This window comes from Sorex araneus, chromosome 1 (assembly GCF_027595985.1).
Source record: "Sorex araneus isolate mSorAra2 chromosome 1, mSorAra2.pri, whole genome shotgun sequence".
Lineage (NCBI taxonomy): Eukaryota > Metazoa > Chordata > Mammalia > Eulipotyphla > Soricidae > Sorex > Sorex araneus.
In genome coordinates this window covers 373,789,233-373,858,850 of record NC_073302.1, presented here as the reverse complement: position 1 = coordinate 373,858,850, position 69,618 = coordinate 373,789,233, and the positions used below count along the sequence as shown (strand labels likewise).

The window sequence follows — 69,618 nt, the reverse complement described above, 5'->3', positions numbered from 1 at the left end:
AGTAGTGTTTCCAGTATATGAAACCCGATCTATTAGTGTAAGTGCAAATTGAGCTTTTCAGAAAGATGACTGTAGCACTGTAGCACTGTCATCCAGCTGTTCATCGATTTGATAGAGCAGGCACCAGTAACGCCTCCATTGTGAGACTTGTTGTTACTATTTTTGGCATATTAAATATGACACGGGTAGCTTGCCAGGCTCTGCCGTGCGGGCGGGATACTCTCCGTAGCTTGCTGGGCTCTAGGAGTGGGATGGAGGAATCGAACCCGGGTCGGCTTCGTGCAAGGCAAACGCCCTACCCAGCCCTCATAAAGATGACACATCCAGAAATTACTACATGCTTTTTTGAGTTCAGAAACACACTGTTGCTGCAAATAAAGGATCATGATACTCCCACTTAAACAGCCTCCAAATTCCATGAAACTGCGGCTTGAACCTAACACACAAAATTAAGCCTTTAAAATCTCAGTTATTAGCAGGAAGCAAACAAGCAGCAGGAAGATGACCTTCCTTGGCTTCTGCCTTCCAGATCTCAACAAATACATCTACTTGACTGTTTCTAATTTGTGTCCACAACTTTACTTACACAGGAATCCAGAAAATGCAGTTTCTAGGCTTCAATCTCAGCAGTGTAGAAATGCACTCTAGAAAGAACTGTACAGTGGTTACCAACTGGCCACATCTATCACGCTGTGACCTGAAGACTGGAAAAATTTCTTATCTAAGGCCACAGAGCTACATAGTGCTAGAGCAACAAACTTGAATTCAAAGATTTTGGCCTTTTGCCCAGTGTCCTTTCCCCTGCATCACTTTATAGCACTGATGACTCTTTGAAGACATTTGCCAAAGGAGGCATCTTTTCAAATCTTGTGCTAATTACAGTTTTCACTGAAGCATTTATTCAGGCACCTATAAATGTTGTTGCTTTTTAGCCTTATGTCACCTCTACTTCTCCTTTCAAATTCAGACTTAATCTTATTTTACTGTATTTACAGTTAAACCAACATTGCAAGAGCTTAATACCACTAAGTATTTTTCTCAGCAGGATTGCTGCTTAATATATTTAAAGTCAGAACAACGCAAACCTTCTTCTTAGAACGGTGCAAAGAATATTATATAGAAACTACATTATCGGTTTTATTTCACCTGGGTAAAACCTGCCAAAGTGGCAGTATTTGTACCTTATTTATATTTCAACTTGTGTTTTCTGATAAGCATATACAGAAAAATAGAAAAGCAAAGATTTTTGTTTGAAAATATAGAGATGTAAAGTTATATTGAATTTTAAACATACATTAAAGAAAATTAAAAGAATAATGGCCGCCGAGATGTGATCCTGGGGGCCGCACGTGTGCGGCCTCTCCGTAGCTGCATGAACATGACTCCAGAGGCCGATAAACTACTTTGGGTATGGGAAGCTCCTTGCAGAATGTCTGCAGACTGAGAACTAAGCCACGGCCCCATGCCCGCCCAGGAGGGGAAAGGTATTTCTCTCTCTCGCCTTTTTCCTTGCTGGAGGTGAAGGGCGTGATGACCGCCATATTATGAGGATCACAGATGAGAGTTACAAGCTTGCAGTGATCCTATTATCTAGAAGAAACTTCCCTGGACTTAGTTGCTAAAATGCAGAAATCCAAAACTGCGCGGCCTCATGTCTCTTCACAACAGGTCTGACTCTAGTGAGGAACTCCTAACAATAATAGTGAGGTTTTTGTTGAAATACTGAATGTAACCAAAGTAAAGAGAAAGTAAAGTGAAATTTATCAGTTGTGGGGGGGGCCGGGATGGGAGGTATACTGGGTTTTTGGTGTTTTTTTTTTTATTATTATTTTTGGTGGTGGAATTTGGGCACTAGTGAAGGGATGGTTGTTTCAGCATTGTATAACTGAGACTTAAACATGAAAGCATTGTAATTTTCCACATGGTGATTTAATAAAATAAAAAAAAATTAAAAATAAAGAAAATTAGAAGAATTAGAATTCTCTTAGGCAGTTTTTTCCTAAGACAGATTTCAATATTTAAAATGAAACTATGAATTAGGGACACAGTTCAACTGGTACAGCACTTGTCTAGTATGCCCCAAGTGCTGCAAGGCCATTTGGCCTGCACTGCTGGGAAGAATATAACAGGGAGTAGTCATGTTAGCCCCCACTCTCTTGGGTGTGGCCACTAAAAATTAATTAAAAATATGAAATAGACAAATATGATATTGGCATAAAATAGAAAAATTTATATAATCACTTCAGTTACAAATTTCTTTAGAGATGAGATTAGAAACTTTTGAGGGGTTGTTTTAGGGGTTTGAGGGCCACATCCAGCAGTGTTCATGGGCTATTCCTGGTTCTGTACTCAGGAGTGACCCCAGGTGGTACTCTGTTTTTGTTTTGTTTTGTTTTGTTTCTTCTTTTTGGGTCACACCTCGCAATGCACAGGAGTTACTCCTGGCTCTGCACTCAGGAATCACCGCTGGCAGTGCTCAGAGGACCATATGGGGTGCTGGGAATCGAACCCAGGTTGGCCTCATGCAAGGCAAATGCCCTACCTACTGTGCTATTACTCCAGCCCCTCCGGTGGTACTCTGGAAAGACTAGGTAGGTGTAGTTTAGGGTATTAAGCCAGGTTTGACCATATGCAAGAGAAAGCTCCTTAACTTTTCGATTATCTCTCTGGGCCTTAGGAACTTTATTCATATGCACATTAAGTGATCTAATAAAGAAAAATTATGTATACATTTAAAAATGAAAATTACTGAATATATTTTTGTTTATTTTTACCAGTGGTTCTATGATAGAATTAAAAGGAGTTAATTTCACTAGGTGTATAATAATTTTAATGCTTGTTAAAGTAAACATTTAACCATAATTTGCTCAAGGAAAAATACTAACAAAGTTTGCTGTAATGCCTCATATATTTTTCAGATGTAGTAAAAAAAATCTAATAGAATTCATGTAGGTGTTTATATTAGTATAGATATTGGCTTTTCTTGGGAATAGTGATGGTAGTTACTTGCTCCAAAAGTTTTTTATAAAAAGTTGGCATAAAATGAACACTTAAAACTTTTTAATAAGTATAAAAAATAACATTAAATAAGTCAAATATTTTAAACCCTGGCATTCCAAGAATTTAGATGAAGATGTTTATATTATAAAATAAAGTGATTTTGTTAGTATTCATTTAAATATGCATGAATTTCAAAATAATCAATTCCCGTGCTTGTTTTTGAAAATGTATTTGACTTAAATGATCTTCAACCTATATACTTAGAAAATCAGAATGAATGTAACTCAAAACAAGAACTACAAGAATGTAAGAACTTTGTCCCAAATGTGGAAATAAGTTGAGTCTAATCCATTTTATTAGTTCTCCTTGCCTCTGAAAAGGCAATTAGGAACTTTGTCTTCAGGCAGGAAAGCAACTTGGCTAAAGGTTTAGAGTTTTTAGAATTTACAACATAAATTCTTATGCTCTGCCTTAGGAGGGAAGGGTGGAGAACAACATGCTGTTTATACAGGACACTCCACCCTCAGCTACATCCCCTCAATTAATTATGAAACCAGATCTCCTTTATCAGTATCAACTTACCAATCAGGTAATAGCAGATTTTTCTGATGCTTGGTAGAAGCTTTGAGGAGGGTTTTAAGAACATCACTTATGGTACCTGTTTTACATAGCATTAAAATGAAAACTTGGGATGCAAGCTTAATCTTTGTTTCAAAAGCTTAAAAAAAATGATTATTTTTGTCTGAAGTCTTACAGATATAAATCCTGACTACAGAGACTACAGAGTGTAAAGTACATGTTAAATCATAGGTTTTGGAGTTAACTTATATTAAGAGAACAATTGAAAAGCAGTCTATTTTTTTCTTCTACATTCTTTTTAAAATTTTTTTTTGTTGAGTCATCTTGAGATATACAGTAACAAAGCTGTTCATGAGAGGGTTTCAGTCATTCAATGATCCAACATCCATCCCTCCAGCAGTGTCCGTTATCCACCACCAATAACCCCAGTTTCTCTCCTGCCACCCCCTCTACCCCAGCCTGCCTCTATGGCTCTATGGCAAGCATTTCCTTCCCCACTCCACCTCACTCTCTCTCTCCTTTTGGGCATTGTGGTTTGCAGTACAGATACTGAGAGGTTCTCATGTTTGTTCCTTTACCTGCTTTCAACCTGCAGTTCTTATCCAGCATGATCATTTCCAACAATCTTTGTCATAATGGCCCCTTTTCTATCCCAATCACTGCAAAGTAGTTTTAAGGTATGAAAATCCACTGCCACTCCTCCATCCCCCCTTCCCTTCCCTTTGTTGTGATAATAGAGGCCTCACACACTTAGTTGCATTGCTTGTGCAAACTTCTCACAGTGTGTGGGACCTCATACACATTGTTGTTCTGCCAGGCCTTACAAAATCTGATGCCTTTGGGATCACACTGTGTGAAGGTGCCAGGGGTGGACCAGTGGCCTTATACCTGCAAGCAAGTACTCTAGTACTGAGAATGCCTTGTCAAAGTCAGTGGTGAGTGCTTCTGTATATAAAACTCACTGGATAATAGAGAAAAATGAATAATCTGTGGTTAGCACAAAGCAGCTAAACGGTGGATTTGCAAACTAATTGCACTTATGTTTCTCAAAGCATAAATGCTGCAAAATGGGAATTTGGGCTTCTAAATTTATTCTCAAACTGCATGTGGTTCTTGTTTCACCTATCTTTCCTCTGTTCCCTGGCATATTAGAGGTTAGAATATGTTCTAAAAGTTTGATCTTAGTAAGAGTGATTAATATATCAGTTTTGACCTCAGCTCCCACTGAAACAATTATGAAAGTTAAATAGCTATGTATTTTTTTCTTATTTTCCTTATTTTGGTAAAATTTCAACATATGGAATGTTAGAATATTAATAAAACAAATACATGCATATCTTTCAAACATATATGTGTATATATTTATGTGTGTGGATATATATTATTTGTGTATGTACATACATAAATGTATTTTATTCTATTTTTTTAAATTTAGGATTGCAGGAATTCTAAATTAGAATTCCATTCTAAATTGCAGGCACCAAGATATTCCACACTTAAATGCTGCAACATGCATTTTCTAAGAATAAGGATCTTTTCTTATGTAGCTACACTACCAAAATATGACTGTAACCATGTCTATCAATCCATCCATCTAGTCTATCTTCTTTATCTGTCACTGCATGTATATATATATATATATATATATATATATATGTATGTATTTCTTTCCAGTATTGGAATGAAAGCAATATGTAAACTAATTCTTTTTAGGGTCCTGGGATTTAGTACAGAAGTTAGATCACATGCCTTATACGCACCAAATCTGTGTTCCTTCCTTAGCACCACATAGCTTTCCAAGCATTGTTGGGTGGGGTTTGGGGGTTGGAAGGAGATCTAGAAGCCCCCGAGCACCATAGGGGTGGCCCTGGTGGTGCCCTGTCTTGACAGGGCCTAAGACACAGCAGATCATCAGACCCTAGCACTGAGCCACCAACCTGATTGTGAACCTCCAGCCCCTAAGGCACTGCTTAGTAGGTCAAAAAAAAAAAAAAAAACCAGAAAAAGAAAAAGGAAGGATTCAAGCCAGTTTAAAATGAGATTGTGTTCCAACACCCAGGTGTTAGAACATTATATGACTGAAACTCAATTATGAACAACTTTATAACTGTGTATCTCACTGTGATTCAGTTAAAAAATAAAATAAAGTAAGGTAGATTATTCATTTTTATTGTAATAGAAAATCATAGTTCTGAATTCTAGCCTTGGAAGAATAGGTTATATATCGTTGGGTTGATTTTTCTCATCTTTTAAGGGAAAATCTCAACTATATCAAAGATTCCTAAATGTTTTCCTTTCATGGCATTCTTTGTTCCAGTATTTTTTTCCACGAATTAAAGAGCCAAAGAAATATCTAAAAATTCTACTTATTGTGTAGTTAGTTCCAAAAATCATTATGTATCTTTTGTGTAAGAACTTAGTTGCTTAAAATGTAACACATATCTTTTTGTTCGCTTGCTTGTTCTGTTTGTTTGGTTGGTTGGTTTGGGGGCCCCACTCAGCAGTGCTTATAGTTTACTTCTGGTTCTCCTCTCAGAAATAACTCCTGATCTGGGCTGGGGGAACTAGAAGGGGTGTCAGGGATCAAACCATAGTCAGTTGCGTGCAAGGAAAGCACTCTATCTGTTGTACTATCTCTCCATCCCTGTCTTTGTATTTTATTATAGCAACTTATAAAAGCCCAGTTATTGGAAAATCTGGGTTCATAAAAACCTAACATGGAACTTTTGAATTACTTAGAGCCAGTAGCTTGCATGGTATCTAGTTGATACCTCTGTATAGACCTTAGATTTTTTAAAAGAATATCTAGTTATGGCACATCCTCATGTTTGCATTCTTTCATCACTTAAGTACAGTTTTAGAAGTATCAGCTATGCTCTATAAATATTTGATGTAACCATAATGTGATCTAAAATTTAGAAATAGAATATAAACAAAGGACATTCCAAGAGTCCAAGAAGCTACAGAATTGAAGAGATAGGAATTTTTATCCACCTGTGTGGAATGTACTACCTTCCTCTTTCTGCTTAAGTCATTCCCCGCCAAAGTCAAAATTTCACCTGTCACCTCCCGCCAACCCATTATCCCAGACCACTCCAACTCACAATCAAGATGAAAAATTTGAAAGGAAAATGTCTTTGCTGATGTCCACTGTTTAATCTCCATTCCAGTTCATACTCATTTCACTGTGATTTAGCTCACTTAGTTCATAAAAACCATTAGCTCAAAAAGTTATGTTCAGTGAAGTCACCAAGACCGAATGCGGAAGCCAAAAGATACCTTCAATTTTCATGTTATTAGGTCCTTTCAACAGCATTTAATAACATCATTACAATTTCAACACACCCCCCTTTCCTCACTGCCATTTGAGCATTCCAATTTCCCAAACCCTCAATATCTGTGTAACATTTACTCTCTCCATCTCTGACCTCACTTCCAGCCATCTGGATCTGCCCAGCATATATCAATGATTATCTCTTGGCTGGGCTACTGCAAATGGTTTCCTAAGAAATATTATTTCCACCCACTCTCCTTGCTTCTCCCTTTTTAATTTATTCCACACATTGCAGACATGGTAATGGTTTTGAAACACAAACTTGAACATTTTTTCCATATCTCCTCTTCATACTGAGCTCTCATGTTTGTAAGGACCCTTCTTACTAAAGGAATATTACTCATTCCATTGGCATGGAATACTCTTACCCTTCTTTCTCTTGGTAAGCCTATTTTATCTTTCAGGTCTCAGTTCAATATTCATTTTAGGAGAAAAAACTATCTTTGCCTTAGTGACTAGTCAAACTTATCTACTAGAAGATCACATAGAATTGTATACTTCCCTATTGCAATATTTCCGGAAAAAAGGGTACACTTCTGTTTTCTGTTCATTAGTCTTATCTTGTATTATTAGTACAGTTCTTGGCACATAGGAGCTATGCACAATCTTTACATTTAATGAATTAATATGTGAAAGATACGTTGTCAATGAAGGAGCCTGAATATATTGCATTTGAGCTGGAAACTGTTGTTGAAGAATACGAAGGCAGATGAATTAGGAATACCGTCCCCTCAATTTAATAATATGTCATTGGTTAGTTGGGTAAAAGTAGTAGGGGAGCTGAAGACAATTTAAAAATCTACCTGGAGCATTAAAAAGCTAGTGAAAGAGCAAACTTTGCGATAAAAAAAATAGTAATAGGTTCAATTCATTGGTATTTTGAATTAAGAGGCAACAAACCATCCTCGGTTGCAATAACTTCAAGACTTTGAAATGTAAAAATGAGAGGCCCAGGTAGAACTTTTAGAACACCTGCCTTTCAAGCATGAATTCTAAGCCCTAGCTCTTACCACATGGCAACTGTCATTCTGGTGGCACTGCCCATGTCAGCTGTACAAAACAACTAGTGTGCAGACCCCAATCATTGCAATAATAACATAAGGAAAAGGGGGAGAGAATAAAAGCAACACATTCTACATAGGAACACATATGGAGGGGCTGGAGCGATAATACAGCGGGTAGGGCGTTTGCTTTGCACAAGGCCAACCCGGGTTCGATTCCCAGCATCCCATAAGGTCCCCTGAGCACCGCCAGGGGTAATTCCTGAGTGCAGAGCCAGGAGTAACCCCTGTGCATCACCGGTGTGACCCAAAAAACAAACAAACAAACAAAAGGAATACAAGGAGTACATATGGAATGAGATGTCCTCCTAGATATTTAATCTATACCCAATGCTCATAACAAGAAAATATTCTCTTGTTTTCATTATCGTGGTTTACAGCAAAGAAAGACAGAAATAGAGCTTCGAGTCACTCAGAATTTCCCTCTCATTCCCTGTTTCCATATCTTGTAAGGATCAACATCTAGACTTACTCCCATCCTCACTACCACTTTCATAAACTTTCACAGGCCCTCTTACAACCACTTAGTAACTGTTCTCCCTGAACAAACTTTATTGTTCTTATTTTTTTTAAAGTACCCATGATTTACAGGAAATCAAGAGAATTTTATGAAGTTTATTGTGATTTTGACTTAGAAATCCCGAAATCCACTTCCAGGTCGACTTTCCAAAGAGCATCATTATTCCATTTCTTCGTGCTTGAAGGGCTTCTTTTTGAATTTTTTTCAATTTTATTGAAGTCTAACTGTAGAATACCAAAATTATTCTAGGTGGAGAAAAGGCCCCAAAGTGGAAGGGGATGGGTGGAGTCAATTAAGACAACTCCAAGTCTTCTACTTTCAAGTTTCAACTCAGATATGGCCTCTTGAAACCTCTAGAAAAATCTAGAGTCCCCTGGATGATCTGCCAGGTGACTAATTTTCAGAAAAAAAGTTGGCCGAGTTGCTGTTGTTCATAGAGGAAAAGTTAAGTTGCTTGTTTGGCGTGTCTGTCCGTGAAAAGGTCTAAATATGAAGAGTTTGGCTCCGGGCAGCAACCTGCCACGCCTCTTTTTTTCAAGGGAGAGGTGTGTCTACCGAGATTTCCAATGACCTCACTAAGATGGCGGCCGAAGGCTGTCGCGACGCATGACGCCATCACGTTTGCGGGCGGGGCGAAGCCGAAAGGGGGCGGGCTCTGAGGTGCTGGGCCGGGCTGCGAGGTGCGGGGCGGGGTGGGGCGGGGCGGGGGCGCGGGCGCTCTTCAGCCGGTGCGTGCCGCGGCGTGAGAACAAGCTGGGGAAGTCCACCCGCACCGCGGGCACAGACCTCCGGCGGTGGCCAGAGCGAACGGAAGCGGGTGGCAGCCGGGCACCCAGCGGCCGGCACCCGCGCTTCGCGGGCGGGAGGCGGCCGAGAGCGGGGAATTCCCGAGCGCGGCGCGGCGGTCCCTCCCTGACCCGAAGGGCTGAAGCGGACGGTCACGGGGCGCGGCGCCGCCGTCCACGACCGAGACGGGGCTCGCAAACAAGCGAGCCAGGCTCCTCCTCCGCCCGGACGCCTCACCTGGGGGCCGCGCCGCGCCGCCTCCGCCCGGGTCGGAGGCACCTGCGCCGCCTCGCGCGCCGGTCTCCGCCCCTCGCCCCGCGGCGCGCGCACCTGGACGCGCGGAGCGGCGGCGCCCCAGCTCGGGGGGACGCGGGCGCGGCGGCCGAAGCCCCCGGGAGGACGCAGCGAGCCGGGGCGCAGGTGGAAGGGGCGCGGCTTCGCGGGTCTCGGCGCCGGCCGCCGTTGCCGCCCGCTCGGGGAGGAGGACTCGGCCCTCGGCGCGCCGTCGCCAGCGGCCCGGGCACCATGAACGGCAGCAGCGCCAACATCACCTACGCCAGTCGCAAGCGGCGGAAGCCGGTGCAGAAAACGTGAGTGTCGGGGGGCTCAGACCCGGGGGTGCGGGAAGTGGTCACTCCTTTCCTTCCCCCCCCCTCCACCCCAACCACAGATTTCGAACCCTGGGGGAGTTCGGTCCCGTCCCGACAAGGTCTGGCAGGTTCGAGATTCGGAAGCGGCTGGAGACCCAAAGCCGTGGATGTTGACGTTTATTCATTTATTTATTTTTTAACTGATTTGAGAGTGTGGTCCTTCGGGTCTCTGTCACCCCACACAAGCACGCCTGCAACCACCGCCAGTGTGCAGCTCTGCTTTCTCTTATGTGGTCTTCATTTGTTGACAGCTCTGGGGGGGCCCGTGGAGCTGGCGGATTAGTTGACACAAACCCGTCTTGAAACTCCCCCCTTCCACTTTTCTTACCAGCGTGGGTTAGGTTAGAGGCCGGCGGTTTCTCATTCCTGCGCTGAGGCTGGGTCGAGCGCGGCGGTTCAAAGCGCCGAACACGTGCGGAACTGCACGGTCGGGGCTGATGGTCGCAGAAGGTGTTTGGGGGTCCACCGTAGTGTGTCTACTGCTTTAGCAGGAATTTTGTCGTGCTCCGACTGACCCCGTTGGTAAAGCGTAGGGAGTTGTTACCAGCAGGTAAGCGTGAGTGCAATGAGGAAAATAAGAGAATTTGCATTTTCACGAATAGGGTGGGGAGTGGGGCGCTTCCTTCATAGTTCTGGAGGGGTTTTAGAGTTTTTTTTCCAAGTAAAAGATTTGGAACTGGACTTACCGAAACACGTGTTGATCTTGGAGCAGCGACTTGAAGCCCCTAACCCGCCTCCCCCAGGTTTTGTGAATTTCAATAGTTTAACGTGCCTGTATTTTGCTATGAGCTTCTGTATTGTTTGGCGAGTCTAATTTACCTGTTCATTGCATTGTGTTAATTGTTTTCAAAGAAAATCTGTGCCTGACTTACTTTTGTGAATTGACCGTATTCGTGTGTTTATTCCTCCTCTCCGACTTGGTTCACCTATGTAAACTTTTCCATAATCAAGTTTAGGAATATATTAAATTTATACTCAAGTAATCAGAAGCCTGCCCTTTGTTTAAACCTTAGGTCACCAACTTGAACCAGAAAAATTACGGTTTAAGATTCATGCATAAAAACAGTTGTTTAAAAGTTTAGTTATTCTGGAGTATCAATTTCAGGAGTGGTCATAGTAATTCAGATCTAAAGTTGGCATTAACGGGAGGTTATTCATCTGTAAATAGCCTGAAACTTGGAAGGAACCAAGTATCTAACATTTTTCACAAAATTCGGAACACCGCTCACTCAGCAGTTTGGGGTCTTAACCAGTTTTATGACTTTGGTTCATAATATTTCGCGTTCTTTAGAATTGTTTCTTATATAAAACTGGTTTTGTAGTTTGACTTTGTCCTTGATCGTTAAACTTGAGAGGCATTCCCGATGTCAGTTCTGTATTTGTCAACACATTAATGCATTTTTCATAATATATAATAGTGGTATTGGGGTTTCATGTGTGTATTTTCAGAAAACTAGATCTTCCTGATGAATGTTTTACTGAATTTCAGTCAATATATTGCAAAAGAATAGAGATAACTGTTTTTGGACCTAAAATCAGATACCTTAATTTTGTGTTCATTGTAAAAGTTTAACATGTTTGGCTTCTAGTTAACATTTATTAAAATTCTTTTTGTGCATAACATATATTTTTATGCCTTTTATTTAATATAAGTTGTATCCATTTTGTTATCTCAAATTTCTAGTATACCTCCTGAGATGTGCGTATGTATTTAGTAATCTAAGAGTGCCCTGTAAGTGAGCATTTTTCACATTTACTCTCATTTAATGTAGGTGTTTTTCACATTTTTATCGAGCTCCTTAGTATTGTCTAATCATTCTTCATAAAATATCAGTAACTGACTCCATCATAAAAGCCCTGTACTGGCATTTACAGATTCAAGTAAAATTGTGTATTAAGTTTTATCTATATGAAAAATGCTTAGTTAGCTAGCCAGTGAAGACTCAGTTTAGGAACGTGGTGTTTAAATCTGCAATTCCGTTTAATATGAATTCAGAGATAACTTAAGCTAATGTAGCCTAAAATAGGTTTACATCATTGCAAAATCACATCTTGTTTGACCTGAAAATGCTTTATATTGCTGAGATCTTTGACCCAGTAAGTGGTGGTCATTTATTTAAAGAGAAAACAGGTTGTAGAGTAATTATAGGATTGTTAATAAAATGGCTATTTCAATATATAATTTCAAAAGATTTTGTAATTAAGTGGCATAATTTTGACCTGAAATTCTTCAGTCTTCAATTGAATTTACTAAATAAGATAAACTCCCTCTAGTGGTAAATTGAATGTTGAAAATTATTTTCATTAGTAGGCACTATGCTTAAATATGTTCAAGTATCTTTTGTGTAATGGACCTTCAGTAAAGTTTTTATCTTTTGGAATAATATAAATTTGTAAAATAAAGTATCCAAATCCATGCTTCCACCTTCAAGATACTTACAAAGATCATTTTAAGATTAGATTCTACAGTAACTTTCCTTATAACTTTATAGCTTAATTAGTAAGTAATCCTGCCAAAAGAAACCTATTTTCTGGTCTTGTTTTATTTTCTTTGGAGATTAGTACATTGTTAATTTGTTTACTCTTCCACATGCAGTTAAGAAGCACACTCTTGAATAAGTAGAATGTGTATTTTCTTAATGATAATAAATTTGGACTTTCGTAGTTAAGTTTTATGAATATAAAATGATACCGCTGCATTGATTTGCCATAATTCTAGAAAGTTCATCTTAATTTGGGGTTCTATAATCTGTTCTTTTTCAAATAATTTTACTTAGTTAATGCTTTGTGATTATAAAGATTATAAAGGCCTCTTCACGTAGTTGAACTATGAAATGAATAAATGAAAATGTCTGGTTGTTGGTAACATTTATAAAAAATAAATGACAAAAAGAGGAAGTGGTGAGATAAAAAGTGAAATGCCACTAGATGTAAACTAAAAGATGAGGTTTAGTTTCTTTGTTTTTGTAGTTGTGGCCAAGTGATTTTTTTTAATTAAAACAGGATGGTCCACACCTAAATGGCCACGGAAATCACTGGGATTAGTAGAACAAAAACATTTTATAAGCTATAAAGGCTGCTAATGATATAAATGAAGCTACAACATAAATTCTGTTATTTAAATAATTTTAGTTTATAGTATCACGGGACAGTCAGTTCTCTTGTGAAACAGTAAGAGGCAGTATATGATTACATTCTCAAATACAGGTTTGGCTGGAATGTGCTACTCCACTGAAGAATGCACCAACCATCGTACTTGCCTATTGATGTATATAACTAAAGCAATTACTTGGAAATAAGCACCATGAAAATCTTTAAGAGCAGCACCTTTATACTTCTGCATTTCTTTCAAAGTAATATTTTCTAGTAGCTGAATATTACTATAAACAAAATTCCATATGTACTATAATACAGATGTTCATGGAGTTTTACATACATTTTGTTTACATTTTCTAAAAGTGCTTTGAAAATATATTATTTCAGCTTAGTAGTTCAGTTTTATAGATAGATGCCTAAGATATTAAAAAGTGTGAGATAGTAGATAAAAAGATTGAATATGTATATTACTTCCCAAGTCTTTGGGCTCAAAAACATGTCATATTCATAATTTAACAAAACTATTCAAATGAATAGGTTCAGCAGTGTATATCTATATCATAGAAATTTACTTGTCCACTGTTTATTCAGTTATATTCTAATTATTTACCATTTGCCTTGCACCATTTGTATTTTTTTCTCTTTTTTTCCATCCATGCTTGAATTTCTTTTATATTCTTTTGCTCCTGTGTTCATGATTTTATGTCTACCTGCCTTCCATTACAGTCTCTTTTGCTGAGGGTCAGAGCAGTAATACAGTAGGTAGGGCATTTGCCTTGATGCGACTGGCCTGGGTTTGACTGACACCCCATATTGTCCTCCTGAGCCCACCAGGAGTGATTCCTGAGCACTAGGGCCAGGAGAAAGCTCTGAGCACAGTAGGGTGTGCCCCACCCCCCAAAAAAGCTTTTTTGGTACCCAGTTGTATTAATGTTTTATTATATATTTTTCTTTTGGAAGAAAATTGTGTTTCTGACTTCTTAATATTTTTAGATAGTATTTGAGAGTTTGCTTTAGATTTTTAGACACGGGAATTTCTCTGCAAATTATTAGACATTTTGTTAGGAAAAATTCACCAAAGTGAGATATTTTAAGGATTGTATCTTTCACTTTGTGTAAAATATTATCTCCTCTGAAACAGTGTCACATTATTTTACAAAATAACTTACTTCTTATAGGCAGTCTTTTATTATGCCTGTGTTTAAAAACATTTATATTAACACATATATTAACATCAATACTATATATAAATTATCTAAAGTTTAGCCTTTTGGACGTTATAAATTGATGTTTTACTGTGAAAATGTTATTGGCACTATTTAGTCTATAATTTACCGTTCTTCGTCCTCCCAATATATTTTGTTTTATAAGTTTGAATTCAGTTCACTGTTTCATTGTATTTTATTGCAAGTTCTATTTATTGCTGAGTAAAGTTATGCATTTTGATTATGCTTTCCTTCTTACTTTTTTCACTGGTTTATTTCCTCCCTGTTTTTTCATCTTCCTATCATTTGCATCTGGGTTTAGCTGTCTCAGTTTTATTGAAGACAGACTTTGTGTTTATTTCTTTTATTTTCCTTGTTTGGAATGATTTTCTGGAAGGGAAGGATAGTTGCAGAAAGCTATGTGCTCTATCATAATAAAACAAGAAGTGCGTTACCTGTTTTTGAGTAACACATTTCCATGACGTTCTCTGTTATTACAGATGTAGGTAATAGGTTTTATTTTTTTTTCTTTCCTGAACTCTTGAGTACCACTTTCATGGCTCCTACCTTATTAAGTAGTATGTCATTTGAATTTGCCCTATTATAGAATTTTTTTTTTTCATTTAGTAGTTATTTTTGGTTTGGGGGCCACACCCAGTGGTACTGAGGACTTACTTCTGGCTCTGTGTGCAAAGATTGGTCCTGGTGGTGCTCAGGGGACCATGCGGGATCCCAGGAGTTGAATCCAAGTTGACTCCCGGCAAGGAAGTGCTTTATCTGCTTTCATGTCCCAAGCATGCACTGGCTCTCTCCCTCCCCCACTCTTTCTCTTTCTCCTTTTACATTTATCTTCCTCCCTGGTATTTACTTATTTTGTTGTACATAATTTTTATTTTTAATTTTACTGTAGTTTGATGTAATGTGGTTACAGTAGTTTTAATGTTTCTGCTCTGGTGTACAAAGTGATTGTACCTTCATCACCATCCAAAATTAGTTCTCTAAAGATAGCTCTACCTTTTGTCTTTGTAGCAACCGGAACTTTTAGTACATTATACATATATTGGAGCATTCCTTACAAATTCACTAATTTAACAGTAGATCACTACTGGACTTTTTCTTGTAATGTTTTAGTGATTTGGGGATAGTCAGTACATTTTACATGGATTTAAAAAGAAACAGTAAAAATACATACTTAGAAGAAAAGGGTACACTAACATTATTTTTCAGATTTATGAAAGTTAGTGTTTTCTAGGATATACTTCAGGTTCTAAGATTTTCACTCTTTAAGTCTAGAGACATTATACATCTTTGCTTTCCCCTAGGAAGAGCAAAAGTGGGAATCAGAACTATTTATTTACAAGTATAGAACAGCAGCAGGAGAGTGACCAAAGGATATTTTTATGTGTGGGGAGACCCACATCCCGTGGTGCTCAGGGCTTACTCCTAACTCTGTACTCTGGCATCATTCCGGGCAGAGCTCAGGGGATCATATGGGGTGCTTGTCATTGAACAAGTGGGTAAGGCAACCGCCCTACCCACTGTACTATCTCCAGCCCTGAGAATTCTGTATGACTCAGTGACTTCCTTCTCAGAAGTATGTGTAATTTTTTTTTGTTTCTAGGAAAACAAAATAGTTGTATTCATCCTAATAATGAAATTCATTTTTATTTGTGCCACACATTACCTTGCCAGCATCCCATCAAAAATAAAATTTATGACTCCAAACATTTAATATTCTATTCAAAAATAAGCACACACACTAAAGCCATGGGAGGAAATGAACAGCGAATAGGCTTGGGGGGGGCCTCGGGTTGATTTGGGCATTGCTGGTATGGTGAGATGTGGTGAGGAACTCTCCCATTTCCTAGCTGTTGCGTGGAAAGAAATAGCATAGGAAAAGTATGCCTTAGTTCAAGAAAAGATGAATTAGAGGGCATTCAGGTACTAGTTTTTTAACAAGTGAACTGACAAAAAAGAAGGAAAGCTGATCCAGTAAATTCAGTTGTGTGGGAGACAATGGCTTTTAGGGAAAAAATGTTACTGTACTCAGAGAATTTCTAAAACTATCTTTGCAGGCTATTTGCGGTTTTATGTTAAATGACAAAATATAAACGTATAAACGTCTAAAGTTACAGTAAATTTGTGTTTAAACTGGATTGTTAACTTTCCAACTTTGTTTCAAACACTGGGCAAGAGTGATTAATTTACCAGACATTTTGGACTGGGATATAAGAAGACTTTAAGACAGATTCAAGTGACATTTGACACACTCTTGGGCCTGCCACCACCAGTACTTAAAGTGTGCAAGGCTTTTAAAACAAGCATGGTGTGCAGTCATCTGGAGCCTTGATTGCACGATAATTTTGATTTATAGGTTGGGACAAGATTTTTTAGATTTAAAAAAAATAATTGCTCCATTGCCTGATGATATCTTAGGTAGAGCAATTTCCTGATCCCACTCTTAACAGAATGTTTACTTGTACTTGTATTTTAATTGTAGACTTTTATTTAAGTAAATAGCAGCATGTTTGGCATAGATTAAAAAGCAATACAAAAAAAAAATTCTGCCAAGCCCCAGTCAAGTGTAGTTGAAATAGAATTATTCTTTTTACTTATTCTGTGCATCTTCAGTATGTAAAGCTAAACATAAATATTTCCAAAGAATCATTTTAAATTCTCTTCCAAAATTAGTGAAAAAGTGTATCATAGTACTTGCAGCTTTAACAACAATGAATTTGGAATCCTAAATCTAGCCAGTAGTTTTCAACCATGATCTTAATTTCACTGTGCATTTGGCTTTGATCTATAACCTCCAGAATATTCTTTTATTTATTTATTTTTTTATGTTTCTCTCATGTCATTTTAAACTGCATTGCTTCCTTTGCCTCATGTTGATATCGCTTGAGTTCTCTCTCTTATCTTAATTGGATGGATCTTCCACTAGGAAATAGAGTTCTTTTCCTATGCTAAAAACATCATTTGTAGACATTACACACAAAATATTTTCCTCTTTCTACTTTCTTTACCTAGTCACTCAGCAAATCAGTTGTTAAGCATTTGATTCTGGCTCAGGCCATTTTGCACATATTAGTTGAAGACAGATACTTGTGTTTACAAGTTGCTGGTTTATAGAGAATTACTCAGTAAAAAAAGAATTGTAGGAAAAAGTTGAAATTTAGTTGGAAAAGAGAAATGCAATAGTTAATTGTAATTTAATTTGGCTATAAATATCACGATTAGGTGAAAACAGGACAACGATTACCAATCTGTTACTTATGTAATTGTGTACCATGCTTTGTCATAAGCATAAACTGCTTTACTGAAATATCTCAGCCAGCCTTTACTGTACCTGCTCTCATTGGCTGTAGTCAGGCACTGATCAGATTAGCCTGTTTTAATTGTGGATTCACAGTTAAAGTACTGTGCAATGGGGATGCAAAAATTAGTATGTAATAAGAACAACAACCAAATACATACAGTATAGATTACCTAATAGTTTAGGAAATCTGAGCTCATGCTACCTAGTAAGTACTGTGAGAAATGAGAAGTGAGCAATTTTACATTGTGTAAAGAAATTCATATTTGGTGTAGGAGTGAATATGCAGAGTCAATACATTAAGCAGTGACATCTTTGAATTTTTTTTTCTTGCTGTTACCATCTCCATGTGCCATGTCAGCTTGTTTTGCTTCTGTGTTTTTGTTACTTTCTTCTCCCCAGTGTTTTTTAATTACCACTGGAAAACCACCAACGTGGCAAAACTGGATTTTACTTATGAGAGATGTTATCTGGACAGAATGTCAATGAAATAGTTGTATAAGACATTTGCAAGCAAAGCATAGCACACAGAAATAGTATTGGAGGAATCCTTTGTAAATAGAACAGGAACACTTCAAAAAATAATTTACTTGAATACAATAGAACTTGAATGTGATAGATTCAAGAAGTAATATGTATGAAATTTATTTCTTAGTCTTTTTATTTTCTTTTTGGATCACACCCGGCAATGCATAGGGGTTCCTCTTGGCTCATGCACTCAGGAATTACTCCTGGCGGTGCAACGTATGGGATGCTGGGAATGAAACCCAGGTCAGCCACATGAAAGGCAGATGCCCTATCCGCTGTGCTATCACTCCAGCCCTTATTTCTTAGATTTAAAGTATAGTAGAGGAGAAAAGCTCTAGCTACAGAAAACAAAGTCAAAGGAATAGGGACTTTAGAAAGATCTAGAAGGTTTTTATTTGCTTGGCTAAGCAATGTGGATTGTGAGGTGCTCCTGAGAGGTTTGAATAAGGTTTGAAAAATGTAACAAGGGTTTATATTTTTTGAAAGAAGTGCTAAGTTCAGTGAAAACTGCTCTGTATTCTGTCCTATCCATCATCAGTACCTATTTAGTAAAACATAAAATTTGTCGTGTAAATTCCCCTGCGAGCTTACAATGACTCCAAGGTACCAAAGTACAGTTTTCTTATTAGTACTGTGAGAAAACTTGCTGTTTTCTATGTCTTGAACCTTTCTGCATTAAACCTCTAGTGACTCACTTCTTTACTATATGTCTGTTGAGACATAACATACCAGAAAGTTCTTCCCTGGCTCTCAACAAGAACGCCTGTCATTCCTTAGTTCTTTGTTGTTATTTTTAACACTCAGTAGTCTGAAAAGATATGTGGTTTTTTTTGAGTGTATGTATTTCTATTTCTCTGCAGAATTACTATAAACTTCATGGAAACAAGAGCATGTTCTGTTCACTGCTTAGTTTGCTGTGCTTGGCACAGGGTAGTTGGTCAATATTTGTTGGAAGAATGTGGACTCAACCAGCTTCCTCTTCTCTCTCTATTGTACCCTTTGCTTCTGGCTTCAAAGTAGGCTCTGCAAGGGGGGGGGTCTCTCATAGTTCACCATTCCCCCAGACATGCCTCTCCCGAATTCCCCCTGTTCTTTCAAGATACATCTTTCCAAAAGCAAAATGTGAAGTAAATGGAGTTTTTTTTTTTGTTGTTTTTGAGGTTTCTTCCAGGGAACAGGGAACTCTGTACTTTTTGACTAGGTAGGCAAAGGGTATATTTACTTAGGCGGCCCACACAAGATACCGGTAAATATTGGTGTAAATAAGGTAGGGATCAGTCAAAAATTGTTCAGTGAGATACACATGTATTACTGGTATAAGTTGGTATTTAGTTAACTGGAGCACTGCTATAAAACAGGTTATGCACTCTGTATAACTGGAGGAACATAACAAAGGAAGTATAGTGAGAGAAATAGTTATCATTTTCAATTAATTATATAAAAGAATACAATCCGGAGAAAATTTCTACTGATTTATCTCGTATATATGTCACTTTTCTAATTAGTACTTATTTATTTTAGAAATAACAAATGTTATAGAAAAATAGAAAATAGAAAAAAATTAAATAGGCCGAACTAAAGAAATTACTTGGTGGTATAAAAGCATTCAAGTTTTATGTTTATTATATTTTTCTTTAGTTATATTATATTTCACATATAACAATGAAGACAAATTATTTAGAAATGTTTTGATTGGGGAAAATTAACTATATAATACTTAGGCCACTTTCTTTACTTAGGTTGGCTACATGTAGAGTAAGTGAGCTATCTCTCTGGCCCCTAATGTCTCCTTTTTGAGTATATTTTTGAGTATATTTTCTATACTTAAAAATATAAAAAATAAGCGTAGGAAAGTGTGTGCTGAATGTTGGAGTTTCATTGCATTTTCTAATTGAAAGATGTATTATGATAATAATAGAATTATGCCAAAAACAGTAACAAAAAGTCTCACAATGGAGACGTTACTGGTACCCGCTTGAGCAGATCGATGAGCAATGGGATGACAGTGACAGTGACAGTGATTGACAAATTACGAAAAAAAACTGGACAATACTAAGAGTTAACATAATTATCAATATCAATCAATAAACAGGAAATACTAAAGTAAGCATTTTATTTGACTTAATTTGGGGAAAGAATGGCTAGAGAATAATTTGTCTATCAGAACCAGAAAGCTTTGAGAGTGTTGATGACAGGATTAAAGTGTTAGGGAATTAGGAAGCTGGGGATGGTGCAGATAAACTTTTCTTAGAATGCTGGTGAGTCTACAACATAAATGATAGCAGGGCGCTTTTTCGTAGAACATAGAAAAGAAAGCATGGTTTTTATATGATGCAGATTTTCCTCTTTCTCTTACAGAGGCTGTGCTTGATAGGGGTAAATTCCTAGTAGAGTTAGTGGGGAATCAGTAGATCACAGATGTATGATATATGAACTATAGAAGGTGCAGTTGGCATTTTCCTCTGATGAAGTCATATGTTGCTATTGCTCTATGAGGAATTTTGCCCATTCTCTCATTTTCCTTAAGTTACAAAAGGGGGCTTTTCAAAAAGGATTTATTTATACTCCAAGTAGATTTAGGTGTTTCTAAGATGTTTGTGGAGATGCTGTAATGTAATAGAAAAGTTTTGCCTTATACATTTTAAAGGGTTTTATGGTATTCTGTTTATTTACAGTGTCAAGCCAATCCCTGTTGAAGGAATCAAGTCAAACCCTTCCAAGCGACATAGAGACCGACTGAACACAGAGTTGGACCGTTTGGCAAGCCTATTGCCTTTTCCACAAGACGTTATTAATAAGCTGGACAAGCTCTCAGTTCTTAGACTCAGTGTCAGTTACCTGAGAGCCAAAAGCTTCTTTGATGGTAAGACCAATGGGTTAATTTTTTTCCTAATAACTTATAAAATACTTAGGTTGACTGTGGCTGTTTCTGTTTCTGTGTTGAAAGCTGCTATGATTTGCCATCTGTGGGAAAGTTTTGCTGAATAATGAAATGCAGCAAAAATAATAAATTAATAGTTCTATAAAACTATTTTCCAGATTTTTCAAAGATACTGCCACTTAAATGATATATGTGTTTTTAAACATAATGTGTTTTTTTAAAATAATGTGTTTAAAAATGCAGCCCATGTCAAGTTCCAATTCTGCTTTTTTCTAACTCAATTTTATAGTTTTTTTCTTAAAAAAGAATAAGTACAATGATATACTTTTGCTAAGTTTACTATATTTTATAGGTATTTATTCTTAAAACTTAAAACTATCCTTAAAACTTTATCCTTAAAACTATCCTTTAGACGTATGTTTTTGAATGTATGATGTTATTTTTCAAACAATATGGAGAATTAATGATAGAATCTAGGTGCTTATATCAGTGCTTCCCAGATTTTAACATAGGTAAACACAGGAGTCTTGTTAGACAAAGGTTTCTATTCAGTAGGTTTAGGTGTGGTTAGTGATTTTTCATTTCAAACAGGCTCTTGGTGTTGATAGTGCTACTTTCGGTCACTTGGTCATTCGGAAGTGCCTAGTTAACACATTCACAGATACTTGAATTTGTAATTTATGTTTAGTCTATTATAAAATAACTCATTTCCCCTTGGGTTTATATTTAGATGGTTTGATGTGTTTTGTCTGAGTGGTATTTTGTTTGCTTGCTTCTTTACTATGAATGTAGTTTAACAGTTGTAGTGAACACTCTACAGTGATTTGAGGGTAATTTAGGGAAGAGTACATATTAAACGTTCACATTAGACACTGAAATTTTATCTGATCTCTATAAAAGGTTTTGGGATTTCGAACTTTTATCTATTATGTTTCATGTTTAGAATTAGTTATATAGGAGTATATGTGCATGACTCAGTTATATAGCTGTTTTGTGGTAGAATTAGAACCAGTTGCTTTATGTAGGGTGGTGGTGGGTTTGTTTGTTTGTTTGTTTGTTTTCTGACCATATTTCAATTCTGCTTTCTAGAATCCTTTATATAGTAAAACTCTAGAACTTTTTCCTCAATCCACAGTGCCCAGAATGTAGTCTTTAGACAAGCAATATTCAGCATCACCTGATAACTTGTTAGAAATAACAAGTCTTGAGGATGAAGCCATATTGCAAATGGTAAGGTATTTACCTTGCTCTTGGCTGAACCAATCCAAGCCCCATTATGGTCTGCATAGCCACACCAGGAGTGATCACAGAATGCAGAACTAAGAGTAAAGCCTGAGAACCACTGGGTGTGGCTCCAAATGTCCTTCAAAATTAAAACAAGAAGAAATCTTACCCTTGTGAGACTGGGTGCATAGTGAAGCCTGAGAGTTACTGTTGGAGATGGTAACCTCAAGGCCACTTCTAGCTTCTTGGAATGCTCTCTTTATCCATAGAATTTATGCTCATGATATTCCAGCAACTGACCCTGCCGTGAGGGATTCTGAGGAAGAAGTGGCTTCCGCCTATAGGGGGATTATAATCTGGAGGCATTATTTTCTTAACCTGGTATCAGTATATTGATTTGAATCATTTTATTCTTTATTCCATGCTCCTTCATAATGTGAATTCAAAGCATACGTGTTAAAAAGAGGGGAGTGCAAGTGGAGATTGTGCAAAATTTAGAAATAATGGAGAATTGAAACTGCTTCGAGAGTAGCTATTAGGCCACACACATACTAACATTGTTACCCTCTATGTAGTATGTGTATGATATTTGCATGTAGATATGGATAAAGATATACATGTATATATAGTATACACACATATTTACTAGGTTTGTGAGTCCTGTTCAGTACTTTGGGTAAAATTGATTCCATATTCCAAAGACATTGTCTTACAAAGAATGTCATAATTTAAAACATTGACATTGGTGCTGCAGTTTGTGTTAATTTTGCCACATTCAAGTGTGAGTCACTGGTGGTATGCACCAGCATCAATGTGTTAACAGGGCTTATCATGGAGTTATTCTGTATCACTGTCATCCCATTGATCAACGATTTGCTCGAGCGGGTGCCAATAATGTCTCCATTTGTCCTAGCCCTGAGAGTTTAGTAGCCTTTCTTTACTCGTTCTTCCCAGTGGTGCCGTATTGGAGGCACTTAAAGGGTAAGGGGAATGAGACCCATCATTGTTACATGAAATTATTAAAAAGTATTTTTTCATCTCATTAAAGAGTTAATACCTAGCCTTTTATTCTTATTAAGTATATTGATAGTAGGATCTTATTAGCTGATTTATATAATTTTTTCATACTATATTTTTACTTTTAAGCACAGTATTGGTGTTTTTTTTTTAATTGAATCACCGTGAGATACAGTTGCAAAACTTTCACATTTGAGTTTCAGTCATACAATGATTGAACACCCATCCCTCCACCAGTGCACATTCCCCACCACCAATGTCCCCAGTATATCCGCCCCCCTTTCCAATCCTCCTCCTCCTCTATGGCAGACAATTTCCCCCCAAACTCTCTCTCTACTTTTGGGCATTATAATTTGCAGTGTAGATACACTATTGGTTTTTAACCTCAGTGTACATGTGATTAACCTGGGAAGCTTTGTACCTTCTTATTCTTATTCTTTTATGCTAATAGATTGTACATAGAACCAGGAATCCGTGTTTTAATTGGCATGCTATTTGAATCCACGGCAGTGATTTAACTACCTGACCCTGCCTGAGTTTGCCTTGAACGAATGACTTTCAACAACAGCAATTAAGAAAAAAAGTTTGCTTTCGAACAAACAAGTTCTAAAATACAAAATTTTAAGAAGACTGAATGCATTTGTGTTAGTTTTAGTGGAGTCAGTGCACCCCAAAGAGAGTCTTTGGGATCTTTTTTTTTTTTCTGTCAAGGAAAGGAACAAGGAATTAAATGAAAGTTGAAGGAATAACTAGTACTTCACCTCCCGCACCAAAAAAGGAAAAAAAAAAAGAAGAAAGTTCCTGTGTCGTCTTCATACCACCAGTGGTCTAGCTAGGCTAAGGCAATGTAGTATTTTGAGAGAACATCATGGATAAAATTTTTAAGATAATCCTCTATCTAAACAAAAACAAAAAGCAGACAAGTGATTAGAGATTTTGTGCAGTTCAAACCTACTCTCCCTCTATTTGGGAAACAGAATAGCAAAGTTAAGGGAAGCTCTTGGTGAATAACAGGATGCAAACAGGAGGTGTGTGAATTCCTGCGGAAAGAACAATATAAACGAGTAATCATACAATCTTGTTAGAAAGGAAACTCAAGTTCTACTGCAACAATAGATATTTTTCCAAGAAAAATCCATCTATGCATTGTGAGTTTAAGTAATCCAACTTGGAAGGATCTTCTTAACCTTTGGAGCCATGACACCATTGCTATGGCTATTGCCAAAGTCATGGTAAATTTTAAGTACAACATCATATTAATTTTTTTTCTAATTACAGCATCTCCAAATGTAACTTTAAAAGTACTTGCACCAATCTTAGTTCATCTTTCAGAAATTATAAAGTTAGAAACAGTTTTATTGACACTACTAAGGTGAAGTTTAATATGAAAAATTTTGTAACTTATCCTTTAAGTAATGTGCAAGTTCAGGATTCACAGAGAAGAAAAACTGGGGGAAATAGTTACTATGCTCCACTCCCTCAAGTTCTGATGTCTTAGAAACCTTGACAATATGCAAAGTATTGTTAAAATAATAATGTTCACCACCTAACCTTTAAGGGAACATTTCCAAGAGGGGCATAAAGCTTAGAAATTTTATTAATAGTTTTGGTTTCAATAGAAAAATAATTAAGAATTTTTGAACAGTTAACTTTTTAAAATCTTTTGAGTTATATAATATTCTAAACCACAAATATCATAAGCTACTTATTTTCTACTTTACGCCATGAATTCACACTATTTATAAAAGTGTGATATCCATCACATAATGCTTTTTAAGTGTAATATATTGCCTTTTTTTCCTCTCACTACAATGAATAATCAAGTGATTGGATAATTCAGAAAAATGATTGCCCCAAGAAGGCATTCAGTATTTATTTGCTTAACTTCACTGAAGTATGCCTTAAAAAATGAATGTAAAGTTCATGTTTTTTATTCTAGATTTTGTACTGAGAAATGTGTTTCAAGGATCTGAGCAAGGATGTTAGTATTTTGCTAATTACATAACTTCCTATTAGCCAGCTGTAGTTACTGGTTCTATGAATTTATTCTCTATAAATTACACAAATATAAGCCTTTTATTGAATTGTAGTGTTAAGAATTTTTTTACATAGTCTGTTATAGTGCATCATAGAGTAGAATTTAAGGATTGAAATATTCAAAACTTTATGCATCTTTTTGGACTTTATTGGTATCATCTGTACTGTATCTTGGTATTTTTATTCTTCCCTATGCATTTTTTTAGTATATTCTTTGCTTCTTTGTCAATGCATCACTCTGATTATCTTGTTCCTAGCCCACTTATTATTTTTGTTTTCGCTGAATGTTTCACAGTGTTCTGGCAACCTTAGTACATTTTGATTTTCATCAGATGAGATGAAGTCTACAAGCAGGCTGCTGGATTAGGTTTTTAATTTTTGTTTTTATTCTCTAGGCCACATCCTGTGCTTAGAGCTTACTTCTGGCTCTGTGGTCAGGGATCACTTCTGGTGGGGCTTAGGGGACCATAGGTACCGGGGATCAAACCCAAGATGTCTACATGCAAGGCAAATGATTAACCCCTATACCATCTCCTGACGCAAGGCAAACGACTAAATGACTGAACCTCTGTACTGCTCCTCACTGATGCTGGACTCTGTCTAAAAACACTCGTTTTATAAATATGATAAAATGAAAGATTCACAATTTGGTCACTACTTTCTTTACACAATAGACATGTGAGCTTGTTTAGAATTAATAACCATATAAGTAAAAATCCTAATAGATTAAAATGGTAGAAGCTATTTTAATCTTTATTCAGTTTCCTCAGTAACACTGCTTTTTGGTGTTCTGTTTCTGCATTTTTACATTTTTGATGAATTACATGTTTGTAGAAAACATCAGAACAAAAACCTACCATTACTTACTGTTTTCTGATGTTGACACGGACTGAAGCCATAGTACAGCGGGTAGGGCATTTGCCTTGCACTTGGCTGACCCTGGTTTGATTCCTCTGTCCCTGTCAGAGAGCTCAGCAAGCTACCGAGAGTATCCTGCAAGACGACTTTAAAAAAACGGAGGTTAAATTAGTTTATTTTGTTTTTGTTTGAGGGCTGGCTCCTGACTTTTTGCTCAGGGAGCACTCCTTGCAGGCTTGGGAGAACCCTATAGGATGCTGGGGATTAAACCCAGGTTGGCCATGTTAAGGCAGGTGCCTTATCTGCTGTACTGTCACTCCAGTCCCATGAGTTAAGTAACTTTATTTTGTGAAATGAAATCTTAGAAACAAGAAAAATAAATTTTTTATATCTTATTAACCATAGGGGTTAATATTCTGATTATGCATGTCATTTTTCCAGCTGTATAATTGGCAAAACCACTGTATATATTCAAGGTGTAAGATAAGATGTTTTTATACGCAATATGCAAGTGGGTTATTACCACAATCAAGGTGATTAACATTTTCATGACTTCTGTTGGTTACCATTGTGGGTTTGGGGTTCTTTGTTTTGTTCTGTGTTGAAAATATTTAAGATCTGTCTACTTAACAAATGACAAGTACACCATACAATGTTTTACTCTGGTTGTAGTCACCCTACCATAAACCTTGTTCTGCTCTCTCTTCTATGCATTGTACATTTTTAGATTCCACATAGAAGTGAGATGAGATCATACAGCATTAATCTGTGTCTGACTTAACCTCACTTAGATTAATATACTCTAGGTTTATCTGTGCTTTCACAAATGGCAAGATTCCTTTTTTAAAAAAATATTTTTAGCGCCATGGTTTAAAATAACTTATTGTAAGGTTCCATGCATAAAATATTCTAGTACCATACTCTACCAGAGTGCTTGGAATTAGTTCTAGAAACTTGCTTAGTTTAGGGGTCTGAATTCCAGTTTTGATTTTCTGCATTTGTAACTTTACAGATAATAGTTTTATTTTTCCATTTAAGGAAAAAAAAAGATTTTCCTATTAATGTTCAGTTTTCTTCAAAAAACCTTTTAGGGGCTGGAGCATTGGCACAGGGGGTAGGGCATTTGTCTTGTATGCGGCCAACCCGGGTTTGATTCCCAGCATCCCATGTGGTCCCTGAGCACTACCAGGAGGAATTCCTGAGTACACGAGCCAGGAGGAACCCCTGTGCAATGCCGGGTGTGACCCAAAAAGTAAATAAATAAATGAATAAACACATCAGGTGTGGCTCCTGAGCACTGCCTCAGAGTCCTAGAGGCAAGTTTAAAAAAAAAAAAAACCTTTTAAAATATTCTTGAAGTTTTGCAGTAGGATTTTATTTGCTTTGATGGTTTTTGATAGAATTTAAATTTGTTTTAAGGTGAGTTTTAACATGTTTTAGATTTAATGTTATTTTACAACATAGAATTTCACGGGTATAACTTACCAGCTTTATGTAGAATTAACCACCCCTGCCATAAAAAAGATCTCTCCATTTGTTCCTTCCCACTCTTTCCTTCTAGTAATTAACATAATTTTTACCAAGTCACGGTGTTAGTTTTACCGAGTTTTACCATTTGTTTGCACTACTTTTATTCCACGTGTGAGTGAAACAGTCTCATAATTGTCTTTCATTTTCTAACTTATTTCATTAGAAAACTCATCTCAGACTACTTCCATATTGTCCCAGATGGCACGGTTTTATTTTATTGTTGTTTTGTTTGATTTGGGGGACAAACCTGCTGGTGCTCAGGGGATACTCCTAACATATTGCTTGGGATTTTCTTCTACTTGTACTCAGGGGACCATGCCGTGGTTCAAACCACAAGGCCTTACAAGCAAGGCCTTTATCCAGCCTTTTATCTCCAGCCCACAGCTGCTTCTCCTTTTTTTTTTTTTAAAATTTAAATCGGAGAGTAACATTCTATTGGGTGTATAGGCTACCATTTCTTTATCCATTTATCTACTGATGGACAGTTAGGTTGATTTTTCTGTTTTGACTATTGTGAATAACTCTTCAATGAAGACAGGAATGTAGCTATCTTTTTAAATTACTCATATGCTTTGGGAAAATGACTATGGTTGGTTTCACTGGATCATATGGTATTTGCAGGTTTTTTTTTTTTAAGTAATCCTCATGCCATTTTCCACTCAGGTTATATTTCATCAGCAGTGAATCAAGGCTCTTCACATCATTACCAGTGTTTGACATTTCTGTTGTTTTTGAAAAGGGCCATTCTCACTGACTTGTGGTGATACCTCATTGTGGTTGTGGCTTTTATTTCTATAACAATAAATGATGTTGAGCTTTTTGGGGGGTTATTTTAATGGGGTTGGGTTTGAGGTTTTTTAAAAAATATCACTGTATCACTGTCATCCTATTGTTCATCGATTTGCTCAAGCAGGTGCCAGTAACGTCTCCATTTGTCCCTGTTGTGTGCTAGTGTAGCCTGTTGGTGTATTTTTTAAAATATATAATAATTTATTTAATTTTTGGTTTTGGACCACACCTAGCTGTCTCGGGCCTTAAGGTGTACTCGTGACTCTTTGCTCAGGGATCACTCCTAGTGGTGCTTGGGTTTCATATGGAGTGTTGGGGAATTGAACCTGGGTCTGTCACATGCATGGTATGTGCAGCACCCTCTAGTGTCTGGAACGCTACAGTCTCAGTCCCACCTGAAACTTTTTTTAATGGGTCTGAAATTTATTATATAATCTGCTGCTTTTCTTGCTCCTTTACTTCTCTAGTGAGTTTTGTCTTTGATCATTGTCTCATTATATAGCTCTCGATGCTTAACTACTTCATCAGGAACAGTTTCAATTGGTGAGAATTATATGCCTTTGTCTTTATATAAATATATACAACTTCCTATTTAAAAGTTACTATTGTTATATTAAATCAATTATCACAAAAATTTTTCTGCAATTTTAGATAATTGTCTGTAATTAGATATTTTTATTATTTGTGAGGCTTTGTGATTTGAGTAATAGAAAGACAATATTTCTGTGTTACATTGTTTTAGAAGTTATATTTAGATATAGGATTTTATAAAAAGAGTATAAAATTGACAGCTGCTAGGTCGATAAATGAAACACCCTTAATAATATGTTTTAGAATCAAGTTTTTGTAGTTTGAAATTATGCTTTCACAACTGTTTTACTCTTTGATCAACATGTTTTTATTAGTAGCTCACATGTCTGGATATTTTGATTTTGGAGTCATTGTAATATAGTTGAAATGATTGTTTTCAAAACCATTAAAATGAATAAAATATCTAGAGAAACAATTTAGTATTAGTAATACCAAAAATGACATGTTTAAGGATAGGTAGAGGTGTAAGGAAGCCAATTTTTAGAATTTGAAACTATGCTGAAATAATATTGAGTCCACTAATGTGCCTTTATATTTCAGTTTCTTCTATGAGTTGGCTAAAGAGAAATTTATAGGCGAAAGGATAAACTAAAATAAAAATTTATTTAGAAAAGTAATAGTAGAGGAGATAATTCCAGGTTTTACATTGTCTATAGAAGCCGTAACACTACTTTCCATTAGCAGTGTGATAAGAGGAATAAGTAGTCCATTTGGATTATCCTTTTACAACCTATAATTGTTCATATTGAGTCTTTTTTCCCCCTTTGCTTCAGTCTTAAATTTACCCAGATATGTAGGAATGACTTTGGTGGTTAGCTGCTGACTAGAGTCTTGATGGCATCTAGTTTCAGGCATTCCCTCTCTTCATTTCATCCCAGTGAGGGAGATACTGTTGACAGTGAGGGAGATACTGTTGAGAACAGCAGGCAGGAGGAATGGAGAACAGTTCAGTTAGGTAATCTTGTGGCCTTCGATTAGACATCTTTATTCTCCCTCTTCCATTGGCCCATTCACCTCAGTATGGATATTGAACATGCTGATGTTTTAGGATTAGCAGATTAATCCTAAAAAAGAGTTTTTACTACAGTAGGTAAGGCACTTGGCTTCCAGGCGGCCAACATGCGGTTCAATTTCCAGCATTCCATTTGGTCCCTGAGCCCACTAGGAGTAACACCTGAGTGCAATCCAGGAGTAAACCCGGAGCACTGCCAGGTGTGCACCCCCACATTACCCCCCCCAAAAAATAGAAAGTTTTGAATTTAATTTATAGTTAAAGTTATTATGCCAAATATTTCCTGGAAAATACTGAAATTTTACTTATTCAAATGGAAAATTTTATTTGTAGGATATGCATAGAGCCCTGTAGGGATTTGGTATTAATATCATCTGAGACTCCTTTTATTAAATTAACTTTGTAATTTGATTTAGAGATGGAGTATTGCTAAAAGAAATACTCCTGGCCTTTTTGTAGAAATTGTAATAGTCTATTTCCTTGTATTATTTTTTCCTTTTATCAGAAGTAGCAGTTTCAAATCTAGACACTTTGCTGAGGTAATAGTAATCTGGCTCACATTGGTGAGTGTGGAGGAGGGCCACAGTCTGCCCCTTGCAAGAGGGGCTTATGAATGGGGATTTTTCATGTTGCCTGTATTTGTTTTAAGTTCCGTGCTTCATAAAACTGAGTTCAGAGTTATTTCCTAAGGTATTTATATTTATAGTGCTTTAAGAAGCAGAGAAATGGGGAAAAAAATCTTAGAAAATGGAGATACATGAGATCTAACTTCCCAACTTTCTAATTTTCTACTTCCTCAGTCTTGAGGTTCTAAGTCACTAGTTTCAAAGTGTGATTTGGTTTTCAGTATCATTTTGGAACTTGTTAGCAACACCAGCCCTGTGATGCTTTGAGGGTATTCCTCATTCTGTACTCCCATACCACTCCTGCTGGTGCTCAAAGGACCATTATATGGTACTGGGATCCAGATGGGTAGGCTGAAAGCAAGGCAAGTGCCTTAATCCTTATATTATCTCTCCTTAGACATTCTAAAGATGGGGTATAGTAATGTATTTTAATAATTTTTCAGGTTATTCTATGTCTAAGTTTGGGAATTACTCTTGTAGTTCATCAGATTGTGTTTAATTATTAGGTTGCAGTTTTTGAACCCCATTCTTGTATGTTTAAAAAGGTAAATGCAACCCATGCCTTACTGGAAAAGTAAGTTTTAACTACTCTCATTACTTCCATTGATTTAGAGAACTAAAATAATCACAGTAGAATTGTGTGTGAATAGATGTAAAACTATAAAAATATTAAGTAGCATCTTTAAAGGCAATCTCTACCTGGGCAGTTTCTATTTAGGAATATCTATTTTAAGGACATTTTCAACTTCAGAATCATATATTTTGGTTTTGCTAAATGGCCATATTTGCATTCATTCATGTCAATTTAACATTTACAGTTTTTGAAATTTTTTCATAATGTAGGAGTACTGCTATTTATTCAACCATTGATTAAGCTGATTGAATTGGGCATGAACTCCACATTACTTTTTGTTTTTTTATTCAGAATTTTAATTTTATTTTATTATTTTATTATTATTTCCCCCCTACCTCTTTTTTATGATTCACTGTGAGATACACTTACAAAGCTTTCATGTTTGAGCTTCGGTCATATAATCCTCAAACATCCATCCCTTCACCAGTGCACATTTTCCACACCAAAATCCCCAGTATTCCCCCACCCTCACCCCCGTTCCAACCCTTCCCCTGCCTGTGTGGCAGACAATTTCCCCCATGCTCTCTTGCTACTTTGCTTTCATTCGATATTTTGACACCAGTCTCACCACCACTCAAACCTGCTGAAAAGGCAATGCTAGGCGATTTGTTGTGTATTGCTTGTTATGGATAGAATATAATGTCCAGGAAATTCTGTGTTGTTCTCTTCGGGAGCTTTAGTTTATAGTGTCTGGGTCTTGGCCGTTGATGAGATTACATGGGCTGGGGGCAGTCTGTGGGTGTGATTGCCAAGCTACTGGAAAACTAGGGAGCTGTGGGGAGGAGACCCAGTCCTGATCCAAGCAGGCCTGGAGATCTGTCACAGGTTCCCGCCTACCCCCTTGCTAAAGGCCCTAACTGCACCTTTTGATCTCTTCTGAGATTTATGGGTTTCTGAAATAAGGCTAATAAATGAGCTTATATAGCTCAGCCTGAGGTGGTTTATGGGTGTGTCTCCCACATGCCTAACTTTTGGCCATTTAATTCTTGGTAAATTTTGCCCCAAATTGTTGGGATCTGGCCAAAGGAACAGCAGCAATTTTGGGGTATCTGGAAGTCTGAAGGCTCCATTGGGCTGCTGATGCACTCACCCCACAGGTACAGGTTGACATGCTGGTGGCACCATACCCCCAACGTTTACATTGTTTTAAAAGAAACACACTTTCATTCTTCCATCATGCTTGGAAATTTTTAGACAGAAAAGAAAATGTGTCCATATCATTAGAAAGTACTTAACCCTGTGTACCTAATCTTAGTTTGATTTGGAAATTTAACAGCATAATTATTTTTATTGACTTTTATTCAAAAGAGAGCACTTCGTTTGCAGAAGAAACTATTGAAATAAAAATACCTTTCACACACAAAGATGCTGATGATACTCGTTAGGTAAATCTAACATGTTACTTGAAAATACTGCTACCAGACTAAAGCAAACGTTGAGATATCTTTTTTTATGCCAAAGGAATACTTCATTGACATGTACTAAGATTTTTTGATATGTGAATTTCAAAGAATTCACAACATCTTTTGAAAAGGAAGTGCTTAATTTATTATGAAATGGGAATCTGAGTTACATGTATAAGGAAGAGAAATGACTGACACATTCGGAAACATGGAAATGGTTGTATTGTCAAGTATGGCAATTTGATAATGTTGTGACATTTACATAATTCTATCATCAGATCTGTCACTGTCACTGTCATTCCGTTGCTCATCGATTTGCTCGAGCGGGTACCAGTAACGGCTCCATTGTGAGACTTGTTGTTACTGTTTTTGGCATATCAAATACACCACGGGCAGCTTGCCAGGCTGTAAGTGCGGGCGAGATACTCTCGGTAGCTTGCTAGGCTCCCCGAGAGGGGTGGAGGAATCAAATCTGGGTTGGCTGTGTGCAAGGCAAACACCTTACCCACTGTGCTATCGCTCCAGCCCATCATCAGATCAAAATTATACTTGTATAAGTACATCAGTTTTTCAGAAAGAAATAATTGAAATATTTGGTGATTTATTATCTGTTATCTTACTGTGTAAAGTCAGAGCCTTATACTCTGGAAGGTGTCTTGTTTTTAGAGATAGGGAGGGTAGGATTTTAACAAATTTCTGTTCAATGCAACAAATGGTTCTCAAGTAGCATAAATAAATGGTGACTTATCTTCAAACATTACATTTAATTTGGCTGTCATGTGTTTAATTTCAGTGGTGTAATGTTGAATGTCTTAATTTCTGTAGCAAAATGCAATTTTGAATTACAAGTGGTAGATATATTGCCATCCTAGAGGTCCTTTTAAACTCCCATCGATACTTTCTGTTAAGAAAAGGAAAAAGTTACCCCTGGCGTGCACTTTTACTGTGGGCTTTCCATAATGGTTTTAACCTATGCCCTTTTATCTCTATCCATAACTGTCGGTTATAGATTCCAGGAATTACCTTAAATTCTACCTTGTATTTTAGCCTTCACAAGAATTTGTCTCAAGATGCATCGTTGTCTTCATTTGAAGATGAGCAAACTAAAGGTCAAAGGTGGTTAATATGGGAGAAGTCTGGTTGTGGTTAATACTAGGTCAGGCACGGTTTGGCTACCTGGGGTTTTATCTAAGCTGTATCACTTAAAAGTTCTGTGATCTCGGAACGTTTCTCAAGTTCCGTAAGTCTCAGTTTCTTATTAATCAAGGGGAAGTAATGCCAGTGTCATAAAACTCTTAATGATGATCAAATAAGATAGATTATAAACTTCTTGGGGGCAGTCAGTGTATGTTTAGCAAGGATAAAATATCACAACTGAGGAAATTAGTAAAAGCCATTCAAATGGTAGAAAATAATGCTGTTACCAGTACCCCCATCCCAGTTTCTTTAACTTGAATTTTTATCTAGGCAAGACACATAAATGTGAGAGTGAGTAGTACTAATTTACATGTCTCATAATTTTAAGGGGCAGGTTGTAGTTATAAAACTTACGAAATAAAGGGAAAATTTAATAGAAGGGCAAAACTTAAAATTGGTGGGCCTAGAGACCAAGACATAAAAGAAATTTACTAAGGAATCACATTAGTATTTTTATAGACAAGAATGGAAAGGTCTGCATTCTCCTGGACCTGCCTGCACATTATTTACTTAAATCCTTCACTGATCATTAACCATAACCACAAGAGCAACGGAAATATTTGTTTGCTCTCGGTGAAAGCGTCTAGTGAGCAATCCTTCCTCAAATGTTGTCACCTTGCCCTCCTTAAGCAGTTAAATAGATTTATATTAAATACTGTCCTTCCAGCATTTGGGTTATAAACAATGGCAAGAATTTGTTTTTTTATGTTTTTATCTTCAAATTTGTGTGATAGAAATTTTTTAAATCTCATTCTGATTGGTGCTTACATTTTTTTACATTCTTTTATGGATCTTAATTTTCATAGCCTCAATACCCTACTTGACAACATAATCTGTCTAATGTCTCATTATAATGAGTAATATTATCAGTAAAATTCCTGAAACAGATCATAAGTTACTCTAATGTGGATAATCCATTTTATTCTTTACTTTGTTTCTTGGTGGTTCAGTAACTCTAGTTGAAATTGAAATAAAATTATTGGGTAAAATTTAATTTTAAAAGATAGTTTATGTGCTATGACACTGATATCTGTTTTTAGGATTAAATTAAAACATAAAGATTTTAGTTTTGATATTTCCTTTGCAAATCATTGATGTGTCATTTAACTCGCAAGTAGTGTGTCATACTGGAACTTCTGAAAGGGTAGCAGTGTAATTAACTCTGACATAGTGAGATTTTTTTGTGTGTGTGCTTTAAAGCATATTTGTCCATTCTAAAGCAAACAAGCAAAAATATTTTCACATTTTTGTGTTTAAATAGATTCAAAGAATATGAAAATTGATTAACTGTTAGATCAGTTAGTTTAACTCAGACAATTTTTTTGACCTAAGGGAAATAGTTCTCTATATTTTCAAAATTACTATGGTCAAAGGCCAGGTTTCTTTAATTTCTTTTAAAGGGATGTTTTTCAGATTTTGTAAAGAACTTGGCATAAGATTCCATTGTGGCACACTTACTGGCAACTTACAAGAAAATACACTTAAAACACAAAAAATGCTTTATACATGATATTTGGCTCAAGGTGAGAGAAAACCTGGTTGGTAGTAGTTAGTGTTTCATCTTTTACACATAAAAATTTGACAAGTAGCACAGCGGGTAGGGCGTTTGCCTTGCACATGACCAATCTGAGTTCAATTCTCAATATCCCATATGGTCCCTTGAGCACTGCCAGGAGTAATTCCTGAGTGCAGAGCCAGAAGTAACCCCTGTGCATCACCGGGTGTAACCCAAAAAGTAAAAACAACAAAAAAAAATTGACAAGTAAGACTGAAAAGTATTTCAAAGTCAGTTTTCCTTAATGGTTTCTCTTAAATGTCACTGGGTTAAAAAAAGCATCAGGAATGGAGATAGTATACTGCCATCAAAAAGGTCATGCACTGTTATTAGTCTATGAGCTCTGGGAAGTACTAACAATTAAGCTACAATTTATCAAATACTAATATTTGAGCTCCCATTTTGGCACAAAGCAATTTCTATATTGTTTCATTATTGTTTCCCAACAACACTTACAAGATAAACTCTTTGGTTGCCTTTTTTAAAAAATTATTTAGCCTCTAATGCGGCACCATTTTGAAGGATAAGTAAAGAGAGGCTACTAAAATCTCAGGACTAGGATGAACAGAGACGTTACTGGGCCCACTCGAGCAAATCGAGGATCAACAGAATGATAGTTATGGTGATTATTTAACTAATATTGACACAAGGTTTAGGAGTTGTTTGTAAAATGCCACTTCACACATAGGAAAACAGTCTTAAAGATCTCACATACTTACTAAGTAGTAGAATGGAACCTTGAACTCAATTCTTTTAGAATCTGTTACTCACAGGATTTGAAATGAGCTATTTGACAATGGTTAGGAAAATGGCAGCTATCCTTCTGTTTAGTCAGCTGTGCTGCCTTACAGACCACCCACACACATACACAAATAAACATAGAAAGAAAGATAGGTGACAAAGGAGAGGAGAGAGATATAACACTGCAGCAAGCTACCTCTATAGTAAATATCCCATCATGTCATCAGACTTCATTTCATTTATATAATCTACAAGCAGACTATAGTAATGAAGGTGATGCCACATCACAGGATATACTGTCTAGAAATAAACTAAAAAATAAACATTGAAATTGTTTTTATGTAAAGCTTATACTCTAAGTGGGGCAGAATTGCAGATGAGAAAAATGGAAAAACAGAATTGTTCTTAGATAGGATGACATAACAAAATTTTAGTTTTCCATGAGTTGATTTATAAATTCAAGTGGACCTCATAACAGTACCAACATGTTTGGCCCTATAGCTGACAAGAAAATTCCAAACAATGAATATACATTTGGAATAAGGCATATGGTTAATGCTTCCTCTTCACTACCATTAGCTCACTGATGTTTACACGTACTTATTAAAATAGTTTTTATAGATTATGTTTTGAGCAAGTCTTTTAAGAATGGGAAGGACATTTAATGGCATCATGGTGCAGCTTCTTAAAATTTCTATGTTACATGCCAAAAATCATATAATGAACTTGTTATTATTTTTAACAGTATGTTTTACAGCATTGGAAAATACCCATTGGCAAAGGATTATTTATTTAGCTGTTATAGTGCCAGTAGTTTCAAGGTTTCTGTTTCTTTGTTACTGAACAACTGTTATAGCAGTTTTCTAAGATAGCCTTTGAAATTGCTGATTTGATAAACTACATATTATGTCATTGTTTCACCCTTTTTTTCCTCTTTTTTCTGTAGTTGCCTTAAAAGCCCCTCCAGCTGAGAGATGTGAAGTACAGGATAACTGTACAACAAAATTCAGAGAAAGCCTGAACTTACAAGAAGGAGAATTTCTATTACAGGTAAATATAAGTAAATTATAGTTAATATCCCATCACGTCATCGTATCATGTCCATATTATAAACATAATTATAAATAGAATATTAACCAAGCAGCCTTTTAAATTACTCAAAGCAAAATGTTTCATCTCACCTTCACCCCGACAGCACTTGTGTTGTAGGGCTAGTTGAGGAGCTCATCTCTCCGGGGTTTCTCTTTCTGTGATTCAAGTTACCTGTGGTTGTCAGTGGTAAGACAATGTAAGAGAGCAATTTTGTATATAAAATAGTATGCATATATGTATATATTGTGTATGTCTGTACATCTGAATGTATTTTATTGTTCATTGTTTTTGGTGTTCTGACAGCTACCGAAAGTCTTGGACTCTCATGGAGATAGGGGAATCACATGAAAAAAATGCTGAATTTTGGGCTGGAGTGATAGCACAGTGGGTAGGGTGTTTGCCTTGCACACCCCTGACCCAGGTTTGATCCCCAGAATCCTATATGGTTCTCCTAGCACCGTAGAGTAATTCCTGAGTGCATGAGCTAGGAGAACCCTGGTGCAAGGCCGAATGTGACTCAAAAAGAAAAAAAAATATACTGGATTTTGTGAAATAGAGTCATTATAGATCTACTCATCAGTTTCCCCGTTCTATATCTTTAATTTGCAAGAACTTCTACATTGTTTTATTTTTACTTCTAGGTTGTTTTAAGGGCTAAAGTGATAGCAAAGCGAGTAGGGCATTTGCCTTGCATGCTGCCAACTCGGTTTCAATTCCTCCGCCCCTCTCGGAGAGCCCGGCAAGCTACCGAGAGAATCTCGCCCGCACGCAGAGCCTAGCAAGCTACCTGTGGTGTATTCGACATGCCACAGCAAGTCTCACAATGGAGATGTTAGAGCAAATCCGTGAGCAAGGAGATGACAGTGACAGATTGTTTTGAAGGCATCACACAAAACACAACACACATAAATTCAGATTTCTTATGACTGTTTTCTTTTGGTTTTAGTATGACTACAAAAACAGATTTTTCTCAGCACCTTTTAAACATATTTCCTTTGTGGGGTTGGAGAGAGTACAGTGGATAGAGTGCTTGCCTTGCAGTCAACGAATGCAAGTTCGATCCCCAGCATCCTGTGTGGTCCCTTGAGCCTGCCAGGAGTGATTCCTGAGTGCAGACTCAGGAGTAAGTCCTGAGCATCTCCTGGTTTGGTCAAACAAAGCAAAAACAAAAAGAGGTTTTGAGATATACATAAAATTTATATTATGTGCTCCTTAAGAATTTTTTGTTGTTAATTTTTTATATTTCTCTAATGGATTGATACTGTATCTTAAGTTATCTTTGGACTTTAAGGTATGCACCAGTGCAATTAACAGAAAGTGTTGAATTGGAAACCAAATTTAAAAAGCTATTCAAAAAAGCTTGGTATTTCCCTACAAAACAATAGAAGGACACGAGAGATTATAAGTTCAGTTTCTGAGCAAAGAGTAAAGTAACTATCACTACAAAAGTAGGCAACAAATCAAACACACACACACACACACACACACACACACACCCCACCCCCCGCTCTCGACCCCCCCTTGGAGACCCCTGCTAACTACCAAGAGTATCCCACCCAAATGGGCAGAGCCTGGCGGTAATGATAGGTCTCATTCCCCTGACCCTGAAAGAGCCTCCAATCATTGGGAAAGACGAGTAAGGAGAGGCTGCTAAAATCTCAGGGCTGGGAGGAATAGAGACATTATTGGTGCCTGCTCCAGTAAATAGACAAACAACTGGATGACAGTGATACAGTGATCACTACAAAGGAAGTCAAACATTGCTTTTGGTTTTCCAATGCGTTAAAAGTATCTTTATGTTATACTGTAGTCAGTCAAGTGTGCAATAGGTAAAAACAAAAGTGTATACATAATTTCTGTCAAATTTTTTTGTCACGGACACAAAATTAGTACATACTATTTGATAAATGGCCCCAGAATATTTTATTTCTTTTGAGAATGACATGGTTTAATATATATATATGTGTGTGTATATATATATACACATGTGTGTATATATATACACACACATGTATATATATACACACACACACATACATATATGTCTTTCTACCTCTTTTAAGTTGTTTCCAAGGTACTTGACCTTTTTTTTTTTTTTTTGCTTTTTGGGTCACACCCAGTGATACACAGAGGGTCACTCCTGGCTTTGCGCTCAGGAATTACCCTTGGCAGTGTTCAGGGGACCATATCGGATGCTGGGAATCAAAACCGGGTTGGACGAGTGCAAGGCAAATGCCCTATCCGCTGTGCTATCTCTCCAGCCCCATTGACTTTTTATTTTTTTAAAAAAAAAAAAAACAGTTCTAACTAGGATTGGTTTCCTGACTTCTTAATCATCTGCATCATTGTTTGCTAGTGGAAATGTAATTGACTTTTGTGGTTTGATTTGTAGCCTGCCACTTTACAGTTTATTGTTTTGTTTTATTTTTATTTTTTATTAGGTTTATTGTTTTTAAAAGGTTTTTAGATGTTTCTTTAAGGTTTTCTAGTATTGTATGTTATCTGCAAATAATGGTAGTTTTGCTTTTTTGGTTCCAATTTGAATCCCTTTAATTTAATGTCCTACACTAATTTCTGTAGCTGACTTCCAATACTATGTTCAATAAAAATAGAGTGGATGTACTCTTTTTTTTGGCCTATCAATCAACTATTTGTCACTGAATATCATGTTAGCTGTGGAGTTGTTTATATATATTTATTCATATATATTTTACTATATTGAGGTAAGTTCCTTCTATTTCTATTTAATGAGGGGTTTTTTAATCATAGGTAAATGTTGAATCTTGCTAAACACTTTTTTGTGCATGTATTGATCATGATTTCTTTTCCTTGTCACATTGAGTTGTATATGTTGAATGATTCTGAAACAAAATTTGGGGCACAAGGAGGAAACTTTCTGTGATTAAATATAAAATTTGATTTAAAAGTTTCCTTGATTAAATAAAAGGTATAGTTTCTTCTCACTTCAGGGATGGTGTGTTGTATTTGGGTAACAATTTTAAAAATTTCAAAGAGACTTTTTATTCATTAGTAACAGTAGCAGCTTCAACTGACAACTGACAGTATTTGAGTGGAAACATTGTTAGTCTAATTACTGATATTTTAACTGTTTCTTTGTAGGCCCTGAATGGCTTTGTGTTGGTTGTCACTACAGATGCCTTGGTTTTTTATGCTTCTTCTACCATACAAGATTACCTGGGATTTCAGCAAGTAAATGCATTTAAAGTTTTTAGATACTTATTTCTCACTTAGTTTTCAGAATAGTTTAGAAAGTTAATTTTCATATATGTATTTAAGAATATAATTTATCAATTGTGTATGTAATCAAATATATATTAAAGAATAAAATACAGTTAATACATTTTAAATATAGTAATTTACTACATTATAATTTAAATATTTATGTGAATTATGTATTTTTTTAATCTCACTAAGAAGCTCACTCTTACCCCCAAACTTCAGATATAATTTGTATTTGTTTGTGTGTGTACATATATATACACACATATATGTGGTATATAGGAATGTATATATATATATCATATATATGTAGCTTTGGGGTAAAATATAGATACCTGTACCTCTCATGTATGTGAAATACACATGTACACATATATATGAAACTTCAGAGTAAAAGGTAGATATATGGATGGGAGAAGACAAGATGATGTTTGTCATCAGATTCCTTATGGATACTGGAGGCATGTGATAACTTAGGAATAAATGAAGTATCATAAAGAAAAAACTAACTAGTTTATACAATGTTTTCTGAAGGAATTGGTATATATAAACCTAAAAAAGTATATGATTCAGTTGGTCCAACAGTTGTAAAGGGAATAGAAAGAAGACAGAAGCAATAGACTTAGTCAGGGTCCTTAAGATAGGAAACTGTCAGTTTGTCTAACATTGAATGATGAGTAAATGGGTAGTTTTCAACAGTTTTAAAGTATACTCGATTACTAGCCCTAATGTATTAGTAATTCTTAATGTTCAAAAGAATTACCTGAAGTACTGGATAAAAGTTAATAGGATATTTAGGTCTTTCTCAGATATTTTTTTTTTTTAATTTATTTATTTTTAATTAGAGAATCACCGTGAGGGTACAGTTACAGATTTATACACTTTTGTGCTTATACTTCCCTCATACAAAGTTTGGAACCCATCCCTTCACCAGTGCCCGTTCTCCACCACCCGTGAACCCAGTGTCCCTCCCACCCTCCCCAATCCCATCTCCCCCCCACCCCACCCTGCCACTGTGGCAAGGCATTCCCTTCTGTTTTCTCTCTCTAATTAGCTGTTGTGGTTTGCAATAAAGGTGTTGAGTGGCCGCTGTGCTCAGTCTCTAGCCCTCATTCAGCCCGCAACTCCCTTCCCCCACATGGCCTTCGACTACAATGTAGTTGGTGATCGCTTCTCTGAGTTGACCTTTCCCCGGAACGTGAGGCCAGCCTCGAAGCCATGGAGTCAACCTCCTGGTACTTATTTCTACAGTTCTTGGGTGTTAGTCTCCCATTCTGTTATTCTATATACCATAGATGAGTGCAATCTTTCTATGTCTGTCTCTCTCCTTCTGACTCATTTCACTCAGCATGAAACTTTTCATGCCCATCCACTTGACTACAAAATTCTTGACCTCCTTTTTTCTAACAGCTGCATAGTATTCCATTGTATAGATGTACCAAAGTTTCCTCAACCAGTCATCCGTTCTGGGGCATTCGGGTTTTTTCCAGATTCTGGCTATTGTAAACAGTGCTGCGATGAACATACATGTGCAGATGCCATTTCGATTGTACTTTTTTGCCTCTCTGGGATATATTCCCAGCAGTGGTATTGCTGGGTCAAATGGGAATTCAATATCTAATTTTTTGAGAGTCGTCCATATTGTTTTCCAGAAGGGCTGAACCAGTCGGCATTCCCACCAGCAGTGAAGAAGGGTCCCTTTCTCCCCACATCCTCTCCAACAGCGGTTGCTTTTGTTCTTTTGGATGTGTGCTAGTCTCTGTGGTGTGAGGTGGTATCTCAAAGTTGTTTTGATCTGCATCTCTCTGATGATTAGTGATGCAGAGCTTCTCAGATATTTTGACTCAGTGGGTCAAAATGAAATCTGTGGCAGTACATTCCTATTAAGTTAATTGATGTTACCAAGAGAGCTGTATTCCATTGTACAAAATGACACTTAAACTATAAACTGTTGTATACTGAATGGAAGTTACTAAAAGTGTCTATTAAGCTAACTGTGCTTACTTGAGTCTTTATGATAAATCTGGCATTAGTGTACTACTTATTTTTTCTGGAGTAAAGGTGGTTTAATGTTAAGAGGTAAAGTTCCTGGAGAGGTTTAAATCAAGATAGCTAAAGTAGTAGAATCTAGCTGTTGCCACAAAATCTAGACTCCAGTTTCCCCTAAACTTCAAAGGAAATGTTTTCATGTATATGAGATAGCCTGTTTTAAACGTGAGTTACATAACTGCCTTAAATATTTGATAATACAGTTTATAATCACTAAGAAGCCAGATTAACTTTCAATCCATTTTTTTCTCATGTGCACATGTAGCCTGTATATTCTTTAAAATAGTCATAGTTGATATGGTTTAGGCCCCATTTTAAAAATTGGCAGTTGTTTCTTAGTGAATTTGATATAGTTGGAAAGCCATCACTTTTTATTTTCTTCACTTCTAAGCATCAGAAGAGTATTGTATCCCTTTCAAAAGTGTATTGTTGAACTTTGTTGTGTGCATATGTTTATATATGTGCACACACATGTGATAAATGGAAAATGTGTTTTTTTTGCCATGACTTGAAATTTTAAAACATTAGAACACTATTTGTTAAGGAAAGCCTGAGTTGCAAGAGGTGAGGAAGAATTCTAACAAGGAAGAATTCTAACACAATCATGGTAATTAATCCCTTACTCTGATAGTCTACTTGAGGTAAAAATCTAATGTAAATTGTAGGAAAATAGGACAGTAAATTCATCACGAATATCATTGTTTATAGACATCAAAGACAAAGCATTCAAGCAAGATTGAATAAAAGTAGAATTTTAAAAGTGAATAAATGGATATAATGGGCAGAACTTAGCATATTATAACTAAGGAATTGGGATGGTGACATATTTGACTGAAAAGTTTTAGTGTGGGGAAGTGGTGGCAAATAATTTTTGATTTATCAGTTAAAATGCCAGTCTTTTCCTAGCTTTTCCTACCTGGACTGACTAGGTAGCTTGGTAATTGATTTAACTTCATCACCAATAAGAAGCTCTTACTGATCATTATGGGTTTTGTGATTATTTCAGTGAATCATTTTAAAAATCATTTCCTTTCTCATTTTCAGTCCGATGTCATACATCAGAGTGTATATGAACTTATCCACACTGAAGATCGAGCTGAATTTCAACGTCAGCTACACTGGGCATTAAACCCTTCTCAGTCTACTGACTCTGGACAAAGAATTGATGGTAAGGCTGTTAACTAAAAGATGGTGGTTATTGATGATTTTGTAAAGGAGTCTGGAAATCCATGGTGAATGTTGGCTGGAAAGACGTTCGTAGCTGTAGGCCAGAGCCAGATTACAAAGAGCATAATGGTCAGAAGACAATTTTGATGTATGAACTTTAGTGAGAAGGTCAAACTAGTAATACAATTTACTTTTTGGGTTTTGTTTTGAGTCCCTGGCAGGACTCAGGGAGCTTATATGGGGTATTAGGTATGGCATCTGGGTGTTGTTTGCAGGGCAAGTACCCTACTGACTGTATTCAGTCTCTAGTCCCTTAATTCCATTTGTTTTGTTTTTTAAAAAAAAACTCATACATGCCTGAAGGATGGGCATGTATGAAGTTAATAGTGGAACATGTCTAAATTCTACTTAAAATGTACCAAATGATAAATCAGACTACTATATACTAGTTTGAAAAAAATGTAGGCAGCATTTTAAGAAGTCTGTGGAAGTGGTAAAAAAGAAAAAAAGCATTAGAAAAGGTTGAAGGTGATGACAATTATGAATCTATACCATGTCAAATAGATGTTCTGTGTAGTCAAGAGAGATACTCAAACTATAAGTTTTTTTATTAATTTCTCTTGTGATTTCATTTTTTAGTTTAGGAAATAGTCTTTAGAAGAAAGCAAGAGATAATTCAAGGGTTCCATCTTTGGTACCACATTCTGAGAAGTGAAACAAACTATCTTATTTTACTTTTGTCCTGTTGGTGTCTAAATCAGACCTTGACCTAATATTTATTATTTCATAGAGCTAAATTGAATGTGTTTAAATTGCATTTGTTTCATCTGTCTTTTAAAATGTGTTAGTTAAGAATTCTAGTTTGGTGTGCCCAGATTGTGGCTCAAGGTAGAATTACATGCCTTGCATTGGACCACAGGCCCAGTTGACAAAGTATTGCTAGGAGTGGTCCCTGTGTGATGCCCTTTATTCATGTGGCTTGGGAGTGACCCCCGGCCCCTACTCTCTCCGATGAAAAAGCCCCCCAAAAGAGGAAGCGCACTACACTTAAAAAATACAGATTTACGATCTTAAAACATTTAGTTTACAGCAAAACCAGAAATTACATTTGTGTTGCTGTTATTTTTACAGAAGCTAATGGTCTCCCACAGCCATCAGTTTATTATAATCCAGACCAGCTGCCTCCAGAAAATTCATCATTTATGGAGAGATGCTTCGTATGCCGTCTTAGATGTCTGCTGGATAATTCATCTGGTTTTCTGGTAAGGAAAAAGTGTATGAAACTGTTACTTTTATCAAAATTTGATCAAGTGGGAAAAAACTTTGTTTATATTCGAGGTTTGTTTTTTTTAATCTGTAAGAATTTGATAAAAGAAAAGTTAAAATCATTATTTTATACTTTGAATATCTTCTGTTGCTGAGAAGTCTATCTTTCAATATTTTGACACTGGTATCTGCCACCAGTGGCTCACACCTGGTTGTGGTTTAAGATTGCATCAATGTGTTAAGGTACAGTTAACGTTGAAATTATGACTTACTTTGTCTATAGGATAGTTACGTCAGAATTATATGATCTTTAATAAAGTGTTTAGAAGATTTATTTTCTATGAGTATTTATTTTCTATAACTGCTGTAGAAAAACGGTTGTATATTCATGATTGGTGAATCATCACCAGAGAGAAGTATGGGGGCGTCACCGGAGCTACACTGTTGGTGCTAAGGTCAAAAGCAGCTGCATCATGCTCCAACTCTTTCAACTGTGTCCCTGACTCTGTTGTGCTTATTTTTTTAAAAAAAAAATATTTCTGACCCAGGTGTTCCAATTGGTTAGAGATTTTCTAGCACTTAGCATTAAAAAAGTAGTGGGTATTTCTGAGATAGAATTTCTGTTTGTGAAAGGAAACTGTGCTACTGTCATAGGTGTCAAAATCGGAGCTTGACCTAGTATTTATTTTTTCATACAGTTAGATTGAACATGTTTAAATTGTTTTTGTTTTTCTCTATCTTTTAAATTTGTTAAGAATTCTACTTTGTTGTGCCCAAGGGTAGAATTACATGCCTTGCATGTTTCTGGACCTTGTTTTGATTCCTAATACATGACCGCCAAACACTGCTGGTTTGGTCCCTCCAACAACAGGAGTTTTGCTTTTTCTATGTGATTTAATCGTAATTCATTTTATTGTTTACAGTTGTATTTCAGCTCTGTGAAAAAGATCATCATGATTTATGAAATAACTCTGCTATGGGATATAGCCAATATACATGAAAGTTCATGTGTATTTGACTATTTGTCATTCATACATCCAAGAAATGTATATTGAGTGCCTAGTGTACAAGGAGTTGTACACACATTCCTGTAGGAATGGCTCACTTATCAATATTGTGAGATAGTTTTAAAGTAGCACTTGCTGCCTCACAATGGCCATGATTGTGCCTTTTCAAAAAGAATTATTTTAAACACCTTTAGTGCACTGTTTTCTGTGTTTGAAGGCAATGAATTTCCAAGGAAGGTTAAAGTATCTTCATGGACAGAACAAGAAAGGGAAAGATGGATCAGTACTTCCATCGCAGTTAGCTTTGTTTGCAATAGCTACTCCACTTCAACCCCCGTCCATTCTGGAAATCAGAACCAAAAATTTCATCTTCAGGACCAAGCACAAATTAGACTTCACACCTACTGGTTGTGATGCCAAGTAAGTAAAACTTCTTTATTTTATCAAGCATATATTTTAGTGCAGTAATTAAAACATACAGATAACATTGTTATTAAATATTTTTACTCTTACTGTGTTTCAAAATAAATATCCTCAAGCTCATGATTAAGCACATTAAGTAACATAAAGATAATGTCCTTATATTAGTAAAATTAAGCACATTAATGAAACAGATTTATTTCAAATTTTTGATTATGCAAACTTATTTTTAGCCCTCGAACTGTAGTAAACTCTGGAAAATTAAGTATAGTGTAGCATTAAGCTTTGTGCTTTTCTCTAGAATAGGAATGCAGAGGTTTGAAGTCCTGCCCTTCAATAGTGGAGTAATATGCATTCTAAATTTTTATTAAAGATCTATCAAATTCATGGCAAATCCTGGCAAGCTACCTGTGGCGTATTCGATATGCCAAAAACAGTAACAACAAGTCTCACACTAGAGATGTTACTGGTGCCCACTCGAGCAAATTGATGAGCAACGGGATGACAGTGATGCAGTGACAGATCTATCAAATTCATCTTTAGTAGTCATAGTCTTTATTTAGGAGAACAAAATCATCTAAAACATAAATTTTCAACCATCAGCAAAGTGTGTATATAAATGTGGTTAATCTTTTATATCAGCTAGTGTGAAATTCTGTCCAGTAAATTCTCTTATTAAAACAGAATGAGCAGTTAATATAGGTTGATTGTTTCATTTACTAATTTGATTCTCATTTTTTTGTTTTTTAAACAGAGGAACAATTGTTTTAGGCTATACAGAAGCAGAGCTGTGCATGAAAGGATCAGGATATCAATTCATTCATGCTGCCGATATGCTGTATTGTGCTGAATGCCATATCCGGAGTAAGTTGTAGGAGCAGTATAGCAGCATATTGCATTAAGAGAAATTCTTTGAATATATTTCTACTTGGTAACTTAATTATTCTGCTGCTGTCACACTAGAATATAGTCTCTTAATTACCATGAAAATGACTATTTTATCCATGTTTTTCCTTAGGAGTTTTAAATCTGAATGATAGAGTCATTATAGTACATATAGTATAGATTGTATAGTAATACTCTATTTAAAATGGAAATTGAACTGAGAGAAGAGGTGATAGTGGCAGAGGTCTTCAGTGTTTGAGAATATGTCTGTGACACTGAATTATGCAGTCGGGCTCTGGGGTATGTGTATGAATATGCAAAACTATTAACCACTGTTCATCTCTGAGGAATTGTCAAAACATAAATAGTCTGATGAATAAATCAGGATAAATGAACTATTATGTTGATTTTAATGGATTCAAATCAGAAACACATTACTGGTATCAATTGAAAACAAGTTTTGTACTTCCCCTCCCCCAAATCATGCCATATCTCTGATTCCCTATGCGACTATAATTTTTCATTTAGCATTTAGTGTAAGATAGGATATAACAAATATGAAAAAAAATTGTTTGTGCAGTATGAAAATTGTCAAGGTATTTATTAGCAAGTCAGAAATGTGTCAGACTTTGTTTCAAATATTTTTGTTACCATGCTGATATGGTCACTTACTCTTTCATTGTATTTTAGTGATTAAGACTGGAGAGAGTGGTATGACAGTGTTCAGACTTCTTGCCAAAGGCAATCGATGGACCTGGGTTCAATCTAACGCACGCTTAGTTTATAAGAATGGAAGACCAGACTATATAATTGCAACTCAAAGACCTCTGACGTAAGCATAAAGTTTTCAGATGGTTTCATTTAAATAACACTATAGTTTATAAGTCTTTTATATAAAAACTTAAAAATGATTTCTAAGAGAACTTACTGTAAAAGTGTATTTAGAAAGGTGGCAGCTGAGGTGAACAACATTGAAAAGGTAGAATTAACAAACCATTAAACATTTAAATACATAGAACTATACTGGATAGAAAAATAATAAAATTCTGAGATTTTAATCACAGATACATGCTGCCATCTGTAAATTTTAAATTGTGATGCTTTTTCCAAATATTTGGAGGATTTATATATGTGACTTGAAATAAGGATCAAGATTAATTTAAACATATACATGTCTAAGTAAGATATCCTGTTAACCTGTAATATTTATCGAAACAAACATCTTTTTCCTGTGTACTACTTTTTATCAAGAATTTTTGTCTGTAGTTTATTTCTTAACCAACAACATATTCTTAAGTATTTTCTTTACTGTTAAACCTTGCTATTGTTATGAGTTTATACATCTTATTAGGACTTTTCGTCGGAGTATTTTTAATTCTTTATGTTTGAAAAATCTGTTGTTAATTTGAGAATTAACATCTTTCTACTTAATTTTGTTCCAAGATATTTGATATGTTAACATCAAGAAATGGCTTAATAAATAGTTAAGTGTCTGTATTCATCAAGATTTCCTGTTAAAAATATAGGGTTTTTTTTCGATTTTTTTTTTTTTTTTTTTTGTAAATGAGACATATTGGGGTATGCTCAGGAGACTATATGTGGAACTGCAAATTGAATTCAGGTAGATCCTTAGTACAGATAATACAGCTAGGTGTTTGCCTTGGATATGATCAACCTACACTACATATGGCTTCCTGAGTAGAATTAACAGTACTATTTTATTTTTATCTTATTCCAAATTTAAAATGTTAATATTGGGGATAAAAGTCCCATCTATCTACTAATCATGATTAGTGAATTTTAGCAGATAATTTCTCCATATACTTTGGCATTTTTCAACTTTGCCTTACTGATATTTCTTGTACATCGTGTCTGTTCACCATTATTTACTCTTTCTCTCTTTGGGTTTTTTTCCCTCCATAAATTATTAAGGTATTTTTCCCCCCAATTTTCTTTGTTACTGACAAATTAGGGAACATTTTCTTAATTTCAGGCCTTTGAAATTTGTGGTGACTTTTTAAATAGAATTAATGGTGGTAGAGCATTTCATTTGCTATAACCAGTAAAATATGTTCTGTTGCATTCTATTGTTTATAAACACAAATGTAGCCACTTATGTATATTTTCATCACTTATTTTAAAAGATTGATTTGCCAGTTCATACTGATTTTTTTGTGTAGGATAGTATAAGTGACTATACTAAGTTTTTGTACAAATTACAAATCATTTAATCTGTCTATAAACATTATAACACTGGTCATTAGGGAAAAAAATGGCAAAGTAGTTTCTTGTTTTCAAACTCAAATGATTGGGGCTGGAGAAATACCAGAGCAGGTAGGGTGTTTGCCTTGCACGCAGCCAACCAGGGTTCGATTCCCAGCATCCCGTATGGTCCCCTGAGCACCACCAGGGGGTAATTCCTGAGTGCAGAGCCAGGAATAACCCCGTGCATCGCTGGGTGTGACCCAAAAAGAAAAAAAAACCACTCAAATTATTATTTTTTTGGTGTTCTGCTTAATTTTAGATGTAGATGATATAACTTCCTAATAATTGCACACTCTTATACACAATTTTAGGGAAGAAGAAGGAGTAGAACATTTACGAAAACGAAATACAAAGCTACCTTTTATGTTTACCACTGGAGAAGCAGTGTTGTATGAATTAGCCAGTCCTTTGCAGTCCATAATGGATTCCTTACAAAAACAGACGCAAAATGATGCAAGTAAAGATTCTGCTGCCAAATTAAGTCTAAATATGGATTCTGTTCATCCCAGCTCTGTCCTTGGTGCCATCACACAACAAGATGAGTCTATTTACCACTATCCTACTGCAAGTAACATACCTTTTGAAAGCAATTTTTTTAATAGATCTATAAATGATTTCAATAGCTTGCAATACAGTGTTGTACCACAAGAAAATGACATCCTGAAGCATGAACAAATTGGCCAGCCTCAGGAAATGAGCCCAGGGCTTTCAGATAATAAAAATAGTGACATATATAATATTATGAAATACCTGGGTGTTGACTTTGAAGATATCAAACAGATGCAGCAGAATGAAGATTTTTTCAGAACTGACCTTGCTAGTGAAGAGGACTTCCGAGACATTGACGTAGATGACATCCTGACTTATGTTCAAGATTCCCTAAATAAGTCTGCCTTCGTGTGTTCAGGTTACCAACAGCCCGTGGTTCCTAAGTCAGCCTCCTGTATGGTACAGGAGAACCTCCAGCTGGAGCAGCAGCCACTACAGCCTCCTCCAAAGCACAGAGCCGGGGAGCAGCAGCAGTTATGTCAGAAAATGAAGCACATGCAAGTCAATGGCATGTTGGCAAACTGGAGCACTACTCCGTCTGTGCCTTTGAGTTGTCCTCAACAGGATCTCCAGTATGTCTTTTCAGATTTACCCGGGACCAACCAAGAGTTGCCCTACAAACCTGAGATTGAGACAATGCCTTATACGCAGAACTTTATTCCCTGTGATCAGTCTGTGTTACCAGAACATTCCAAGGGTGCTCAACAGTTAGATTTTCCCACAGGGAATTTTGAACCATCTCTCTACCCTACAACTTCTTCTCATTTAGAAGAGTTTGTCTCATGTTTACAAGTTCCTGAAAGCCAAACGCAAGAACTAAATCTTCAGCCCATCATGGCAACTCCTCAGACATGCTATGCTGGAGCGCTGTCAATGTACCAGTGCCAGCCAGAGCATCAGCATAGCGCCACGTCTCAGCTGCAGTACAATCCATCAGTGCCAGCCCCACAGCCATTTTTAAATAAGGTAAGCGTTTGGCCAAACTGAATACATCCTTTCAGTGGTTCTCCCAGTATTATAAGTGGAAATGAACTCTGTGACTTGTCAGTGACTTATTTTAATCTATTATGTGTAGCATTTCTAATTATATAACCTAAACCAGCATTTTTTGATAGAGAAATATTAACTACACACAAAATCGAGAATTCTGAGAAATTCCCTCGGAATTTCTCAAACCAGGGGCTAAAGCAACACGTCGTTAAGTTCCCATGTGAAGCTACTTACAAAAAGTGCTTGTCCTTTTAAAAATACAGATTTCAAGTGCTAGAGAGGTGGCTCAAAGGGCTAGCTGTATGCATGCAGACCTGGGTTCAGTTCCCAGCACTGAAGCACCACTAAGCGTGTAGCACCCTAAAGAATAAAATTAGGACTTTAAAATATTTGTGAATAGGTTAAATGTTGTTTTTTTTTTTTAACTGTGTAACTGAGATTTTAAAAATTCTTTCTTTGAACACTGTCATCCTGTATCAGTCTTACCAAAGTGGATGCTACATCCCACAGTAGAGGGGTGCTGAAATAATTGAGGGGCAGCAGAGTAGCACACTCACGTGCTTGTTCACTTAGGATGACTTACAGTAGGGGACAGGAGGGTAGAGAGTATTAGACTAATTAAGTTTGGGAACCATTGTCTTAGATTTCTCTGATTTTCTGTGATGTTTTTTATATAGGGGTCACCCCAAGCAGAGAGCATGGAGCAACTTTTGCAGTGCTCAGCTTGAACTCATGGCTTTTAGCATGCTGACTGTGTGCCACCTGGACTATCTCCCATTGCTGGCATTCTAAAGAAAAATTCAAGTAACTCAATGTATAGATGTTTTGGGGCCACAGCTGACTCTACCATAGAGGACCACACTTGGTGCCAGGCTTTGAAGGCACACTACCTTCTGTACTAACTCTCCTGTGGAGAGATGTTCTTGCCTGATTTGGGAATCGGGGTAACTTTGGCCTTATAAATGTGTCTAGGAATTGTTCCCTCTGATTTAGTCTTTTTTTTTTTTATTAATAGTTTATTTTTAATTAGTGAGTCAACGTGAGGGTACAGTTACAGATTTATACATTTTTATGCTCATGTTTCCCCCATACAAAGTTCAATAACCCATCCCTTCACCAGTGCCCATTCTCCACCAACCATAAACCCAACATCCCTCCCCCCCCCAGTCCCGTCTCCCCCCATCCCACACTGCCACTATGGCAGGGTATTCCCTTTTGTTCTCTCTCTCTGATTAAGTGTTGTGGTTTGCAATAAAGGTGTTGAGTGGCCATTGTGTTCAGTCTCTAGTCTATATTCGGCACGCATTATCCTTCCCCCACATGACCTCCAACCACATTTTACTTGGTGGTCCCTTCTCTGAGTTGCCCAGAATGAGAGACCAGCCTCCAAGCCATGGAGACAACCTCCTGGTACTTATTTCTACTATTCTTGGGTGTTAGTCTTATAGTCTATTATTCTATATTCCACAGATGAGTGCAATCTTTCTATGTCTGTCTCTCTCTGACTCATTTCACTTAGCATGATACTTTCCATGCTGATCCACTTATATGCAAACTTCATGACCTCATTTTTTTCTAACAGCTGCATAGTATTCCATTGTATAGATGTACCAAAGTTTCTTCAACCAGTCATCTGTTCTAGGGCACTCGGGTTTTTTCCAGATTCTGGCTATTGTAAACAGTGCTGCAATGAACATGTAAGTGCAGATGTCACTTCGACTATACTTTTTGGCTTTTCTGGGATATATTCCCAGCAGTGGTATTGCTGGGTCAAATGGAAGCTCAAACTCTAGTTTTTTGAGAATCGTCCACATTGTTTTCCAAAAGGGCTGAACTAGTCAGCATTCCCACCAGCAGTGTAGAAGGGTCCCTTTCTCCCCACATCCTCTCCAACACTGGTTGCTTTTGTACTTTTGGATGTGTGCTAGTCTCTGTGGTGTGAGGTGGTATCTCATGGTTGTTTTGATCTGCATCTCTCTGATGATTAGTGATGCAGAGCACTTTTTCATGTGCCTTTTGGCCATTTGTATCTCTTCCTTGGAAAAGTTTCTGTTCATATCTTCACCCCATTTTTTGATGGGGTTGGATGTTTTCTTCTTGTAGAGTTCAACCAGTGCTTTATATACCATTGATATCAACCCTTGTCTGATGGGTATTGTGTAAATATCCTTTCCCATTCTGTAGATAGTCTTTGTATTCTGGTCACTGTATCTTTTGCGGTGCAGAAGCTTTTTAGTTTAATGTAGTCCCATTTCTTGATCTCTGTTTTTACTAGATTGCTTAGTTCCGTGTCATATTTGAAGATACCTTTATCTTCAATATCGTGGAGGGTTTTGCCGACCTTGTCTTCAGTGTACCTTATGGTTTGTGGTCTGATGTTGAGGTCTTTAATCCATTTTGATCTGACTTTTGTGCATGGTGTCAGGTCAAGGTCTAAGCCCATTTTTTTGCATGTGGTTGTCCAGTTGTGCCAACGCCATTTGTTAAAGAGGCTTTCCTTGCTCCACTTCACATCTCTTACTCCTTTATCAAAGATTAGATGGTCATACATTTGAGGTTGTTTGTTGGGATATTCCACCCTGTTTCATTGGTCTGCAGTTCTGCCTTTGTTCCAGTACCATGCTGTTTTAATTGTTACCGCTTTGTAATAGATTTTAAGGTTGGGGAGGGTGATGCCTCCCATCATCTTTTCCCCAAGAATTGTTTTAGCTATCCTTGGACGTTTATTGTTCCATATATATTTCAGGATTGCTTGCTCTGTTTCTTTGAAGAATGCCATGGGTATCCCTATAGGGATCGCGTTAAATCTGTATAATGCTTTTGGGAGTATTGCCATTTTGACAATATTTATTCTCCCTATCCATGAGCAGGGGATATGTTTCCATTTCCTCATGTCCTCTTTTATTTCATGGAGTAGCATTTTATAGTTTTCTTTGAAGAGGTCCTTTACTTCTTTAGTTAAGCTGATTCCAAGGTATTTGATTTTCTGGGGCATGATTGTGAACGGGGATTGCTTTTTTCATGTCCCTTTCCTCTGTCTCATTGTTTGCATATAGGAAGGTCATGGATTTTTGGGTATTGATTTTATAGCCTGCGACTTTACTGTGTAGGTCAATTGTTTCTAAGAGTTTCTTACTAGAGCTTTTAGGTTGCTCTAGGTATAGTATCATATTGTCTGTGAATAGTGAGAGCTTGATTTCTTCCTTTCCGATCTGAATCCCCTTAATATCTTTTTCTTCCTGATGTCTATTGCTAATACTTCCAGTACTATATTAAAGAGAAGTGCTGAGAGTGGGCATCCTTGTCTTGTCCCCGATGTTAGAGGAAAAGCCCTTAGTTTTTCTCCATTGATGATAATGCCCTCTGATTTAGTCTTTTGGAAAAATGTTAGAGTCTAGGTAATTAAGATAATGTAGTGTTCAGTAGAATTCACTAGTGATGCTGTATATAGATTTGCACTTTAAGTCGCAGAAGGACTTTGATCCATTTCTTCTTGGTTGTAATTTTGTGGCAGATAATCGTAGTCTTCTATGATTATTTTAAAGAGGTGCTCTAGCTCAATATCTATCTCTCCCCCATGAGCCTACTCTTGATTTCAATAATCTTTTTTTTTTTTTTTTTTTTTTTTTTTTTTTTGCTTTTTGGGTCACACCCAGCGATGCTCAGGGGTTACTCCTGGCTTTGCACTCAGGAACTACTCCTGGCGGTGCTTGGGGGACCATATGGGATGCCGGGGATCGAACCCGGGTCGGCCGCGTGCAAGGCAAACGCCCTACCCGCTGTGCTATCGCTCCGGCCCCTCAATAATCTTTTGTATTCTTATTTTTTTCTCATCCTGGAGTTTAAACACAAATACAGTTTGGAGACAAATATGCCCGCTGTTAAGCTTTTAAATAGAATTTGGCATATTTATTAACTTGGTGTTATAACCTCCCCACACTATTTTGTACTAAATGACCTAGATTTAACAACTGTGTGAAGCTCACTATATACTTCTATTGAACTGAAATGTTTCAGGCAGTATGTTTAAAGATCTTTTGACTTTTTTGTGTTAGGATTGATAAAAAATAATTTATTTTAACCCATCATTCACCAGGAGCTCTCTTTTTTGCTTATTGCCAATATTTTATGGAAAAAGTTATTGAGTGCCCTCCCTGAAAACCTAGTATTTCATAGATTTGACAAAAATAAGTTTTGAATGGAGGAATTAAGGCTATATTTTCGATTTGAAATTTTCACCATATACATTAAAACATAATGATCATGAGTTACAGAATTATGAATCTTCATGGCTTTGTATGTTCAGTAGCAGTTAAAATGAAGCACTGTAGGATACAGAAATTTTGGTAAATTGATTCATTGACATTAATTGTATTTTTCACTAAAACAATAATAAATTGGAATATAATTTATTGGTACTCAAAACTTAACAGAAATATCTGGTACAAACAGCCCTATTTATAACAGAATATATGATTTAATTTCTTTCTAATTTGAAACAGTTTTATCACCTGTAGCAGCTAGAGGAGAACACAGCTATTTTAAATTTAGATATATTCAGGATGATGCTTTTTAAAAATGTTTTACTGTTTAATTGAAAAGTCTAATAAAGTTGCATTGCTATTTTTGTTTTCAGTTTCAGAATGGAGGTGTTTTAAATGAAACTTACCCAGCTGAATTCAGTAGCATAAACAACACACAGCTTCCACCTCTCCATCATCCCTCAGAAGCCAGACCTTTCCCTGATTTGACAGCCAGTGGATTCCTCTAAGACTTATGTTGACCTTAACTTGCTCAAAAACTATAAATTTTGGACATTCACAATGTTATTCCAAGCCAAAGTCTAGAAAATAGTAATCCCATGTATTATCATCATGAAAATGTGTTGCCACAGATAAATGTTTGACATTACTCCGAATTTCTTGACCTTCAAATAAGAAACTATTCTCAGTTTTAACTCAAATAAAAATTTAGTATTTCCAAGTTTTGAACTTCTGGATTTTCAGTGTACCATAATTACTATTTTCTTGTATTTTGATCTTTCATTTCAGATTGTAAAGTAAGTGGTTTGGTGCTTCTTTAAAAAGTTAATGCTTTCCTCCTTTATTAATATAAGTGCCTCACCTTTTTTTCTAACTTTACACTGTAGGATGTACATTTTATATAAAATATGCTTTTTCTTTTTAAAAATTAATATTCTGTGCACTGTATTTCAATAATTTTTATGGTTATAACCATGTTGTAACTGCACTACTCCCCCTACTTTCTTCAGGTAAAGGACAAAAACTGATTTAAAAGATAATTATTTATTACATAATCTAGTTGCTTTTAGATTAAATTTTGCTGTGTGCCTTACAAGGAGAAGACCTGCGAGTAAAATGTCTTGAAATTAGTTCTTGGTAACAGCACTAACATTTTCAGAACAAGAGGATATACCACTATAGTTGAATGTTGCAATGCAAAAATATTGCTATAAATGCAACAGTGTTCATACACTTTTATTTCTAGCTCTTAAGTACTCATTTTAATGTGTATAAATAAAGTGTATAAATTCCTGTTTTAGATCTATTATTCCTTAAGAATTGTATGTTGATTTATAAACTTCCACTTAATACAGTGAAAGCTATTTTTTTCTCATATTTGAGGAGTGTTAAGATTGAATATAGCAATGTTTGGTGCAAAGTATTATGAGTGAAATGAATGGTGCATTGAATAATATATAATTAGTTATCTGTAAAATATTTTTAAGATGCCAAAAAGTGAATTCAACTGCTTTTCAGTTGTTGTTATGAAGAAAAAAAAATCTAGTTCTCTTAAATGTTAAGTTCTATAATAAAAATGATCTTGTATTGGGAGTTGAAGAGAGTGTAGCAGGTAAGGGTGCTTGCCATATACCCCTTATGGTGCATAGCACCGATGATAAGCACTGTTACCGCCAGAATCCCCACCCCCCAAATAAAATAACCTGAACCAGTAAGACACATCACTCTACTGACTGTATTGTTCTCAAATGATTTAAAAGTACTACCATTTGCCTTTTTTTTGTTGTTTTTCAGTTAAATGGGACAACTGAACTGTATAAAAATTAATTTGCATGTAATATATTACAGTTGCATCTTAACTTAGGATTGCATACTTTTTAAGTGCAGTCCAAATTTTAAATTTGTAGACTCATGTCTTTAAAAAAACTAATTTAATTTGTCTAAGACATTTCATAATTTGTTTTATGAGGTAGCACTATATAAATAGTTTTAGACCAACGGTCTAAATTAATGATGCTTTTTAAACATTAAGCCTTTTTTGAAAATCTTTATATAGACCATTTTATTACTACTCTCTCGTTATCAGATGAAATGTTTAGGCTTTCTAAATGTGATTATGATGACAATCAGTTATACACTTAGAAAATAAAAAAAGTTAAAATTAAGCAATATTGTATTTTTATCTATATAAAATATTATCTAATAATAAAATCATATTAAACCAAATCAATGTTTGTCTGTATTGCTAAGTGCCAAAGAAAGAATACTTTGTGCATGGCTGGATTTTTTTAGATATGTGCAATTCTAAGTATTTGAATGTGTATTTGGATGTCTCTAACTTGAGCAGGTTGTTCCTAACAAACAGCACCTAGAGTCATTCAGTATTTGAACGTATTATGAAGTCTTTATTCATTAGTGTTTTCAGTATTACTAAACTTTCATTTTAAATGTTTTCTTGGATTTTCTTTAAAATGTTACTCCTTCCAAATACACCTAGAGTTTGTTTTAAATATATTTATACTCATAAAAATTGTATGCAATATTACATATGGTAATAAAATATCAGCAAGTCTGAATATTATGTTTTAATGTAAATTCTTTATGGTTCATGTAAAGAAACTGAGTGAAATTATAGCTGATCTAGTCTACTTAAAGATGCGTTAAACCAATAATTCTGTAATTTTTGGTCGGGAGGCGTCCATTTCAAGTATTGAAAGTATTAGCTGCATAGATTACAAACCCTTTATCTACTGTATTCTCTCTCCAGCCCCTGCAAATACTTTAACACTCACGTTGGGGGAAAAAATAGGTTAATTCTATTATTTTCACATTAGTTTATACTGAGGAAAAATGATCTACTCTAAACATAGGGGGATAGCATCTAGCTTATTATTGTACATTTGAAATAGCATTGAAGCCAAGAATTACATATTATTGTACTGTTTGATTTATAAAAATCTAGACAGTCATATTTCAGATTTCAGCTTTTGTTCAAATGGCTGCAGTCATCACGAATGACCTGTGCCCGTTTTTTTATGCAGCCTCCAAAATAACCCCAGGGTGATAGTGACTCATAGAACTAGTTAGTACCTTTCTAATTTTTTTCTCCAGTGTTACAGATTACCTTATTTCCAGTTTCACTTTCGAGATTTGACCAGTAGACACCCATAAAAACATTCTGGGTGTGTCTGTGCCTTCATTCACAATATCCTTGTTCTCTTAGGTTTAGCATCAGGAGGAAAGACCCCAGCAGTCTCCCAGACTGGTGCTCCTCCTTGCCAGTTCCTACGCTCTCATCCCCTGCCTTTCTGTCCCCAGAGTTTCTAGGTTCCCCTTCATATTGGGGAAAATTCACTTGCTACTGCATCTCTTAGTACCTTTTTACATCTTGACTCTCAGTGAACATTTCTCTTCCCTTATGTTCTGTGAAAGAACTTCTTATTCCTTCTCTTGCCTTTGTTTTCTATTAGGCTCAATTGTGACCATTTGTGGGTTCCTCCCCTGTACTGACACTTTGGAAACTCATCCATTCTGCAGCTACTGCTTTAGTGATGAGCCCTTCAAAAATCTTTCTTCTCACTGGTTAGATAGGAGATAGAAACTTGTGGAGCACCTTTGAAAGCAGGATCGCAAAGCTAAAGTACACAGGTGGAAGTCAGGTTCCTGGTTCAACACTTGACGAGATAGAAATCACTGTAATGAAGTTTTAGTCTCTGAGTCTGTATCCTTTTCTATTAATCTGAAGATAAAAGTATGTCTGCCTCATTGCAGGATTCAAATAATTGTAAAAACACTTTGCACTCCCTAGTAACAAGTCAATTTTAGTAACAAGTAACGTTGAATTACAGCCCAAGCAGTTAAACACATGATGATTTCACCCTGTTAGAAATGCCTGGGTAATATATTTTTAATGAGGGGAAGGGAATATATATTTCTAAAGAATAATTCCAAACAGTATTTGTACACAGCACATAAAAAAGAAAAAACCTCTCCTTCAGTATGGGTCAAACTCAGCATCTTGCAGGAATACAGTACAGAAAATAGGAATAGTAAGTTTTACTGTAGAAATCTGGCAAATACTTTAACCAAATGGTAGTGGTTAGTGTCATGAATGCTAATTATGATAATGTGTACTTTTAAATATTATGCTATAACATCCTTCAAATATGATATTCTCAAATATACATAAGCCTAATTAGAATGAGAAAATGGCAAACAAACCCAAACTTAAGGGACACTGCAAGTCTCTGAGCAAATTCTTTGAAGTATCAAGGTCATAAAAAAACAAGTTGAAAACAAAACATTGTCACAGAGCAGAGGAGACCAAGGAGACATGACAACCATAGGCAAAATGCTAACTTGCTCTTAGATTTGTCACTAAGGTTCTTCTATCCTAAGTAGAATTTCGTTCATTGTTCTGTACAAATGTATCATGATCATGTAGGACTTTGAGAGAAATATGCATGAAGGAACCAAAGGAAACTTGTATCTTTACAACCTTAATGCAAACTTAAAATTATTCTGAGTTTTAAAATATTTTTATTTTAAAAATAGCTTGGGCTATGGGCCATAAAGATAATGCAAAGTGCTTGCCTTGCATGTAGCCAACCCATGTTTAATTCCCAGTGCCACATATAGTCCCTGTGCCCAGCCAGGAGTTATCCCTGAGTATAACCAGGTGTGCCTTCCCCCCACCCCTGCCTATATCGTTGATTCCCACATAGCAAAGTACTCAGTAACTACCTTTACTATTTCTCTGTGTCAGTTGAACAACTCCTCAGTTCAAGGTAGCACTGTAGCACTGTGTTCGCGTTGTTCATCAATTTGCTGGATTGGGCACCAGTAACATCTCCATTGCGAGACTTCTTACTGTTTTTGGCATATCGAATATGCCACGGGTAGCTAGCCAGACTTTGCCGTGAGGGCAGGATACTCTAGCTTGCTGGACTCTCCAAGACAGAGGAATCAAAAAATACTAGGCATAATGTGTGATGATGAAAAGTCTCTCCACTACCACTTTCACAATTGTTCTAGATTTTGTATGTCTATATATAAGTTCTTTTGGGAGATATAACATACATTTACAAAAAGGAGATCATATCATATTTTTTATTGAGAAACAAATTTAAATTAATTCAATAGAATTACAAAGTGCAACTGAATAGCCTGTGAATAAATGCTTCTTCCTCTTTTTACAGAGACCTCTCTAAGGTTACATAAAGGAATGATTAAAACATTAGTGTTTGCAGCTTTCTTAAATTATTTTTTAATGTTTCCACTTTGTCCTTACCCCAAAAGGAAAAATACTATCACTTTCATACATGCCTCCCTCTCACTTCTCCAAAGCTTCCCCTCATTTTGGTTAGCTCTGAGTATTTTTACACTGACCTACTTTATAAAATTTGCTTTTTTTTAACAAGCATAATCTCACAACTATTTAGATTTAATTTTTGCCCCATTAATCTTACAAACTTTCTTGACTTAGGGTTTGTTTTTACAGTTGAAGGTAAATATCTAATAATTGACACTAACCCTTCTCATTATTGTTGAACCACCTTGATTTACAGTATTATTAATGACAGTTTTATTCCCAGTGTTTCAGCACACTTCTACCAGAATTTCCACCACCAATCCTTGGTAGGCTTAATGCTATAGGCCAACTCTCGGATTCTGTTGTTTTTTGCCATTTGTCTTTTGCCTTACTATGTTTCTTTATACCTCACATGAGAAAGATCTATTCTGTATCTTCCCCTTTCCTCACGACTGGCTTCACACTTGTGTTTTATTTTCATCTCCAGTTCATTGTCTCTTTTCTCTTTGATCACCTGATATTTTTTTTTTCTAGCAGCTTTCTAATGTACGGTTCCCAGGGCTCCTACACATCAGCATGCAGTCTTGCTATTCCAGCAAATACAGCGACCCTTCAGACTTTAAGCATCTTAACTGACTTCCATTTTCTTGAAACTTCCTCTTTTAATCACCATTTCACCTTCCTACTTCTCTAGTACATTGTTCAACTAGCTCTCTAACTTTATTATGCTCTATAGAGCACACATTTTTTCATTTGTGAGTTCATTACCTCAGTCTCAGAATTTGGGGGATGTGTTTGTATTTTAGAGTGGTTTGTTTCCTTATTGGTTATTGCCACCCCAATCCATTGCCCTGGCTAGAAGCACCTCCTGATAATATGACTTGCTATAAAAAGTAACAAATGATTGACTTTATAATAAACTTTTACTATGTTTATGTTATAAAAGAAACAATGACCTATGCTATATATTCTTTTTTGGTAAAAAAAATAATTTTCTCTGGTCACATTGAGGATTGAAAAAAAGTAAAAATCTCAACCTTCTTCACACAGATAGATTTTGCTAGCCAATGTTTAGTCTGACCAAATAATATCAATGAAACATTTAGTACTTTCAAGAAAGCTGCTGATAGACACCTAGTATAAATAGCTAAAGGAGGACTATGATTTGTCTTTCTGCTTTTTCTTTTACTAGCATTACATGTGGATTGATAGCTAGAGATCCAACAGCTATTTGGATCCTTGAAGGCAAGTCATAACGTCAAGATGATGAAGCAAAAATAGAATGACTCACATCTCATGACTTGGAACCATCAAACAATCCCTTATCTACCTACCTCTGGACTTTTTGTGTGAGACAGACTTCTGTCTCAGCCCAAACGTCCTGACCTCCACTCAGCTCCACCCCCACATTATCCTCATCTCACCCCGCAATGATACTATCTCCAATGTGACTGAAAATAATCTAGCATAATCTTTCATGTGCTCTTTTCTTCGGTTTTACATTTCTATTCACTACCTTCTCAGACTTTGTTCGCCCTCTTTTTATGCATCTTCAATTGTTGAACACAGTTCTTTTCAGCATACAAGTATAATCCATTTCTTGTTAGGAAAATCATACTTCATTCTTGTGTTTTGTGCATTCAGATAGAATAGCTAATAGCTAATCCTTCGCTTACTGAATTCTTATGTCTCATGAATTATCTGAATTTATTACCAGTATTACATGTCAACTTTCTTAAATGATCCATAATATTTTAATACCTATTCTTCTATAACAGTATACTCCTAATCAGCTCTCCTACTATTCAAATATTTTTAACTACTTCTCTCTCCTATTTAACAATCATACAGATAGACTTTTTATTTTAAGGGCTCTACTATTGTTCTTTTTCCTTTCTTCTCTGAATCTTTATAATCTTACCTATTATTGTTTATTATTTTATGTACCACTAAGATCTTTGTTCTGATGGGAAGTCCCAGATTTTCTCTAATCTATTTTGTTTAACACTTGTATGGAAAACTTGTTAAGCTGTCTTACAGTACTTAAAGTTTTCTTCAAAAAGTCCCTCCACAGTCTAGTGATTCTAATATTGTTAAACCTTTATCTCCATCTGTGGTTCTGGTAGCCCAAACTCAAATCCTCACATTTAATTTTCACCATTACCATCCAAGACACTGTATACTGAGGTTTCATTGAAGCTCTGACATCATCTGAGAGTTATCTACCAACTCATTAGAGATAAGAGAGGGGCTTGACAGAACTAGCCAGCTGTAAGGATGTTAGATTTAGAACTGAAATGAAAATCTATTCATAATTAGATTAACATGAATTCTGACCAGTGTTGATGATTCACACATGTCTTGCACATGACTGATCCAAGTTTAGTCCCCAGTACTGCATATGGCCCCACAAGCTGTGTCATCATTCCTGAACACAACCAGCAGTAAGCCCACCAAGCACCAACAAAACTATGTATAATTTGCACTGTGTGCATGTGTGTGTGTGTGTGTGTGTGATGGGTGTGTGTGTGTGTGTGTGTGTGTGTGTGTGATGGGGACCCACACCTGGTATTGCTCAGGTATTGCTCAGTAAGCAGTGCCAGAGATTGAACCGGGGTCAACCACATGAAAGATAGCACCCTACCTAGTCTATCCAGCTCTACTTCCACTATTTATCATAAAAACAACATATCCCTGTATTGCATCAAATCCACATAAAGCAAATCCACAGTGGCTCATACTAAATACTGATTTAGTCACTGCAATTAGCAGAGAATGAACCATTTTATTTCGTTGTCAAGAACTATGAAGTACCAGAGATACCACTCTCTATTTCAGCTAACAAGTTAGCCAGGTAGGGGGCTGGAGTGATAGCACAGCGGGTAGGGCATTTGCCTTGCACGCAGCCGAACTGAGTTCGATTTCCAGCATCCCATATGGTCCCCTGAGCACCGCCAGGGGCGATTCCTGAGTGCAGAGCCAGGAGTAACCCCTGTACACCACCAGGTGTGACCCTAAAAGAAAAAAAAATTAGCCAGGTACTGTTCTACTGAGATAGCAAGAGTGGGCAGGGCCAGCCGTATTTATTTATTTATTCAATGTCACTACCACCTAATTGCTAGATTGAGAAGAAGGGGGAAAGAGATAACCAATTCCTCATGGCCTAATAGAGTTGCTTCATATATTTTGAAAAGTGTGAACTGTGAATGCTACCCACATGACCCTTGTACCATGGGACAATTAGAGCAGTAGACCACAAGTATCTTTCTCATGGAACTGGAAATATAACAGGAATCAAGGTATCTGTTCAAAGCATCACTACCACCACCACGCATCATCATTGTTGTCAATAAAAGGGACCCAATTTTGTAAATATTTTTATTAAGGCCGATTCCTTTGTCAGTGTGCTCTATCTATGAAAATTCTAGGAGATGGAGAGCTAAGTCAAAGTTTAGACTTAGGGGGTAAAATGGCTCTTCTGGGCAGGGGGGGTGCTGTACAATTTATTTCACTTACCACTAGGAAGCACCGAGTTAGAGACACAAGTTTTTCTGCCTCATCTCAAGCAAAGTCATTTATGTCCTGTCTTATTATGATTCTGCTTTTCTTTCTACTCTTGCCATGTTTGGAACTTTTTCAAGTATGCTGTCATAAATTCTTTTAAGGTAGAATATAAATTCATGCAAAGATGCAGTCACAAATTGCAATGGTGCAGAGAAAAATTGCTGATTCAATAGGTGCCCTCAGATAAAATATCTGATAAAACTCAGGAGCTTTTACTGGAGATATTTCTTGAAATAGAATGTTTTAAAATAAATAATAGTTTCAACTTTTGCCTTTCTAGAGGACCCTTTTTTTATGATTATTCTCTTGACAAACCTAACTTAAAATTATTTGCAGTGTATCCAAAGTGCTTTGTTTTTGCTTTTTAGTTGCCCTATTTAATAATAGTTGTCTTGCATCTACTATTTACTAACCTTCACATTAGATTAGTACCAAATCAGAAGAAGCCACAGGGGTTCAAATGTAGAAATACTCAAGAAATGCGAATTGATGTGAAGCACCCACTTATACTCCTATAACTGAGTGGTTCACACTACAGGGCAATTATAGGTGTGGGTGTGGTTTAGACTGATGAAAAAATTAAACTGAGACATGAGAAAATTGAGTGCAAATTGGCTCCCCCTTTTTATAATAGACAACAGTGGATACAAAATATAGGCTTTCCACCTCTGAATTATTAGTGCTTTTAAGTAACAAACAGATATTAACAGCAACCATAAAAGCACCTACTTGTGTTGCTTGATCTGTGTTCTCTCATAGACACACTGTACCCCCATGAGGAAAATATAGTTTACAGTTGATAAGGGTCTTGAGTGATACGGTGCTTGCCTTGGACATAAGGGACCAGGGTTCTCTCTCCTGGAATCTCATATGGATATTTGAGTATGCCCAAGAGTGACCTCCGAGTGCAGAGGTGACAAGGAGGAAGGGAGAGGTTTGAAGGTGCTCTACTGGCCTTCAAAATAGAGGTGCACAGGCCAAAGAACAAGACTTATTAAAATTGAAAAAGCAAACAAATTATCTTCTAGTGACTTTGAAGGAACACAGCCCTACCAAAACCTTGATTTAGATCTTTGATACCCATTACTCTAAAACAATACATTGTTCTTTCAAGCCACTATGTTTTGATAATTTGTTAAAGCAACAATAAGAAAAACAATGTTTATATATTTTCACTTGAAAAGTCCAAAGGGGGACTTTGAGGAGTGATCATATCTTTCTCTGTAATAAGCATTTCTGGAGAACAGCTGATCTCATCTCTTGAAGCTGTTTTCAGAGAAGGAGGCCAGAGAGTATAGCAGATAGGGCATTTGTCTTGCACAGACCCAATCTGGGTTTGATCCCCAGTACTACATATGGTCTCTCAAGCTCATCAAAAGTGTTCTCTGAGTGCAAAACCAGGACTAAGCCTTGAGTACTGTCAGGTGTGACCCAAAAACCAAAGAAAGTAAAAAAAAAAAATCTGATGTCAAATTTCCCATCTCTCTTTAATTCCTCAGGTATATCTGGGCCTACAAAATGACCTCTGCTTTATGCGGATGATGCCTGACAGGCTTAAGCCTTGACGTTGCAACAAAACACAGTCAACTCAGTTTAATTCCAACCTTGCCTTTTTCATATGTTTAGTTCACGTCAGATGCCAGGAAATACATTGCTTATAGTACCACATGGTTTCTGGAGAAGGGTCTTGATAAATGTGTATGATATTTACAAATAACTTCCTAAATTAGCCTTATTTCTAGAAGAAAAAAATGGCCTAAGACTTTATACAAACTGTCCATTATACATCTTTGTTAACAAATCTGTTCTGAGGGTGTTTTTAAGTTACTTGTGTAAAAGGAAAAATTTTTGACTCTGTCCAAGTTATCGCTCAAGTACCTCAGAATCAACTTACCTAAAGAGGTAAAAGTCCTATACAAATAAAACTACAAAATACTACTTCAAGAAGTAAAAGAGGATATCAGGAAAAGGAAATATATCCCCTGTGCATGTATTGGGAGGATAAATATAATCAATTTGGCAATATTCCCCCAACACATTGTACAGATTCATTGTGGTCCCTATAAGGATACTCATGTCAGTTTTCAAATAAATAGATAAAACACTCCAGAAACTCATATGGAACAATAACTCCCCTAACCCCAAAGAGGCAAAACAATCCTTGGGAAAAAAGAGGATGGGAGGCATCACTTTCCTGAACTTCAAACTGTACTACTAAGCAGTAGTAATTGAAACAGCATGGTATTGGAATAAAGACAGACCTTCAAATCAATGGAATAGAGTTGAATATCCTGGAAAAACTCTCAGGTATATGATCAGTTAGTCTACTAGGAAGCAAAAAGTAAGAACTGGAGCAAGGAAAGCCTCTTCAACAAGTGGTGCTGGTAAAACTGGGCAGCTACATGCAAAAAAATTGAAGTCAGACATTTTTCTAATGCCATGCACAAAAGCCAAATCAAAATGATCTTGATGTAATACCTGAATCGATAAGGTACCTATAGGAAAACATACTAGACCTCTCCATGACATTGAAGCTAAGGGCATCTTCAATGATGAAACATCAATAACCAAACAAGCGTAAGCAAAAAAAAATAGGAATACATTAAACTAAGTGCTTCTAAATCTCAAAGGAAACAATGACCAGGATACAAAAAGAAACTACTGAACAGGAAAAATTATTTTCTCAACACCCATTAGATAAGGGGTTAATATCAAAGATACAAGGCACTGGTGGAAGTTTACAAGAAAAAACAAACATCTAAGCCCCATCAAAAAATGGGGAAAAGAGATAAACAGAAAAGTCTTCAAAGAAGAAATTTTTATGGCCAAAAGGCACAAGAAAAATGCTCTACATCACTAATCAAAGAAATGCAAATCAGAACAACTAGATATCATCTCATGCCACATAGACTGGTACACAGCAAAGGAACAGGACTAACAAGTGATGGTGCTGATACAGGGACAAAGGGACTCTCATTTATGCTAACTGGTCCATCCTTTTTGGAAAATAGTATGAACATTCCTTACAGAACAAGAAGTTGAGCCATATGACCCATCAATATCGCTCCTGAAAATAGCCTGGTGGCCCCAAAACAGATTGCAGAAAATCCATTTACACTCCTAATGATCATTGCAGAACAATTCACAATTGCCAGAATCTGGAAACAAGCCAAGTGTCCAAGAACATACGAGTGGATAAAGAATGTATGGCACATCTACACAACAGAATACCATGCAGCCCTTAGGAAAAAATGAAGTCATGAAATTTGCTTATACATGGATAGACATGAAGAGTATCGTGTTGAGTGAAATGAGTTGGAGAGATACATAGAATGATCCCACTCATTTGCAGGATATAACAAAAACAATAGTTTGAGAGTAATACCCAAAGACAATAGAAACAAAGATCAGAAGAACAGGTCCATGTCAGGAAGCTTGCCACAAGCTGTGGGGAGTGAAATTAGGACAGAGAGAGGTCCACTATGACAATGAAAATTGGAAATGATCATTCTGGACAAGAAATGAATGCTTAAAGGAAGTAAAATTATATGCATAATTTTTCAGTAACAAGATTGCAAACCACAGTGCCTAAAAGGAGGGGGAGTGTGAGAGGGAGAGAGAAGAAAAGAGTTTATCATAGAGGCAGGCAGGACGGAAACTGGAGACAATGTAGTGGGAAATGAACACAGGAGAAGGGATGGGTGTAGGAACATTGTACGATGAAACCCAATTATGAACAACTGTATAGCTGTGTATCTGATGGTGATTCAATTTAAAAAAGAAAAGAAAATTTAAGAAGGTTGTAAGACCTCCCAGCACCACCAACTAGTAACTTGTATTGAAGGCCGCACTCAAGTTATCTGACCTGCAAGTCCAAGCTTTTAAAAACTATTCATAGTGATCTTCCATAGACAGCGATAAAATTTAGAACACTGAATTTATTACACTCAACAAATAGTTACAATTACTCTCAAAGTTTAAGTGCAAAAAGACTAGTACAAGGGGAGTAAAACAATACTATACTGGACTCTGTAAGGAAATGACTGCTGAGGAATTATTTCTACAATTGAATATTGAAGCTAATGTGGAAGTATAGTAATATTACAAGGTTTTAGAATGGTTTGGCCCCTCCAGAACCCAACTGCCGCCATGCTCACGGCTGATCTCCACAGGCTCAGCACAAGCCTCATGCATGAGTGAATCTGTTGAAAACTTCAGGTGTGCCGGAGTGAGACTCAGACCAAGCCAGAGTGCAGCCATGACAAGAGGCAGAAATGAGAAAAATCGGGGAAGCCTCAGGCTCAGTTCCTGGAACTGAAACAGAGTCAGCTTCCCAGCAATGAAACAGCGTGCAACTGGCCAACCTGAACCCACCTGGGAAAGATCCTAAGCTCAGCAAGTGGGCTCCATCAATTCTCACAATGCCCCAGAAATTGTCTTTTGTTAACCCTAAAAGAATTAGTAGCAGATATAACCATAAACTGCTAGTGGAAACAATTAACTATTGCCTGACCACTGTTTTTTTTTTTCACTTCAAGCTTTTATTTGCTCTAGGTTTAAAAAATTAATTCAGAGGTAAAATACAAGTGTGTCAATATCTTTGTCTTATCTACTGCTTCCCACATAAGATTCTTTCACTTGTATTAACATGCAAAGAAAACCAGACTTGGAAGAAATGAAAACATAATTTGAAAATGTTTCAAATTAAGCACTGTTTCTGTGCTATTTATTCAAGATTTATTTATTTTTTATAATATCCCATTTATTCAATATTTAATATTCCTAAAGTAGCAAATGATGGTTTTGTATAAGGCACTAAATTTTTTTAACTTTATTGTTTTATTGAATCACCATGTGGAAAGTTACAAAGCTTTCAGGTTTAAGTCCCAGTTATACAATGCTCGAACACCCATCCCTTCACCAGTGCACATATTCCACCACCAAGAATCACAGTATACCTCCCCACCACAACCCCACCTCCCCAGCCCCCCCACCCTGCCTGTATAACTGATAAATTTCACTTTACTTTCACTTTACTTTGATTACCACACTATTACCCTAGACACTTTTCAAAACACCTGTTTGGTAATTAAGTTTTTTTTTTCTGAAACAATAAGGTATGTACAACTTATGTATCAAACCCTATATAAACTGCTTGCATTTGAAGGTCAGGGTTATCAAGAGACCACTCTGGGTGAGATAGTTGACCCCAGTATACTGGAATAAAACTCCTACTGCTTTTGCGTTATTGAGTTAATGTCTCTGTCCATTCGCTGCTTGGTAACCCATAATCCTGGGGTTAACACAGATGTTGTGACCAAAATCTCCAGGTTCACACAGAGTCAGAAATGGGTGACCTCCTCCCATCTCCCTGTTCTTAC

General features: G+C 36.4%; 1 protein-coding gene across 1 annotated transcript; it reads left to right on the top strand.

Moving 5' to 3' along the window:
- Nucleotides 1-9,212: 9,212 nt before the first annotated feature.
- AHR (aryl hydrocarbon receptor) lies at nucleotides 9,213-57,932 on the top strand. The gene is made up of 11 exons (XM_055135727.1): nucleotides 9,213-9,870; nucleotides 20,751-20,938; nucleotides 37,117-37,220; nucleotides 40,383-40,472; nucleotides 43,596-43,719; nucleotides 44,850-44,980; nucleotides 46,209-46,411; nucleotides 47,166-47,275; nucleotides 47,987-48,128; nucleotides 49,873-51,076; nucleotides 55,737-57,932. The coding sequence occupies exons 1-11, from the start codon at nucleotides 9,806-9,808 to the stop codon at nucleotides 55,869-55,871; spliced, it is 2,496 nt and encodes an 831-aa protein (XP_054991702.1). The 5' UTR covers nucleotides 9,213-9,805; the 3' UTR covers nucleotides 55,872-57,932.
- Nucleotides 57,933-69,618: the final 11,686 nt, after the last annotated feature.

Excerpts from the sequence above, each read along its gene's own strand:
- AHR (XM_055135727.1), top strand. The coding sequence starts at position 9,806 with ATGAACGGCAGCAGCGCCAACATCACCTACGCCAGTCGCAAGCGGCGG. Across the intron at positions 20,939-37,116 it reads AGCCAAAAGCTTCTTTGATG|TTGCCTTAAAAGCCCCTCCA; the intron begins GTAAGACCAATG and ends TTTTTTCTGTAG. Across the intron at positions 48,129-49,872 it reads GCAACTCAAAGACCTCTGAC|GGAAGAAGAAGGAGTAGAAC; the intron begins GTAAGCATAAAG and ends ACACAATTTTAG.